The following is a 72,089-nucleotide window of genomic DNA, read 5'->3' on the forward strand; positions in this document are numbered from 1 at the left end:
TAATCTCTTTCAAAACCCTCGAGGAAGCGTTATTTGGCCCAAATGCCTTATCGTTTTTTAATTTGCCAATTGTTTTTTAACCATCTCAGGATTGATGCTATCATTTTGTTTGATTTCGTTCCCATTTATCAACTCTTTAAAAGGTGGAATACTGCTTAAATCTTCGTTATTAAAAATGAAGAAAAAGCAAAATTCAATAATCCTGCCAGCTCGTAATCATAGGATATTATCCTTCCTTTATCTTCCCTGACGGGTTCTGTGTATGTGTTTCTTATAGCAATGCCATATCGGTCTATCTGATGAGTGCACCGAAGGGAATCGAGTCCCTGATTTTGGCATTGTAGATACGTAGACTTGCCACTGTACTAGCGAGGAACTGAAGAGCTCTACCAGCATTCTAACATTCTATTTATCCTTAGTGTATTTAAAGAAATCCTAACTGTGAATTTGTATATTTTCAGAAAATATTTTCTCATACATCCTTTTTAATGCCATAATTGTTGTTTTAACAGCTTTCTTCATTTTCTAAAACTTTTTAAATCTTATTTTTAAACTTCCAAAATTTATGTTGCTTTTCTTTATTTTATTTCTTATATTCTTTGTGAGCCAACCTGTTTCTTTTGTAGCTGCTCTTTTCTTTCTATATGCAATATGTTTAGCTTGAATATATAAAACAAATATTTTAAAATATTTTCCACATCTGATTAGTGTCTTGAAATAACTCAAGTGATCAGTTTGCAACAGATAATTCTTGCCTCAACCCTTAGAAATATGTAACCAAAGTATCATTATCCCTTACCTACATGTGCAGCAAAACTTTGAACCTTAAAAAAGCAATAGATCGGTGTTAAGTGTCGCGTACATCCAGTCTTTGGATTAGCCAAGAAATTGTACAAGTCAGTTTATTTTGACGTTATTCGTTGTACAATTAACGAGGTTTGAATGCCTTTTGTAAATTAAGGCATACGAATTACAATAATGTTCATGTGAAGAGGCCCGGCATGGCCAGGTGATTAAGGCACTCGACTCGTAATCTGAGGGTCGCGTGTTCGAATCCTCATCATACTAAATATGCTTGCTCTTTTAGCCGTATGGGCGTTATAATGTGACGGTCAATCCCACTATTCGTTGGTAAAAGAGTAGCCCAAGAGTTGGTGGTGGGTAGTGATAGCTAGCTGCCTTCCTTCTAGTCTTACACTGCTAAATTAGGGTCGGCTAGCGCAGATAGCCCTCGAGTAGCATTGCGCAAACTTTAAAATAAACCAATACACGTGAAGACAACTTGTAGAAATATTTCAGAGGAAATACACTAGTTTGTTATCGTTATGTAGACTAGGTTTTGAATTATTTTTATCAAATAATTTGAAAAAAACAAACAAACCCGTACAGCAGGTGTTTGTGTTATAGCAAAGTCACATCGTGCTATCTGCTGAGTCCACCGAGGGTAATCCAGCCCCTAATTTTAGCGTTATAAATCCGTAAACTTACCACTGTACTAGCGGGGGCCCCGTAGAGCGAAAGAATAATATTACTACAATACTATAGTGATACAAGGCAAATGTGGAATCAATAAAATCTACATATAGATCATAGTAGGTTGATAAAAAAGAAGGGAAAAAAAAAAAAAATACTTATTTCCAGATCTAAACAAAGTCTGCAAGGTAATTGTAAACATACAAATTGTGAAATTTTGATTGAAAAATTATACTTCGTAATATAGAATTAGTATAAAAATATAGTGCTAGAAAATAGTAATCACACACAATAATTACTTTATCTTATGAATTTTACTAAGGTTATGAAGATGGCGTCTGTAAACGGAGGTAAATTTGCTACGCTGCTAACTAGTATGATTATAAACTAATGATATTGTTAAATTTTGGTTAGTTAAGGCGTGATAACAAGAAAAAATAGGAATTTTAAAATTCAAAGCTGTTAATGTTATAACGTTATGTCCCGAATATTTACTTTAGACCGTACTGACAACTGAGATTCGAACATTGTATACTATAGGTGTTAGTGGTAGAGTACTACTAGTGTAAGTATTACAAATACTAATAGTACTGTATACAATATAGTGTATAAACCCACTGTAGCCTACAGTGTACTGAAGATAAATGCAATGCTATGCCTGTACTGTAGGTGTAGCATTGCACTTCATTTGTCTTCAGTGTATTGTAACTTGGTAACAGTGAAGATATCTGATGAATTAGTTCTTGTATGAGTTGTGTAGTTGAAGTGATATAGGAAATTACCTATATTAATTGCAGGTTAATATTTGTGACTGATATTGGATGTACTAAAGTAGTTTGATTTGGTCAGAATAATATTAGAAATCCACAGATGAGGAAGCTTAGAAATTAAATTGCACAGAAATTGATTTATTTCATTTAAGTTAACTAACAATAAGAAAACATTATTCAAACAAAAAGAATTGTTTAAAGCCACTGATTATAAATAATTATAAGTAACCTACATAATTGTTAGGAACTCGCATAACATTTATTTTTAAAGGATAACAAGGAAGCTTTTGGTCCATGTAGGCCATGCTTTCCATTATAGTAAATACCAAAAATTAAAAGCTAGTCCTTATTATAGAAATACTCATCAAGCTTTTTTTAAAGTTAAATGCCCTTAAATTAATTGTAATTTCTGAGAATAAAAAGATCATTAAGAAAGCAGCACCAAAATACTATGTCTTATAAATGAATCTTTTTATCTCTTAGAGAATATGGAGCCTTCCCTGTTAAGTCAAGAAAAACTTGACCGATCGTCACCTGAGCTGTGGCCAGAACAAAGTAAGTGGTTGCTTTGTAATATATAAATTATTGCAAGTAAACATTAGGGGTATGAAATAAATGTTTAAAATTTAAGAAAGTTCATACATATTACATTGTTTTTAAGATATTTTTGAATGATAACATCTATACATTGCTTTTTGATAAACAGTGTTATTTCTGTATTTGTGCTCACTAAAAGTTTTTAATCATATTAATGTTATGTGTGTTATTTAGGTTATTTCTGTTTTTCCTTTGTCTTATTCTTTAAAAAATGGTATGAGGGATAAATTGTTTTTCTCTTCATTGTGCAACATTTTAATGTTATAATTGATTGATTTTTAACAATAATATCTGAAACTTATCAGCTTGTTTAATATTGAACATTTGGTAATAACTGTTTTATGATATATGTAATTCATAAAAAGTAACATTCACAGGAGAAAGAAATTTTTTATAATATTTACATAATTTAAAAATGACAAAAGAAAGACAAAATAGCAGAAGATCACTCAGTTCATTGAGGATACCTTCTTTAGAAAAAACATGTATATGTTTTTCATCCTCCACATGTAACCATTCATATACCAGTCAAACAAAACTTCTAAATCATTACAATCATCAGACAAGCCACTGCATAAGTTTATAATTGTTATCAAAAATGTTCTAAAAGAAACAAGTTTGCATATAGATATCAAAGCTTAAGTATTTCTTCTAATTTTTAAATTAATATTTTCAACCTTTCCATTCTGCTGTTTTCTTTAGAAAAGACACAAGAAGATGAGTGTGTCTGTTCAGATCTTTATTTCATCTAATTTGAAATCCATGGTACAATCCTATAAGATCAAATCACTATCTAAACATAGTTTAAACTAACTTTCATACATTCATTTAAAGTTTCCCTAAATACAATTCTCAGCTAGCTTATATAAAGTTCATCAAGCACACATACTCTCCCCTAACTTTGCATCCTGAATTTTTATCCAGGTGATTTGCAGTGTTTTCATATTACATTTATTTCTTTACCAACATGCTTCTTTATCTCTCCAATATTGCAAATTTCTCAAAGCAAAACCTACTGTGTTTTTTTCTAACAAGCAAGCTTTCTAAGGTTGTCCCAAATCACTATAATTGTTTTAAAAACTACAGGATGGCAATTACCATGTTAATATCTCAAGTGTTATATATTTTTATTTATGTTTAAATTGGATAACATTACATTACATGACTGCATGCATGTCAGTGATGTTACCTAGTGTGTATAATCATGGTTTGAAATACAGTGTGTCAAATGTTGTGAATAATAAAATCTAGACATACATGAAAATTATTTGTAATATTTTAAAATTATTTAATTTTGTTGTATAAAATGTATAAGAGGGTAAATGTGAAGTTAATTAAAATTATTTTAAGTACTTAATAATAATTAAAAATATATACTGTACACAGAATTAAAAGTAAATTTCTAATAAACATAAAAATGGGAAAATGTAAATTATTCCTTTGTTATTAATTGTGTAGTAGTTTGATATGTTAAGCAGTGTCTTCTTTGCAACTGCTAGTGAATTAACTCTAGCTCAGTTGTCAGAGTATTCACTTGTCATGAGAGATGAAATACAAATATAAAAATAGAACAGAAAAGTTAAATGCCAAATTAGAGATCATCTTGTGACCTTGATATAAGCTTGATCTGGGGGTTGTAAAGTATGGTTGTTTAAAAAAATGCCTACTTGTGGAGTTATTTCTCAAACTTGGTTGGTATGGTACTTACTTGGGAGGAAGGAGACTTGGGGTTCAATACTGAGCAAAAAAATTATTAATAATAAACAAATTACCACAAATGTAAATACTTAATGAATATTGAATGACAATGTTGACTGGAAAGTAATGAAAATTGGCTATAGTTGCTGGCCCAAATATGATAAGTTTATGTGAAAATATGCAAATATTGATGGTGAAGAAACAAGTTTATACAAAATACTTTTTTCAGGTAATTTGAGAGGGAGGGGGAATAAAGCTACTTTATAAAAGTTGTCACTAAACATTTTTGCATACATTTTATTAAATATGATTATTTTGTGTTCCATCAACCAGTTAAGTTTTAAATTGTTGAAAACTATTTCCATGATATGCATATTAATAATTGCTAAATGTTTATAATTTTTTCTTCTTTTAGTACCAGGTGTTTCAGAATTTGCAGCACTAACTTCAGTAAGTATTTTTAAGTTTAACTAAATAATATACTGTGGTTCTTAAAAAAGTATCATGTTTTCTTTGTCTTAGTTCAGAAAGATAAGTTGTTTAATTTACTGAAATATTTGAGTTACGTGCACTTTTAAAGTGATTGAAGACGTTCAGATATAGGAAACCCACCAGTTGAACTACTGAATTTACTTCATGTGGTCAAGTTTTGTTCCACTTGTGAGTGTATTTAGGCTTTCTTGTGGGTAGTATTGTTGGAAACCTAGTTTTGATCTTTTATTTAGTGTTTGTAGTGACAGTGCTGTGTTTAAACTTAGAAATGCCAAAAGGCTGTGTCCTTGTGTCTTCATCACTTTCAGTTGGAACAATTCACTGATGTGGTTGCACATGCAAACTGAGATGGATGACTTATTTTTGAGTATAATATTACCCTCAGTCTAGAAAAATGTCTTCAGAATAAGAAAAAATTCAAACCTTTCTGTTAGCTGGAAGCACCATAAATATCCAGTGTATTTGTTTCAATTTGATTGTCTTTGTTGAAAATAAAAATGGTTTTTCACTTTGTATTTAATGTGTCCAGTTTCTTTTCTGATTCAAATTCAATCAGTCAGAGAAAATCAGTTTTAACTCTTTTGTGCACTTTCCAGTGTTTTTCAAAATATTACATTTATTCTTATCTCTGAAGTTATTAGCACTTCTATTAATACCACAGTTATCTATATAGAGCATTAAAGAAAATTTAAAGTATTGCTATGAAGTTACCAGTTCCTAAGAGTATATTTTTTGTGTTTCATACAGGTCTTGTCAGTCAAATATTACTTATAAAGTGTATTGAAGTTTTATCCAAGTAGCATTTATCTTGAGTGTGTTTGAATAAATGCCCCTTAAACTTCTCTGTGAATAACCAATTGTAATTAATCATAATTACTAAAAAATATAATTTTTGTACAATTCTGTGTGCAGTTTGAAATCAGGTAGTTATGGTAAAACAAATTAAATGATGTATTATGTAGTATTAACTTCCTAATGATGGTTATACAAGTGTAAGATATGTGATACGTTGAGTGAAAACAGTCAATGTGAACAATGATTATTCTTTAAACTAACACTTTAGTTTTTTATCTTTACAAATTTTCAGTTTTTTTCATCAGTATTTCTTAGATAAGTGGCAGCTGTGTAAGAAAAATGTAGAAAAGATGTATTAAGTAATATTTGGTTTAAAGTTAATTCCTAGCTTAGCAATAATAAAAATTATTGTAACAGTTAGTACCAGGTGAGAGAAGAAGACTGTTTAGTGTGTAATTTCACTTAACCCACAAGTTTTACTGTTTACCTGAGACTAATGTTTTGGTTTGTAGTAATATTAAAATATTGTTTTAACCATTCACACTGCAGAAAAAGTATACATTAGTACAAAATTGTAGTTAAATTCTGAAAGGAAAATTCACCTTTCATACAGATTAACTATTTTCTGCAATGCATGTCATTATTCTTAAGGCAATACCCACCACAACGTTCCTGAACACCCCAGTTGGAGAGAGAATTCTTCTGATTTCTCTCTCTCTAAACTAAACCCCTGCCACGTTAGTTTGCATTTGCGAATGTAATCACTTTTTCATGACAAAGCATTTGGCATGGGTTTTTATCAACAGGAGTGTTGTAGTTATTTATTATTTAAGTGGAATTGGCATTTCTAAAGTTATCTTTTCATTTATAATTATACATTATTTAACAAATAATGGGCATCCCTTGAGCTTCTCATTCTTTTGGGTTGAGCACATACGAGGCCCCTTCACTTGTCACTCTGCAGCCATTGCATTGTTATCCTTAGGATCATCCTGTATCATTATTCAGAACCAACATCATCAACTGAATGGTAGTTGGATCTGAGCAGCACTGTTATTCAGGTGCCCATTTCACCATTTTGTCGTGAGATTCATCTATTCACAGATGCACCTCTTCTTATTTTGAAAGCACAGGTCTACCTTGCTTATCAGCATTCTCACATTTCTTGCAGTACATCAAGCAGTGGTTCAACGTTTGTCTCTTTTGAAGGGAAAAATTATCATAATACATTCTAACAATTCCTGGTTGCATCTCAGATTTCTCATTAAGGAGAAATACATTTTAAAGACATTTGATTTCTTACCTTGGATCTTCTCCATTTGGCTCATTCTCATGATATCAGTCTTTTAAAAAGTCATGTTTCAGAAGTGATGAATTTCATTGCAGATCACTTGCCTTGACTCAGCCAGATTCATTTGATGGAATGGATGCTACATCACAAGGTTTTTCAGTGGATATGCTCTGTTTGGGTATCTAATGATAGATGCCTTTGTGACTATTTGGGATTGTCAACTGCAATTGTTTTGATCTCCAATACCTCATCTTCAAGTGTTTACAGTAGATGTGTTCAATCAGGATTGGACAGATTTACATCTGTATGCCTTTCCCCCAGTTTGGCTACTGCCCCGAATTCTGACTATGGTTTGTTCTACTCCCTTTCAAATCCTATTTGCTGCTTATTATTGACCAACTGAAATGTGGTTAATGTTTCTTCAGTATCTGCTGGAATGTCCACCTCTACCTATTTAACAATGGCAGTTTTTGTTGAGACAACCTCAGTCAAACATTCTCCATCCAGATGTTTTAAAACTCTATCTTCATGCTTGGAAGATATGCAGCCATTTGTATGGCATAAGGATTTAACTTCTAAGGTTTCACTGTACTTACCTAAATCTCTTCATTGGCCAACTATGATTGTTTATCAACAACAATGAAATATTTATTGTTAGTGGCATATTCAAAGAAACTTAAACATTCTTTATCCAAAAGTGTCTTATCATATTCTGTTTTCTAACGTGGGTATTTGAGAAGAGGATTGCTTCATCTGTGGTGGCTTTATATAAGGCATTCTTATTCACTATATTTAGGCATTCTAAATCTTGAATGTCATGTCTTTCTCCCACTCTTTACCATTTTTTGTCTTGTTACATTTCTGTTCTATGCATACTCTGTGTATGGATCATGCCTGCATCATTCCCTCCACCTTCTCAACATGTTACTGGAAAAACATTTTCGTAAATTGCAAATTTATTTCCAATAATACTTACCTCCACTCACTCTCTCCCTCCTTACCTCTCCACTAAAATCTGGTTTACGTCTGGAAAAAGTGATTACTTATTGAAGTGGTTATATACAGTATCTAGATAGAGAGCACATTGAAGTAGATGGAGAAATTTGCAAGTTAGAATTTGCCTTAGGCAATTGAGTGTTGTATAAAAGACTGGAGCATGCGAGTCATATGTTGCATACCTAAATATCTGGAGAATGAAACAGGTATTGATGCTGTTCCATATGAAGGCATATTGTCAAGTCACAGAATCTATGAGTTTGTCTGTGATCATCTATTGAAAGTAATACTTGGAAATCACCATCTTCATACACAACATTATGGGCAAAAAGTAGAAACTCTGGAGATAAAGAAATAGCTATAGCATCAGCTGAGTTAAGTATTTTTGGAAATACATTTTCAGTTTAGGAAAATGTTATCTTTTCTCACTTGAAAATGTATTTCCTATATACACTTACCACCTGCACATTCCAACCCATCCTCTGCACTTCCAGTGCACATTTTCTACTTTCTTCATCAGAGAATGAAGTTCATGTATGCAAATGCATGCTAGTATGGAGGTGAGTATCTAGCAGAAATATATTTTCAGGTGAGAAAAATGTTAACTTTCTAAATATAGCTGTTCTTTGGTTCAAGCCTACACTTCCTTGAAATAAAAAAAATAGTGTTTATTTATAAAAAGCATTTTAAAATGCAAGTTGCTAAAATAAGTAGAATGTGTATTTTTAAGTATTGTATGGAAATGACTTTTTTTCAAAAGAAAGCATAATTATACTTATTGAGTATAGAGTAAAAATTCTAGAATTTTACATTTTTTGTCATTCTAATGAAGATTAGTGTTTTAGTTGATAATTATATACTTGCTAATACAGAAGATTAGTAATATCTGTTTGAGTTGACAGGTATAAACGTGATAGTATAAGAAATTGGTGATGGGTTTTGTAGTATTAGTATTCATTTTTTAGCCTGCTAGTGGAGAAAACTCTCAACCAGAATGGAAGGACATAGATCAGGAAGATGTATACATGATGCAAGGTATGTCAGTTAATGATTTCTGTCAAGTCTTTTGATGGTTGCAGAATTGATTCCAGTTGACTAGCACTTTAAAAAGACAACGGGAAATTAATTCAGACTTAAATATTCATAAATACATATATATGTACACTTCTAAAGAACAGTAGTTATTTTACATTAGAGTAACATTGATAATAAATTTAGAAACATTCTTAATAGATTCAGTGTGAGTTTCCAGTTAAAAGGCTGTATAGTAGGCATTTTAAAAATACGTTGTTTGCCATACACTTGTGCCAATAAGACATTTCACTTGATACTAGAGCTCATCAAGCGACTTGGATTACATTGTGCAGCCTTTAATAAAACAATACTATTTATAAGACAGTATGCTGGTGTACAGTACCAGCTAATGCACTGTGGTATATGTGTACTTACATTACCTGTCCCCCTTGCATTTATATTAATTATAGCATTGAGTGCACTATATTGAAATTATTTGGAATTAATAAGACATATGACAACCAAAAAACAGTGTGAAGTCATAGTGAAAAGACATGTCACAACTCCATTTTGATATTATTTGGCTTTTCATAGTTACTGCGATGCCATCACATACTGATTGATTTTGGGAAGGTGTGTAACAGCTCTTTCTAGTGGAACATACTTGTACACTTAAACGGTATATCTACATATATCAAAGTTGGTGATATTTTTAGTAGTTAATGGCATTGGAAAACAAAGGAATATAGATTGATTTGGGGCATGGGATGGATCCAGAAAGACCTGCAGCAAGCTATATTCCACTTTGGGAACCAGAGTTTGATGTATTGTAACAGGTGAGAATATATGAACAAAGGGCTTAGTGACCAAAGCTGTCCATGTGTTTGAAGCAACAGTTCACACTATAATCAAGAAGAATCACTGTTTGAAAACAATTCAAACAAAATGTGAGTCATATGTTGCATACCTAAACATCTGGAGAATGAAACGGGTATTGATTCTATTCCATATGAAGGCATATTGTCAAGTCACAGAATCTATGAGTTTGTCTGTGATCATCTATTGAAACTAATACTTGGAAATCACCATCTTCATACACAAGACAGATTATGGAAAACAAACAGGGAAGATTCATGTACCTTTGATGTTGCAATCTTATGATAGTGCCATTTGCAATGGAAACTATGCCATGCGGCTTTTGTCAGAATGCACTGTCATGGTGACATGGATTATAACAAAATGGTGAGGCTCTGAAATCAATTTTGTGTATTCAACTCCTTTGTATTCAACTGTAGATTGTTACAGTTGATTTAATATATTTTCTTTAGCTTCATTTATATATTTTTCATTCCAGTAACGAATATTTTCAGAGTATTTTTGTTACTTAAAATTGTGTTTTTAGTCTTGTTTGTTTTTTTAATTGACAGTTTTCTGCTAAAGCTTTAAACTGTATATAATACAAACTTTTGTTACTAAATATTATAAGTACTAACACTACAGTCTTTATCATCATAATAACCTGCATCTCTGTGTTAAAAGTAATATTGGAAAAATTAATGTTTTATTTTTATTAAACAGTTTAATTAATTTAATTATTTATTTTCCTTACCAGGATTTGGAAGTCTGACTGCAGCAGCTCTGATAGAAAAAGTCAAAGCTTTACAAAACTTGGCTTATCAACTGGGTGTTGAAGAAGGTTTGTAATTATACCTATATTAGCTTGTATAAAATTGGTGATTTCATCTTCTAGCATAAGAAACCACAGCTATAATATTGCGTGCTATGTTTCTTCACATTGTAACATTATTTTTATTTTAGCTTATTAGACTTCAGGCTTATTTTTGTAAAGAAACTTAATTTATGGAATTGTTTTTTCATTGTTGCTAGGAAGCCTGTGATTCAAATTGTTCTGTTATATCCTGTTGTTTATTAAACATCTCACACCTGTAAAAGGCTTAAATAATTTTACTGAAAGCTTGTGGATTAATTAAAAAATTAAAAAAAGTAGTAGTGATAATCCAAATAAATTACTTAATAGAAATATGAGTACTCACATTTAAAACCTGAAAAATATACCACTAGTTTTTGATTTGGTATTGCATTTCCACATTTTATCCATTCCCAATTATTTTATAGTTTTATTAAAGCTATACAGATAATTAGATATAAATCATATGTTTAAACAATCAAAACTATGGACATCAGAATGTCACGATATGAACATGTAAAATAGGTTACATTAATTGTAATATATGATAAATACAAAACAATTAACATCTATGTAATATGTAATACACGTATAATATTTGTTATAAATAATGATACTCTTTTTTTTTTTTGGGACATTCTGACTGGACACTAGTATATTTTTTTGAAGGCCTTGATGTGTAAATATTTTTTTTTATTTGATAACTTAAGTACAATTTATTTGCTGATGGTGTGTGGAATAAAAAATGGTCAACAGTATATTTTGTTTCCTATCAAGTATCGTTTGGTAGGTGGTTAAAACGTTTATTAATTTTTGAAGCAAATTATAAGGTGTTAAATTAGGAAGGGCATTTTGCAAGAGCATTTGGTCGTTTTCTTCCATTATAATTTCTATGTTAAGATACATATCAGTTTATAAAAAAGAAGAGTGAGAGAGATTCTAAATCTAATGTCAGAAAACATTTTTGCTGTGTGTATCTTTGTGCATTGTCATGAGTAATTGCATTAAAAAAGGGACTTTGGTCCCTCAAAAATCTGATAAATTTTAAATCTTATTGGTAGAATAATTAAAATGAGAATAAAAATACAGATAAAAGATTGGGAAAAATTGTTTTTATACTGTTTAGATTAAATATATTTGTTTTTTGTACAATATAAGTTGATTACACAACTTCTTTCAACATTAAATTTTTTGATTCATCATGTTTTAACCCTTAAATGGCAGCCAACATGAATTGATGCTGCTATTTACAACATTCCTGCTGTTTAAGGGTTAATCTGAATTAATTTCAGGAATCAACACTTATGTTAAGATTATTTAGCTTTTTATAAAATTAATTTTGCAATTAGTAATTTCATTTTATTTTAGCAAGAGAGATGACTCGAGGAAGGTTTCTTAACATCTTGGAACGAAAGAAACCCCAACGAAGAAAATAGGTTTTCTGTTTGTTCTTTCTGAAATTTCATACCATCATTACAGTTTTAACATACCTAGAAAAGTGTTTATGAAATTACTAATATTTTAGTATTGTGTTTGATTTGAATTGAAACTAAAGAATTTTTTAAAATACTTCACAGTTTCTTCACATGATACAATGTGTCTTTTTTCTTTCTAACTGAATATTAAGTTAAAAAAATAGCTTGGGTGTTAATTATTGTTTCCAATCCTTATTTACTATGCTGTAAGTATTGATACTTCTAGACAAAAAATTTAAAACATCAAAGCTAAATTTTAAAATATTTAATTGTTATGAATAAATGAAAATTATCATATAACTTGTGAAGTCTTCTAATGTTTGCGGTGCACATTGTGTTCTTATGTGACAGTTATCTCACAGACTCTCGAATCATTTTGATGTTTAAGTAGTATGTAAGGAAGGGTTTTTACCTTCTTAGAACTAAATAACTAATTTTAGAGATGTATAATACATTGATATATGTATGTATGTATTTGTCATTAGATATTTTTTATAGATTTTAACTTTTAGATAGAAACACCAGTTTGATGAAAGAGCATTTGTGTTGAAGAACAACTACATTTATTGAAAGCTGTTGAGATATTAGTCTATGATACCACCTCGTTTTATCTAGTTTTAATTGTTTACTGGGAAGAATATTCGTAATACTGCAAAGGTTAAGATTTTAAAGTAGCAGATAAATTTAGTATGATGAACAATTTTATAGTTAAAATATGTGGTTAACAATCAAACCTGTGACATCTCATTTCATAGGAGAGGACTATCTTCAGGCATGTTGATAACTCTACCTTACCTGAAGTTATCCACTCTTTTGGACTGAAACTTGCAGTTTTAATTGCTTAAAAATTTCCATCATATTAAATTTGTATGATGAAAACTGAAAACATTTTGGATGGTAATGTAAACTTGTATGAGTTTACAATTTAAACAGATGTTTTGAAATTATAAATGTGATGTGCATTTATAAGTTGTAGATAATGTTACAAAGATTCCTATATGAACATTTCATCTTGTTCAGGAATGTGCAGTGATTTTATTTTGATAACATCAGATTAGGTTTCTCATTACAAATGTTTTCCAGTTTCACACAAAATGAAATGATTAAAATTATTAAACCTTTGTTTAGTTAGGTATAATACTGAAAACACTCAATGAAATAGATACAGGAACTATCAATTCCTATTTATTTACCTTGTGACCAAAAAGCCAATATGCTAATTTTTTAATATGATTATCAACTCACATTATAAGCATAGTCAATACTTATTGAAATACATATTTGTTTTTGTTTATATACAATATAATATTGCTGACAATTCAAATTGGAATTCAATGTTTTTAACAAAATGGAGACCTTTGATACAATGATTAGCATGGTTTTTATTATTTATTACTTAGTGTTCCAAACTCAGAAAATAATTCCAAACATACTTTGTAACAGATGTAGACACAGTGCAATGGTGTAGATGTATGATACTTTTGAAATACAAAGGTGGTGGTTGCTCGTTGTGTGGTTCATGTAGTAAATATACCTAATTTAACTGTTTTTTGTACTGACTTGGAAAGATATAGAAAAATATTCAATGGTCTTGTGCAAGCATTTTTAACCTTTAACAAACAAATATATGTTTTTCTAACTGTTATAAATTATGTACATAGTGTAATCATTCATGAAAAGTACTGTAATACTTTACTTATTTCTCAAATTGAAGGGGAACAAAGATGGAATAGTTTCCACTGTTAAAATAAATCAAATTTTTCCCACTTTCAACAAAAATCAAGTGTGTAGGGGAATATTTCAATACTGAAACTTCACTGATTGACTTAGCATACATGGAAGCAAATGTGTAAAGTTACAGTCGAACTAATTTCCGTGTGTCAAATGTAAGACTCATCTGCACTGGACATGAGCCAATAACGGTCTGCAGTAGACATAATTTGGAAATGTTCAAATGACTGGAAATAAATACAAGACCTGGCTTGGGCATTTCTATTGGACATAGTAAACATGGGCTGGTTCATTACAAAACAATTGTGTTTTGATAACAGTAGCTCTGATATTTGCAATGTTGTTAGAATATACACAATTTACTGCAATCTCAGTTCTATTTCTTTATGAATTCCTCCTCTGATCTATTTTACTTATTAACTTTTAAAGTTCAACATTATTATTGTGTCTCAGCAGACAGACATACTGTTTTTCTATTGTTTCATCTTTATTTTTCCTCTAAACACTTTAAAACCAACCTCCACTCCTTCATTTCTTGGTGGATTGACTTGAAACTGGTAAGATTATATCTTGGTCCAATATGCCTAGACACCTTTTTTTCTTTAGGCCTTTTTAAGGATTTTGTGGGGTTAAAGGCCAAACTACTCAGAAGTGTATATTTTTGCCTTGTGTGTGGTCATATTTGCAGCAATCAAATTAAAATTAACACAAATATAAATTTTCAAGGGATCAACACACTGAAACAAAAACATTGGAGTTACTCATTTTGAGTTTTTTTTTAGTATAATTTTGGGATTTTTGGTCAATTATTTGGCCATACTTTGACTGATTTACATTAGGTTTGGAACAAAGATACTTTTGTAACAGTTGCTCAGCGTATTTTAGATAATTTGTATGGGATTTAGTAAAAGAAATACTTTCTTTCAGGTCCGAAAAAGAGATGTTGGACAATTTTCTATTTTTCACCGTTTTTCTGGTATGAGAGTTGGTTATATTTAGATTGTGTGGCGGAGGAATGTTGCATTCGTCTGCAAATGTTTGACTGTTATTACATTATTTATGTTAAGCGTTACTTAACATCATCTTTATTATTATTAAAGTCCATGCCTGGGATGGCCAGGTGGTTAAGGCACTTGACTCATAATCTGAAATCGCAGGTTTGAATCCTCGTCACACCAAACATGCTCGCCCTGGTGATGAATGGCTGCCTTTCTTCCAGTCTTACACTGCTAAATTATAGATGGCTAGCGCAGATAGTCTTTGATTTATAGCCCATATTATGTTGATTGGGACAGTTTCTATTGTAGCGAAGCGAAATCTCCTGTTGCTGGTGTGAAAACACTTAACTGCAGTACTTCTAAATAAATAACTCGCATCCAGTCTATATGATCATGTAGGCTTTATCTGTATCAGTCGTTGGTAAAATTGGTTTCTAGTTTGCCTGGAATGCTCCATGCAAAGTTGTTATTGAGTCTTAATTTCGAACTAATTAGTAACCGATAAATGGATTAATTAAATTCAGTTTACAGTAGTAGCAGTACATTGTACACCTGTTTCATTATATTTGTGGAGTTTTTCTCGTTAAAGAGTTACAAATCGTGCACTAACTGTGCCATTTTTTTGAACGATTTAATACGTATATTGTTTCTGAAAGGGAAAAGTTGCAGGATTCGTTTGGTAGCTAAAATAATCAATGAACCTGACGAAGACCGAAGAAGGTCGAAATGCTGTTCGCTCCTCTGGATAAAAAATTTTCTCAACCCAAACCAGCTGTTTTTACATGTATATTTTTCTTTGACTGATTTACATTAGGTTTGGAATCACTGATCACCAATGCACCATTATTTCGATTGATTCTTTAGCCCAATAATATTTTGAAGATCGTATTGAGTCACGATAAATCATTTGTAATACAAAAGTTAGCTTTATCAGTCTCGAGTTGTTCTGAAAAAAACAAAACGTCCGATAAGCCTTGTCAAGATAGTGTAGTGTTTTGTTGACCTTAGTCCTATAAATCCGCATGTAATGAAACTATGTGTTTGTTTCAAACGTGACGTGTTGTTAGCCTTCTTTTTTTATTCAGATATTGAGTTATATATCTGTCAGGTGATGAATTGATAATTGAAATATATGAGGACCTCATATACAGCGTTATAGTTTCATAAAACACAAAATGTATTATTTTTTATTTTCCAGAATCTAAACTGAAACATTAAGTAGTAAATAAAATAAATAAAGTGTTATATATTCTGCTTTAGAAGTTGACATGTTGATTTCAATAGAATGTAACAAAATTAATAATGAAGTGAAACCGAAAGAACTTGTGTTCTTTCGTCAGAAAGAAACAGGTTCCGTTCACCCACGGCAGAAATTGAATTATGAAAGGTGATGAGTCTAGATTTAGAAGATTAGTGAAAGTTGTAGCTAATACTTTTTACGTGAGGTGTTGCTGAGGTATATTTTACTTCAGCAGGTAGTCCGATGTGGTTTTACTATAAGAAAACACACACACTCTTTTACGTACCACAGTAATCGTTTATTTGTGTAGGACATCAAAAACATGTAGCGCAGATGTTATTAACTTATTGAGAATTATTCAACCAAGAAGTGTATAATACACTTCACCACTATATGAAACGAAGCTTTATTCTTTGGATTTGCTATTGTCAGGGTTGTTAGGTGAGAGGGAGTATCGATATTCGGGCAAGCCTACTAGAGGGCTATCTGCGCTTGCCGTTCCTAATTTTGAACTGGTAAGCTAGAAGGAAGGTAACTAATCAGCAGCGCCCATAGATGAGTTAAAGAAGCTCATAGTTACAGTTACTTGTGATTCGACTCGATGACAGATTGTGTGTTAATCTGTATTTAATAGTTAATTCACGAAAGAAATTCAGTAGCTATAAAAAACATACTGATTTCGAGACATAATTTAAAAGAGATGGAATTTTGTAGAGACGCCACATTATTGATGTTTGTTTGAATGTATAGGTAAAAATTACATCCAGTTGTTGTTCGAAACTGTATTTAGAAAATCAACAATAAATCTCTTTAAGCTGTTTTTTATTAACTGTGAGAGTACTGAACAAATAAGCTCATATTTGATATCAGCGACATCTAGAAAATTTTAAATATTGAACAATTTTCTTAAATATTAATTTTTGCTGCCAGTTAGTTCGATTACTTGTCAGAGATGTAAATTTGAAGTTGTGTTCATGCTTTTGATACCAGTTGACAACTTTGGACAGCCAAGTCTGGTTTCTATAAGAAGAAGAAAAATCACCTTTTATATGAACAAAATTATCTGCAACAGTAGCATTTGTGTATAATACACGATACGAAAGTTCTAAGAATATTTTGAACCTTTTCGTGACGTAATGTTTTGAGTTGTTAATTAAAACAAACTTTCCCAAATTGTAAATAATAAAAATGTTTGTTTATGGTAAGTTGTGGTTTGGTCCAGAGATTAATGTTTTTAGGTTACATTGTTTTGACATACTAGGTTGAGATTTACGACGATAAGATGTTCGGGAAATAGGTTTATAAGATAAATGCGTAAAGGGGTGATTCATTTGGACTTTATAAATTCAATTTTTTGTATGTAACAGTAAGTACATAAAAGCCGTTACGTTGTCGTAGTAGTGCGTTTTTTGAAAATAAGCTTGTTGAATCCAGAATTATTTTACAATATTTTATTAACATATTTTACTTCTAATAGTTCATAAGCGAAACTTTGTAGTACGGTGTAGGTTTACCACACAATTGACAACTATTTACGTATTGTTAAAATAATATACAATCGCAATATGTTATATAGGTGAATAGTAGCCAAGTGTATTTAGTAGATAGTTTCAGGTAATTAGGGTAGTTTTCGTTTTCTTTGACGACTAAACACTTTTTAGAACATTATATGTATATGTAAATTAGTCTAATCATAAGATGCGTCAAATGATTGTTTAATTCACAAGAGGATTGATAAGAGTAATGATTTATTTGTAGTTTGAAGACGTATGACAGTCGGTGCTTATATAACACTAGCGTTGTTATCATTGTTCAGCTTCTCTAAAGTATCTGTTGTCATTATCTATCAACAACGACATTCGAAAGACAATGTGTTTCCTACTAGAAAAAAACTGGTTGCCAGTTACTGGTAGTTGACCAAAGAATAAAGAGATAATCAGTGACTATTATATTTTGCTAGCAGGAAATACCCGCGCTCTGCTACGAGGTTCAAAGCCCCCCCCCCTCCATTCTGGTTCACAAGGGCGCTAATATACTGATGAGGCTCTTCCATTATTCCCCACTTTGTATAGCTCCTAAAGGAGGTATTTTCCGAAAACAAAACAAAACAAAACATTTGGACATCGCTTTTAACACCCGATCACCCCTTTCACGTTGGAACACGCTATTAAAAATTTTCAAACATAGCAGTTCCCGAAACATGACACTGTTTTTGGAACGTTAAAAACAATATCAGATTCTGGTTCAGGATCCTTTATGCCTGAATAATCTTCCGGGTGTGTTTTAACCCTCCTTCATCTCGAGAAGGAAATAAGGATACTCCCCAGGCCACCCGAATCCACCTGATAAATTTGATCCTGCTAGCTCGAAAACTGTGGAAGGAGTTGGAAGACAAACAAAAACAAATTTACAACATGAAATAATATAGGATGGTTATGATTTACTCCAGTAGGAAATACAACTAATAATAAACCTTAACAACATCATGATGTTTCAGCAAGTTCAGAGTGGGAATAATTTGTTAACTTCAAAATGATCTAGAAGGTCGAAATGTTAATCTGTACTTTATTTCAATTAAAGATTTAATACCCATACGAACCGTCTTTAGAATACATTTTTACTTCAACTGGACTTCTCGTCATCAGGAATAATGGGCTCTGTCTATTATTGAGTTAAGCGTTATACATTATATGTCCCCCGATCGTACAGCGGTAAGTCTACGGAGTTACAACGCTAAAATCAGGGATTTGATTCCTCTAAGTGAACTCAGCAGATAACCTGATGTGGCTTTGCTACAAGAAAGTACAACAATATATTATGCACAATATTTATATCTGATTTTTAAGATTATTGTTTTTTATGGTATTAACTGCAGTAACCAGTAAATATATATATATATATTTGTTTAAAAGCTTTTAAATATTGTATTTGCCCGAGGGTTTAGTACAGATAATAAAAGGGCTTTTATACCGTGTCTGTCTCGTGGTGCCGGAACATAAAGTTCATGGTGTACTTATGCTTATCGTTCGTATGTCTGTTGTTTATTGTGTTTTGTTTTGTTTTAATAAATCGAAGCCACATTAGTGTATTTGTTGTGTACACTGCAGGAAATCGAACTGCATGAAAGATAAAGTAGCTACAATTATGTTCGGTGAAGAAATTTTTCATTAATGTTTGATTTAGTAAAATAATATTTGTGCTTTGTTCCCTTTTCGCGACAAACCGGTATCATCAGTGTTTCATCAGCACATTTCCTGTGCATAAATTCTTGAGTATTAATTCAAATATTGTTTAAAACAGGATTTCTTGCAACAAAGCCACCTTGTTCTGGAAGGTTCTTTATCATTTAGTTGCATCTGTTTTATTGATGAATCACGCTGAATGTAAATTGATTTAAAACTTTAGGGCTATTATTTAACTTCAGAATTTGTAAACTCACTGAATACATTACAATTTAAGTATAACAGCATGAAATAACGTATACATAATATAAATATTTTCTGATCTTATGTAAGTTATAAAACAGTTTCCATTAATATTACAGACATCTTCTCCAGTAGTTGTCGCGAATACTCACACTTCAACCTAAGTAGCTTCGAATTTTCCTTAATTCGTACTACGATTAGTTGCGAAGAGAAGAGAGCTAACCAGTGATTCGATAACAATTTGATAACCCAGATGCTGATATTCGTCATACGGCCTGTTTATACTGAAGGTTTCCACATCCGGCATGGAAGTTATGACAAATGGCATCATCGATATTTATGTTATAAACGGAATAATTCATGGCTAGTGAGAAAAGAAAAAGGCGCAAAAAATTTGTTTTTTTTTTTAAGTAAACGCTTAAGAATATCCTAACGAGGGCAATTTATGTGTGGAAAAGCATATTATTCATTGTCGTTTATTGTGTGAAGAATGTATTATTGGCTAATAAAAATTTATGTGTGGAAAGGTATATGGTTTATTTTCATCAATTGTGTGAAAAATGTATTAGTGACTAATAAAAGTAGAAAAAAAAAGGACCTAAAATTTCAGTACTAAACGCTTACATACGCACACAAACACCTTGTACACACTATGTTCATAACTTTTTTCATAAATATAAACCTTAACAAATCACTTTCGAAACAATGCATTTTGGTAACTAGCTTGTAAGGCTAAGATTCGGAGCTCAATCTCCAAGATGATGAGCATAGAAGACATATAGAGAGATCATTATGTCGATTTGTTTTAAACTGAGGAAATATATATTGTTTATATTACTCCCTAGTCCAGTGTATATTTTAAACTGGGAACTGTAGATCGCTTAAATGTCTCCCTGGTTCAGTGTGTATTTTGATTTGAGAAAGCACCCCACTTTTCCTTTAGCGTTTCAAGTTATACAGCATAGCTTGTTGATATTGAAGAAATTCATTCTACTTGCACGGACATGTCTTTTTGTACCTTAAATATTTGGCCTGGCATGGCCTAGCGCGTTAAGGCGTGCGCTTCGTAATCTGAGGGTCGCGGGTTCGCGCCCGAGTCGCGCCAAACATGCTCGCCCTCCCAGCCGTGGAGGCGTTATAATGTGACGGTCAATCCCACTATTCGTTGGTAAAAGAGTAGCCCAAGAGTTGGCGGTGGGTGGTAATGATTAGCTGCCTTCCCTCTAATCTTACACTGCTAAATTAGGGACGGCTAGCACAGATAGCCCTCGAGTAGCTTTGTGCGAAATTCCAAAAAACAAAAACAAACAAACCCTTAAATATTTTTTATGTAAATACTCATGATTTTATTAGGTAAAAGAAAATAATTGAAGATTAAGCTTGCAATATAGTGCTTATCATAATATATTGGGCTTTATCGAAATATTCAAACTTTTGAGTTACTGTTGGTTTAAATGTAATGTGAACAATTGTGTTACAGTTTCTCTTTTAATAGCTAATATCACACATTGTGCTATAATATCTACTTGAACAACTGATGTGATAAACTGTTCTACGATATTTATTTTAATAGCTGAAGTGAGGAACTATATTGTAATATTTTTGTTCAAAATCTAATGTGACGGACTTTGTTACGATATCTATTCTTATAGTTAATGAAACGAACTGGTCTGCAGTATCTGTTCTAATAGTTCAGGTAACGAACTGAATTACAATATCTATTCTAATAGTTAATGTGACGAACTTTACAACGATATCTGTTCTTATAGTGTTAATGAAACGAACAAAATGCAGTATCTGTTCTAATAGTTAATGTGACGCAGTCTACTATATCTGTTCTAATAATTTATATGACGAACTGGATTACAGAATTTGATCTGAGAGCTAATGTGACAAACAGTGCAGCGTATGCTATTGTTTTATTTATTGTAAGGTATGTTATGATAGGTAATCACATTGAACGTTTTTTAGAATCATTGTAAACAACAAATACTTCTTTAACGTATCACGAGAGATATGATTTCCGCATATCTGTGTAATAAAAAGCTACGTAGCTGAGGTGTAAACTAGTTGTATGATAATAAATGTCTAGGTTTTGTCATACGTTGATCTCGTGGAGTGAAAAAGTAATAAAACTGCCTTGATTTATTCTGGAATTTTCTGATTGGTCGTCACCGGTGGCAACTTGTAACTGTTCTGTATAGCTTTGTTATGCAGTAGCGAGTTGTTATAAAGCGCTGTCATCGGGAGAGGGACCAAGTGCATAGTGTAGCTTAATATACTTGATGTGGGCGCTTAACGACCTCCACTTCTAGACTAGCTCCTTTCTCTGGCAAAACTAATGGTCGTGTTACGTATCTATAACAGGTGTCGTCTATATAGAATGAACCACACGGTGATATATTGTCACTGAAAGTCAGGTTAGTTATATCTAATAAAATATATTGGTGTCTCAATATTTTTAATATAATGTCACAGTCGTTTTTGTTGTTAATCTAAACTGCATCATTTTGTATTATTTTTATTCAAAAGTATGCATATGTGCATGTTGTTAGATATTACTGTTTATTATAAATATCTCACAAATTTGTTCGTGTGTATATTTATGTATATTTCAATACGTGTTAAAGAAAAGAAAAGATACTGTATTTAAATTTGGTTTATAAATACGGGCATTCTTTACTCTTAATTTTATACTCTTAAGAACGTTAAACAATTTTCTGGTAATTAACAAGAACTTGAGATAAGGATGCTTTGGGAAAATTCAGTTTTATTTTACTGTAACGCTGCACAATAAATTGACTAGTTAGTTCTACTGTGTGCTGCTTAAAAGCTTACCAGTGAGCCACAAGGGGTAGACAAATTTAGTTTTTTATTTATTTTCGGTGAGGGGTGAAATAAGTTACATTGTAGAAATAAACTATACTGGTTACAAAATAAAACAGTTTAAGTTTAGTATGGAGAGATTATGATTAAAAGATTGGCCTAATCCTTGTGTTTTGTTTACTTGAATAACGCGTTATGCACACAAGGGTGAAAGCTATTGTGTCAGATATCGCTATAGTTCAGGAATAGGTTGTCCTTACTTTTGAACGACAGACTAGACGCATCATCGCGTCCAGAAGTAGCTGTTTGAGATTATCACATTTACAACGCTGCTGTAATTGAAAGTGTAAAACGTGTTTGCTAGCGCAATGTCTCGAACCCGAGATCCCCAGTCCGATACGCTAATCACTCGGCCACGCCTATCTCCTACTTACTGTTAGAGCTTCTAGGAACCATAGTATTAATGTTATATCTTTTGTGATGTAATTAGAACATTTTCATTACAACAAAATTATCAACAGTCATCGAGTCTCTTTAAATATTTTCCCAAGTTAACTTGAGAAATTGGTAAAAAATAATATATTAAAAACTTTAACCGAAATAGTGACAAAATCCAAAAATACTAAAGTGGAAACATCTATTATACTATTGGTTACTTGGCTTTTTATTGTCTTTGAGAATATGATGTCAGTATATTTTATATTTAAATATATAAAAAAAATATATTTAGGTGTCTTGGAAAAAATCAAAAGCAGACATCATGGAACAACGTCGTTTCGTTGGTATTATTATAAAATTGATAAAACATATGTAATAAAACGTAATTTTGCATGTCAGATTTCAGTGTTCTCTTCACCTGTCGATATATATATTAGTGTTTTTCAACTTAACTGGATTTTTCATGGGGTGTTAAATTGAATAATTTATTACTTGCCAGAATAATCAGGATTATTTCATTGATATGCGTCCAACTCTGTAGTATATTATTATCAGTGTTCGAATACTTTCAGTAAACTGCAGATATTGATATATCAGGCTTTTTGTTAGTTGTTTGTTCTTTATAAGAAATCTAAAACAAAACAGAAACTGATAATGAATATGCTGACGTACTGTCCAAATACAATAAATACACTGGGCCGTTATGATGATAAACCAAATGAATAACATTTCGAAACAACTAGAAACAAACACGAGTTTTTGTTTAATGTGTGATTATTTTCTGATATCGAAATTATTCTGTTAAAGGTATTATTGAAAACAGCGGTATATAATTATTGTCAGGCATTGGGGCTATGTTACTGAGTGACTTTGAAGTTTAATGAAAACAACTGTACATATTTATTGTCACACTGAGGGTTATGCTACTGAGTGCTGTTGAAGCGGTAATGAAAATAACTAAATAATTATTGTCCTGCTGCGGGGTTACGTTACTGAATACTGTTGAAGCTTACAGAAACATAGCTTTTACCCTACTAGCTCTGATGAAGCTGTAGAGAGGGGCATTGGCTTAAATAAAAACTAATGTTATTAACTGGAGAGTAAAGGTTGTTTGCTTTTCAAACTTTATCTCCAGTATGTACTACAAATTTGTGGAATACGTATATTGTTGGCCCACAGTCACCGTATCTAATTCCTATGTGCCAAATGTTCCTCCCGTTTGGGCGTGGGAGCGTTATAATGTGACAGTCAATCCCACTATTCGTTGGTAAAAGAGTAATCCAAGGATTGGCAGTGGGTGATGATAACTAGCTGCCTTCCCTCTAGTCTTTTGCTGCAAAATTAGAGACGGCAAGCACAAATAGCTCTCGTGTAGCTTTTCGCGAAATTGAAAAAACAAAACAAAATATTGTTAAAGTTCCGGGTGATGGTACTGAAATGTACAATTGTTTCAGTATAACAGTTACTAATCTCAATTTTCACCCACGTAGAATCTTGTGGATATCAAAGAACATGATAACTAATTCCCAGTATACACGTTGTTAATGCCAATTAATTAAAACGAGTTCAATGTTTGTATATATATATTTATGGAAACTTCAATCTCAGCCGGTTTTAACATAATAGTTTTGAAATTAATTATCTTATTTAATACATTAATCCATCGAATTATCAGACATAAAAATACCAGGGACTTAAAAATTAGCTGAAATTTGTATGTATTGATTGGTCTTGCAGCGTATTGTATAGTTGCATACAATACGCCTGTATTCTTAGATTATAGACTAGTGTGTCAATTTTTATCTTGAGGTTCAAAGATGTAGGTAGCGTTTAACATCGCTAACAAGCATAGTGTAGCATACTGTGGTATTAAGATAGAAATATGATATAGTACTGGAATTTCAGAGGCATATAATATGGTAACTTACGTTCTAGCAGCAATTGGATTTGTAAATCCGATCAACACCTCATGCACACTTAAGATAAAGAGCAAAATCAGATATCCCTGGAATTCACCCATAGCCCCTGTTTCTGAGCTACTCACCAGACAAAAGATAGCCAGCCAGCAGTGCTTGTTGTTACGTCTATAGCGGGACTGATTTCACAATGCACTTACTGTTGAAAGGGGAGAAAGTTATCAGAACTGGAATCCTAGACCGAGACTGAGAAGTATAACATGTGATGCTGATATGATAAAGGTAAAAAGGTTGACACTGAATTGGTGACAGGTGTAAAATGTAACTTTTAGATAATATGGAAAGAAAATATAGTATTGAACTGGTAACAGAGAGTAGAATGTGATATTTACGTGCCAGAGGTCTAGTATGTGGTTATTAAAATCAGTGTTATAGCGGTATTATAGAATGTGGTATTATAGCTCCAGAGGTGTAGAATGGTACTGACATATCAAATATTATAAAGTGTTTATTTTGCTGAATTTTTAGACGAAGATTCAGATGGTGGAGATGAAAATGTTAGTTTATCCTAACACAAAATTGGTTTCGTTCTACCACCAATTTCATATTAAAAAGCAGCATTTGGATTACATGAATTTGTGAATAAAGTGCTGTCATCACTCTGTTATAGTGATGGATTTTTATCTATTTTAATATCGACGTTTGTTTAAGTTAAATTTATATCTAGAAATGTACATAGTTTATACTGTTAAATGTACATTGCAAAATTCCTTCTCGTTTATTAAAGTTGCAGAATTTTCTCGAGTGTAAGAATAAAAAATATGTGTGTCTACATAAACACTATTTATCGTCTATATTATTGTGCAGGCTGAAATTTCTAGAAACTCTCCTCACTTCTTTAAATGTAGCCAAAGCGACGCGCTAAGAGACATTAACTATTATTGTTTTGTCATAGTTGGTATGCCATAATTAAGATTAACACTTATTAGTCGGGAACTTCAGATATTTGACGTTTGTAGATTTCGAACATGACAAATTATTTAACTTCAGTGGATTCACGTAGGATATTAGTATTTTAATGAAGACATTGTATAACTTTAGCGGGGAAAAACTCGTTTTACGATGAACGAATAACAGAGCAAGCTAGCTCCCAATTAAGCGAATATCGTCTACCTCAACTGAAGATTAGTTTGTTCGTCGTGAACCTTCGATAAGATACCATGGAAACTCCAGATAAATAGAGGGCTAAATATTGTCTGTAAAACTTTTGTATATAAATGGTTATTAGTAATCACCGTTGTCATAAGTTGTATTGTAGTTTACATGTTAAAATATATTTGTATTAGTACAGAAACTGTATGTATCAGTTGTATTGTCAAGTGTCATAAACTGAAAGCATATCGACATTTATTTAACTTCAAAATTTAATTTAAGATGTAACTCAGTATTAGGCTATTTGAAATTGTAATACATAACATTATAAATTGGAGACTCGTGTCTGATTGTCCATGTTTCCTTTAATCACTCTCTCTTGAACAACTATAAAGATATAATAAAAGTCCATTGCTTGAAATTGACAAAATTTTAGAATTAGAAGTTAAAAATCAATGAGAAAAAATGCACTTTAAAATCGCATTGTTGAAATACTAGTCGATGATGATTTGTTATATGAAGAAGTATCAGAAGAATATTCTAGTGTCCACACTAGCCAATCGGTGTTGAGTGATAAAGTTAAACTAGAGATCCAGCTAAAACTCAAAGAAATCGAACTTGAACCAACTCGTATCGAAGCTGAAAGAGATTGTTTGTTTGTTTTGAATTTCGCGCAAAGCTACTCGAGGGCTATCTGCGCTCTGAAAGAGAAGATGAATGCTTTGAAATCAAAAACTCGCATTAAAGCCGAAAGAAATGGGATTTAGACTCAACTCAGATTCACTAAGGCAAAATGACAATTTTAGGCTTATCGATGTATTAAAATACCACCATATTATGAAAAGGAAGTTAATAAATAGTTCCAACATTCTGAGAAGCTTGTACCGCTCTCTTTTTAAAAGATTGCACAGATTATCACAAGGTCAAAGCAGCTATTCTCAAAATATAGGAATTCGTACCAGAGGTTTATCACCAAACATTTCGAGATTATCACAAGTAAGATAATCAAATTATATGGAATTTTCTCACAGAGAAAGAGGTTTATTTTAATCAATGGTGTAATTCTATGCATATTAGCAACAGTTTCGACAAACTAAAACAGTTATTTCTAATTGAGGAACTTAAAAGTTGTGCACGTAAGATCTCAAACTTAAATGGATGAAGAGAAAATTGAAACACTACAGGAAACAGTTGTTCTTTCCGATAATTACAATTTATTCCATAAAAACCTTTTAAAAAAGAAATTTCTACCATACCAGCAAAACCTGTATCTGCTCAATCCAGTAAAGTTGAGGATTTTTGTTAAAAATTCAGCTCCTGTAGTTAGAAATTTTCTGACAATCAGGATAAAAAGTGATAAAAACTAACATGGCCTATATGCCATTTTTGTAAAAACCTGGTAATGTGATGTACGATTGTCGGTGTTTATAAAAGAAAACGAGACAACACCCAGTGTGTTGGTATCTACATACGGATGTAGTTTCACCAGATCATCCAACCTTGTTGATTTGGCCAATAATGTAAAGGTTAATGCAGTAAGGAAGGAATTTAGATCCTTTGATGGTCTGTGTTGTTCACAAATAACACTGCCAATTCCATACCCTTACCTATTCTATGTTATACTGGGGCGAATAAGTCATTATTTTTAGAACGTATATTGCCTTTGAATTCGAGTTATGCCCCTGGTGAGTGTGTTATTGCTCAGGGTATTGAGAGTGGCTTTGTCAATGTTTCTCTTCATAATTTATTTAACATCAGGCTTAATTTCTGGACCAGTTGTGGTTGGAATAAGACTTATTCTGTCATTTAAGGGTGTATCATTATTGTTGGGAAATGATTTGGCTGGGGAAAAAGCTGTTGCAGAACACAAAATGTTTAACGAGCCGATCACTGTTTCATCCAAGAATGATGATGTGATTGAGGAGAATCCCAATGTGTTTTTCTGGTGTGCTGTGACTAGAGCTCAGGCTGAAAAATTAAGCCCAAAACAAATAATAGACACTTATTCAGAGGACAATGCTATAGATTTGTCTCAGCCATTTTTTGAATGTGATGGGGACCTTGTGGATGACTGTCCTACTGGTAATGATAAACGTGAGGGATCTGGTTTATTTGGTGAAATTCCGTTTGCTAAAAGTAAACTGATTAATGAGTAAGAATAAGATCCTTAGATCTCTTCACCATTTAAATATGCATTCCCAAAAGATAAACTGGAGAAAGATATGAATGGTTAGTTTTCGAAAATGCAATGCTTATGAGGAAATGAAGACCACCAGATGTCTCAGCTTCAGATGAGTGAAATGTAGTGTATTAACCCTATCGTCACGGGTCAAAGGTCATGTCATATTGCGTTTGCTGATTCACATTCAAAATTTTGTTGAACTGTTACTTATGAATGTAGGTAAATAAGTTTGATATTAATTTGTACATCATAATTCATATTTTAATATGATTCGTTAGTTAATCTCTTAATTTTAAAAGTAAATATTAACAGTGCTTCCACGGGCCAGGCACCCAGAATTTGGACATTGTGACAAACTTTAGTTTATAACATCATTCTGGAATGAACTAAAACTCCATTTTTAGGGTTTTCAGGTTGAACTAAAATTTCAAACATGTTTTACGAAACATTTCACAGATTTAGTGACGCTATCGCAAGATTTTGACTTCCATAGGACACAGTAGTGAACTTAGAAGATATATGTGAGTTGTTGTGATGTTGACTTACTCGTTCGGCTTCTTGGCTAAGACCAAGCATAGTTTGTTGTGTTCATGGCTATTTGTTCCCCTTGTTGTTCTTTGTATTCAGAGAAGATACAAAGGCCTTGATCTTCGTCCAGGGATAATTGTTTCATCTTAATTAATGATGTGTATAGCAAAGCCACATGGGACCATCTGCTGAGTCCACCGAGGGGAATCGAACCCCTTATTTTAGCGTTGTAAATCTGTAGACTTACCGCTGTACCAGCAGGGAACTGATCAATCTTGCTCCATCGCTTTCAGTGTAGCTCGCTTACAGTAATGCTGGACAGATCGTACTGTAGGTTCTAGCTAAAACCCAGACTTCAGTCGACTATAGTGCCATCTAGTTATTTCAAAAGCTCTTTTCCAACTCTTCAGTCTCTTTCGCTTCTTTGATTGCCATCAACATTTTCTCTGAATACATTTCTTTAACAGAACTTGTTGCACATCGTGAGCAGGTGAGAATAACTTTGTATGATGAGATTTCTCACAAATGTCGTTTCCAATTACGATCATAAGACCATCTGGATCTCCTGGGAGTAAGAAGGTGTACAAAATCCTTAATACAGTCATGCAGAACGCAAGCAATCGATTGTTCTTGTCAGAGCACTGAAACTATATGACTTACATTGAACTTTTTCATTTGGAAAGTTTGATGTCGCTGTGGATTTGATACCAAAAAAAATGTCGAATTGAATAGCACTATTGAGTGCTGCAACAATGCCTTAAATGTCTTATTTTCACACTTGAGTTAATGAATATTATGCGTCGTTTTTTCGTTGTTACGAAATACAAGGAATCTTCGGAAGTATCACTAGATTTTTCACCACTCTCCAATGGAATAGCATAATCAATTCTTCCCCACCTGCTTTTCGTGCCATTTTGATCTCTGAGTCCAGACTGTTGTATTAACACTGAAATCGAGGGCATTTCCCACAAGTATATACGCACTTGCGAACCATTTTCTTCTTTTTGTATATCAACGTTACTTTATCAATGCAAGATCAGTACACTCACTCATTGAATGTCGTTAGTATGTCTGTATCTGTTTTATGTCCAACCGTGGATCCGATTTTTACAAAGGGTACGGCAATCGCTTTTTGTTTGCCCAATCAGGTTTTGATATAAGTGTTAACCAATAAGTAAACAACCCAGAATGACTTGAAAAATAAGTTCTGCAAAATCCCTGGTACCAGGCCTGTTGAAGTATTGTTAAAAAAAAAATTCTAAATATCGATTTTTGAGTGTTCCCTGGCACAATGAATGCAGCATTAGTTCAAATTAGATGGTTGTGATGTTCAAATATAAAGTCTATAGTTTATTACGAATTAAAAACTAAAATTACCCATATTAATAAACTAGAATCTAAAATAAGAACCTCCTATCTCTTCTATTTGCTGATATGTTGCCCGATTTACTGAATCAAACACAGTGACCCCGCCCACCTCTTTCTATTTTTAAAAACACTTGCTTACCTACACCTACTTGTGTCTACGACGTGTGCATAACCAATCGAAAGCTCAGAATGTTCCCCACGTGGTTTTATGATAAGCCTTGGCAAAATATTTACGTGGCAAACTCGTTCTTTTTATGGCAGATTTTAAACGATAACGCCTTTAAAAAATATGACATTTCGAGCTCACTGGACACTTACCTTTAAACTCGAATTCGGCATAATTAATAAACTTGATAAATCACAGTAGAATTCTATAGTATTGACATAGTAATTTGTGATTTTTGATTATTTTAAAATGTATATATAAAACCTTAACAAATATTTCGCTTCACATTCTCCACTAGCGAAATTTGGCAAAGCTTACCAAACTAACGCAAGCAGCAAATGAGTTCAAATTTCATAGCTAGAAGAAATAATTATTTTTCGTAGTTCTCTATTTTGTATTCTATGTTTTAAAAAAGATAACTGAAATTGACTATTTTATTTTAAATAGTAATAGTATATATGCATATATATCTGAAGTGTGACTGTATTTACATTTTGTACGAACGAATTTCTATGCTAAAGCGACGGAGTAGTGACTATTTAGCACCTATATACTCGATTCGCGGCGAACTGCTGACCATTTGTCATTATATTACCGCCTTAGAACACGATATTTTGATAAAGAGAAGCAACAGTTACATGTGGAAACAGAAAATTGCTGAGCAGTGCGTTAGAAAAGGAAGGGATACTGAGAAACTACACCCTATAGACCAATCAAGAGCAATGCTCTCATCCGCAAAGTGAAGGTTAAGGCCATTGCAATGAAATTGGACTACTTCTGTTGCTACTGACAACATAATCAAAACTGTTTAAAGTTGAATGGCTAAAATACACATTCTACTACACACCCCAAGAAATTATAATAAAGATAACCAAAGAAATTTGACAACATACTTACACAAGCCACTGGTTCTGTTTCTGTTAACCAATGTGTCTGTGGTTTATTAAATGTGATCTGGGAAGCTGATGTGATTGTGGAGAATGGGGTCTGCGGAAATGTTTTCAAGTTATGCAGACTGAGATTTACATAGTTGTCTTTCAACAAAGACTGTTACAGAGGAAACTACTGTGTCAGAAGATAGTACAACCAGACTGAGCAGAACTGATGTTGGAGGGAGTAGTTTCAAAGGTTAAGAAAACTAGAACATTGTTTTACCCTTGTATTATACCCAGTAAATATTTATTTTCAAGGCTGTGTTTTCTTGTAGGAGAATCGCTTTGGGTTACCTGCTTTGTTCACCAAAGGGAATCGAACCTCTGATTCGAGCGTATTACATCCGAAGACTTACCGCTTTTCCGCCGGTTGACATCAGATTGTGATTTTAATACTATTACGTATTACAATTTCTAATAGCCTAAAACTGAGTTAAATTGTAATTTAAACTTAGAAGTTAAATAAATGTCGATATGTATCTAGATTATTATACTTGACAACAAAGCTGATACACGCAGTTTTTGTGCTAATACAAATATATTTTAATGTACAAACAACAACACAATTTACTATAACGGTGATTACTAATAATGATTTATGTATACAAGTTTTACCAACTTACAAACTTGTTATCATATCAAAGGTTCTTAATAAGCAAATTAATCTAGCCAACTCGGTGTTCTTTATTGAACATACATTGAGTTTCCCCGCTGAAGATATATAATGTCTTCGTAAAAATACTAATGTCTAATATGAATCCACTGAAGTTAAATGGTTTGTAATGCTTGAAATCTTTTAACGTTAAATATCTGAAGTTCCCGACTAATAAGCGTTAATCTCAATTATAGCTTCCGAAGTTTATAGTATACCAACTATGTCAAACCAATAATATATACTGTCGTTTGACGCGTCGCGCTGGTTATATTTATCAGCGTGAGGAGAATTCCTAGAAATTTCAGCCTGCATAGCAATATAAACGATATTGTAACAACTAACCACACTCAAAAATATCATTAAATTTTTATTGTTGGTAGGAGTTGGATAATTCACAATGCAACCAACTTCGGCTTGAATATCACAATTATTTTGAAATTTACTGGCGTCAGAGTCAAAGTAACCGTCTTCAATATCAGAAGAACGCTCATTAGGTAAAATAGTTTCAGATGAATTTTGTATGTGATAGGGCTTCAACATATTGATATGACATAACTGGTGTTTTTGCAACATAATTTGTCTCAGTAACTTTCCGAACAACCTCACAGGGGTCATGATACTCACCTTTGAGTAGGTGTCTCACAGTGGATAGAATTACTAAAACCATGTCTCCAGGACAGCACTTATGCTCTTCAGCCTTCCAATCATAAACGTTCTCATTTTAGCTTGGAATGACTTCAAATTTTCTCGAACCAATTCGCAAACACGTAAGAATCTGGACCGAAATTTAGAAACATAATACAGTAAGTGCATTTTCGGGTCATCTTTTAAGCATTGTTTTTTCAGCAACTTTCCAGTGAACAGCCAAACACCAACTCAAATAAGCTAAACACTAATGACTCCTGAACCGACTTACAAACAACAAACAATAATAATAAATTAACTCCTTCATCTCAATTTTTTTCATTATCGAGACAATAAACCTGCATCATATTTTTCAAGATACAATAGAATATCTTAACAGCACATTGCTATTCTGGATGATAGGCACTAGATTCGATCTGTTTAGCACCGAGCTGATAAACAACTTGTTGAAACAAATCCGACATACAGCTTGAACTCTGATCAGACTGAATTTCTTTAGGCAAACCAACAAAGATAAAGATATTAATCAAACCTGTAGAAAGTTTTGGGACTGAAATATTTTTCAAAGGGATAGCTTTAAAGAATCGAGTGGACGCGTATATGACAGTCAACAAATACTGGTTCCCTGATCAAGTTTTTGGTAAAGGCCCAGCACAGTCCACAACCACATGACTAAAGGGCTTTTTAAAAGCTGGGTTAGGTTTCAAATGAGCAATAAAACATTTTGGTTAGGTTTTCTGGCCAACCGACAGGTATGATATGTTTCAAAAAACTTACAAACATCTTGCCTAATTTTTGACCCCAAAAAATATATTTTTGTCAGATACTTTGTTCACACCTGAATGACCTCCCATAGGGAGTTCATGGGCAACTCTCAATATTTCATAATGATACGGTTTGGGAAATACGATTTAACAAAATGTTCTTGATTGTCTAGAAACCGTATTATTTGTTTTTGTTTTCACTATTTTTTTCCAATTTTGCTAAACTAATTTATTTTTGTTACTTCTCTTGTTCTATTTCTGTTTAAATACAAGATATAGATCTCTCGAGCCACGCGTGCTTTTTATTATATACTCTAAAAGCCTTTTTTTATTCCTCATAGAAAACTTGATGAAGGAGTACTATCCAAAAGTTATTTATTGTATTGGTGAATATACACATTTTAATTTGACGAGCATTTTACTGTTTTGTTTGGAATTGTTTTAAAACCAGAAACGTTAAAAACACAACATTAACTAGTAATTAAGAAGTTCTTGATATAATTTAAATTTAGAGTACATGCTGAAAGGTTTAAAGGTTTTTAACAATAAAAGGAGAGGAAGAAAGACCGTTACTCTATAAAATAACAATAAACTTTATTTCAGTCAGCATTTCACCTTCGTGGCTTCATCAAAGACAAAAAGTTAAATGGTCTTTTTTTTTCTCTCTTTTGTTGCCAAAATACAAGCTGAAGTTTAGAAAAAATGCAGGTTTAAGTAGTAACAACGTAATAGAATTAATAATTTCGTTTTGACTTTATTTACTAATCAAGTATTATTTTATTACACGTTACATCTTTTACAGTAAGGAAGATTTGTTTTTAGAACATGCACAGCGTTCGACTGCTGGTTAAAAAATAAAAATAAATGATACATCCTTCTTTACCGATAAAACTTCTGTACTAGAGAATGATCATACCAGTAGTCGAAACGTCGTGCATGTTCTAAAGTCAAATATTTCTTACTTTAAAAAATGTAACTTCTAACAGAATAATATAATAGAATGTACAATAAAACGTGCAGCAGACATCTGTTTAAATAACATTACTAGTTTGGTTTTGAACTTCGCGCAAAGGTATGTGTCTCTAATTTAGCAGTGAAAGACTAGAGAGAAAGCAGCTAGTCATCAACACCTGCTGCCAACTCTTGAGCTTCTCTTTTACCAATGAATAGTAGGAATAATCACCAAAGTATAACGTCTCCACCCCGCACATGACTTAAAGGGCGACCGTGTTTGGTGGGATGAGGATTCGAACCTTCGTCCTTCAGATCGGGAGTCGAGCGCTTTAACCGCTGGCTATGTCAGACTCTTGTAGTATTATTATGCGAAAATATTATAGAGAATGATTTGCAGATAAGTATGAGCTTCTGCAAGTAAAAAAATTAAGTTGGCTCACAAAAAGTTTACGAAATAAAATTAAAGAAAAGCACAATAAATTTAAGAAATTTAAATTTACCTGTATGATAGGAGATTATGGAATATTAAGGAAGTTGGTTAAACAGGAAATTAGGACACCAGAAAGGATGTGTGGGTAAAAGTTGGCTGAAAATGTAAATTTTAACATGAAGGTTTTCTTTAAATACATTAAGGATAAACAAAATGTTAAAATGAGGGAAAGGCTCTTGAGGGATGATAAAGGACGATTATGAGGGGGCAGGGTTACTAAATTTTGCTTTTCTTCGTTTTTTACTAACAAATAATTAAGCAGTATTCAACCTGTTAAACGGTTGATAAATGGAAAAGAAATCAAATAAAACGATAATAACAATTCTGAGCTGGTAAAGAAAGAACTGGGAAGTTTAAAAAAAGATAACGCATATGGGCCAAATAACGTTTCCTAGAGGATTTTGAAGGAGGTTAAAGATTGGATATGTGAGCCACTTACTACTATTTTTGTCAGTCCTTGAATAGTGGTCAGGTACCAGAGGATTGGAAGTTAGCTAATGTAACTCCTCTGTTCAAGGAAGGAGTTAAGGTTTGTCCCAGTAATTATACACCCGTTAGTCTTACATCAGTTGAGCACAGATAACCCATTGTATAGCTTTGTGCTTAATTCAAAACAACAACTACATCAGTCGTGAGCAAAATTTTGAAAAGTATGGCAAAAGATGCTTTGCAAAGTAATTTAACAAAGTTTAGAATTGGAAAATTAACATGGTTTCACGAAAGAAAAATCTTGCTTTAACATTTTAAGACATTCTTTGAGAAGGTTTATTCTTATGTGGAAGAGGGTAATAGTGTTGATTTGGTGTATTTGGATTTTCAGAAAGCATTTGACAAGGCGCCACATAAAAGACTTGTGAGAAAAATTGTTTCTATAAGTGTGAGAGATAAGTTAACTAATTGAATAAAAGAGTAACTTCATAAAAAAACAAGAGGAGTGTTACAAATAGAGATCAATTAAACTGGAGTATCTCAGGGCTCATTTTTAGGATCATTGCTGTTTTTGATTTACATTAAGTGTGTAGATGAAAGAATGGTCAATAAATTAATTAAAGATGATGATGATATTACGATCTTGAGTGTTACTGGATGTGAGGAGAATGCTGTTCATTCACAAAAGGATTTAGATCATTTGGTGAGTTGAGCAAATAAATAGCAGATGGGTTTCAATTAAGATAAATGCAAGATATTGCATGTAAGTATGTATGTTATCGTAATTTGAATAATAAGTATGATTTGGATGGAAATAACCTCAATAATGTCATGAAATAAATGAATATTGGTGTAATAGTCGATTAGTCTTTAAAACCATCCAAGCAATGTACTGTTGCTAGTGGTAGGGCAAATAGGATTTTAAGTTGTATCTAGAGAAATATTAAATACAAGTCTAAAGATGTCATAATTTCATTGTACATGTCGCAGATTAGGACATATTTGGAGTGATGTGTTCCGTCTTCAGCTCCTTACCTTAAGAAAGATATCGAATTGTTGGAAAGAGTTCAGAGAAGGGTTACTAGAATGGTGACTGGAATAAAAAGGTTGTCATATGAGGAGATGCTGAAATCTCTCAAAAATTTTCTCTTGAAGAAAAAGAAGAGTTAGGAGAGATCTTATCTAGGCGTTTATTGTTGTTTTTGAATTTCACACAAAGCTACACGAAGGCTATCTGTGCTAGCCGTCCCTAATTTAGCAGTGTAAGACCACCCACCGCCAACTCTTGGACTGCTCTTTCACCAACGAATATTGAGATTAATCGTCACACTATAACGTCCCCACGGTTGAAAGAGCGAGCATGTTTGGTGCGACTGGGATTCGTACCCACGACCCTTGGATTACGAGTCGATTGAGGTGTTTAAGATACAATAGGAAAATAATAGTGTTGGTGCACCATCTTTAATCATCTTTAACAGTGAGAATAGAAAACTAGGGGACGCAAGAATAAATGTTAGTAAGGTAAAAGTCAACTTCAGCTAAAACAATTTTATTTTTCTGACAGCATGGTTGACTTTTGAAATTGGTTACTTTCAGATGCTGTAGAGACAGTGAATTTAAATGAGTTTAAGAAAAACTTTGATAAGTATGTGAGAGATAAGGGCTGACTTTAAGGGTTTTTTTAAAGTTAGTTCATAAATTACCAAGGATATGTTACTCTTGGAAATTTTAAATTCCCGACTTTGAATGTGTTTGTTTTTTAATGATCTGAGTGCAATAGTATTTTGTATTAGGAAATGTTGTTAGATATCCTTTTCAAATAAAATTCAAGATGTTTTGATAACAAAAAAATAATGGAACTTACGCGGTTTCAAATGGTACTTCTCAGCTACTAATGCATCCAATCTTTCAATTTAGGATTTACATATTTAATAGTGCTATTTAACCTGTCAGAGAGTATTTTAATGTGATATAAGTACTTGGAAGTTAAAGCTTTGTTAATTCGAGCTAAATCTGAGACGTTAAGTCATTAGTAAAACAAAGTATAGTTTTACTAGAAAATACGTTGAAGTATATAGTTATTATTAAAAAAAAAGGATTGCAGCTTTCAATTATTGCCAAGTTCAGTAATGCAAGTTACAAAGAGGAAATTATTTTGCCATAATAAATGCATTTTAGGTATAGTCAATATCTATAAAGAAGGGATTGGGCGTGGCTTAATATTTATCATACTGAATTGGAAATGCGAAGGCCCACGGTTCGTATCCTTCTACTGTAAAAATGAGCTCCATCCTTTTCACGTACACTACCTTTAACTATAACACGTCCTTAAAAGTATCTTACCTCTAATTATCCTTCCTTTTAAAACTACGTTACCTTTAACTATAATACAATACTATAAAATACGCCCACGGCCCCAAAGTTCGAAGCATTAGAGGGAAGGTAGTTTTATAAAAACTACTGCATTAGAGTAGCCCAAGAGTTGACGGTAGGTACAGTTGACTATATTTCCTTCCTTTTAGCATCCAGTGGTACAAAGATATGTCTGCGGACTTTTGCTACTAGAAACTGGGTTTCGATACCCGTTGTGGGCAAAACTTAGATAGTCCTTTGTATAGCTCTATGTTTAATAACAAACAACAACAACCTTCTCTTTAGTATAACAATTCAAAATTGGGAAACTTTGTGCGAATTTCTGAAACAAGCAAATTATAATGAATCAAAAATGACATTCTAAACAATACAAAGTGAAATTTACATCAACTTAATACTACAAAATAACACAGAAATTCAGAGAGAAACCAAAGCTTCTCATCAAAATGTCAGGTAACAGCAAAATTCATAACTCACAATTTGTAGGTCAAATAACTATGAAGCATATTTAATAGTTTCAGTTTTCTCTGCATCTGTTTATGAATTACCTTAATAGTCAAATGGAGACAGGTATTTTGATAAGAGCAGTGATACGTGTATTCAAGGATTTTACCTTTAATATATGCTTTAAATATGCAATGAATACATTAATTAAAATATCGATATTTGGGAAAGTAAACGTTCTACGCTGATTTTTATTAGTTATGGAAATGTGTAGAAGATAATACAAATGTCACATACTCTGTAGTTTGTTTACACTTTTGACCTAGAGACATTAGAAACGGTATTTACAGAAAGTTATGTCTATTTTTATTTAGCGCGCTCGACTCTTAATCTGAGAGTCGCGGGTTCGAATCTACGTCACACCAAACATGCTCGCCCTTTCAGCCGTGGAGGTGCTATAATGTGACGATCAGTCCTACAATTCGTTGGTAAAAGAAGTAGGCCCAAGAGTTGGCAGTGGGTGGTGACGACTAGCCGTTTTCCCTCTAGTCTTACACTGCTACATTATGGATGGTTAGCGCAGATAGCTCTCGTGTAGCTTTGCGCGAAATTCATAAACAAACTTCTTTTATTTCAAGTATGAAATCATATAATCGGGAAAAAGGGATTTAAACATTAAATGTGATATGTTGATTAGATAATTCCAATTTTGGACAAGATGAACAACATGAGAATGTAAATAATTCCAGTTTCAGACCATACGAGTGAGTTGAAATGGATCACTTATGTAAACAGTTCTACATTTTAACTTTATATGTACGAACACTCATTGGACACAAGTTTCTACCCCAGGATATTATGCACTGATATGTATGAACCCGACACAAGTTTCTACTCCAAGACGTTATATACTCGTATGAATGAAACCTATAGGATACAAGTTTCGACCACAGGATGTTATGTACTCATATGCACCAACTAGGATACAGGTATATACAACAAAATCTTATGTATTTATTAATATGCATGAATCATATAGGATACAAGTTTCTATCACAAGACCTTATGCACTCATATGTATCAACGCTATAGAACACTGGTTTCTATCCTAGTACAGTGGAGCGCCGTTAAGCCGCGGTATTTGGGGGGGGGCAACCTGCTTAACCGCGGCTTAAACCTTTGTGACTGAAAAGCCGAAGTCGCCAACAGCTTCGCCGAGGAGCCTCATCCGGGCCATTGCGTGATCATTATAATATTAATGTATAGACTATTCAGATACAACTGACAAGTGCTGTTTTAACACAAACGACCAATGTATTGCGATGGTTCGCTTTTCCCTGTAAAATTTCGTCTTCCCGTGTTACATGCGGGCCTCCATGTCAATATGATATGCTCACTATTAATTCAGAAACTGAAATGATTTCTATTGGGTTTGTGGCCAATATTTATACAATTCCATAAAAATATCGGATTATCGAATTAAAAATAATACTTTAATTATTGATCACTTTTTCACGGAGTTACCGCGGATTAACTTTAATGTATGGAGAGGTGTGATTCGGTAACAATGGCGGCCTCCATAAAGCTGACATAGAGAGCGGATAAGGTAGATTAACGGTCGATTTCTCTTGTTATATATTTTATTTATTTCCCAAATTAAAGCAAATCCTTTTTAAATATCCCCTTGAAGTTATAAAGACAAGGAGAGTGTGAGAAACTTTAAAAAGCCAGGTGGTAGATTTAATACATCAAAAATTTTGGGACAAGACTTGCTACAACGGCTTAAGCGATTTCGCGGTTTACTGGTCCGCGGCTTAATGGCGCTCCACTGTATGTAAGCGTGTGCCTCATACACTAGATGTAAATATGTTTTCACCTCACATATGAATACGTGGCTTTGCCTTAATAACTCCAGCATATAACGATTTATCTACCATATGAACCCCCGTTATAAACTCGAGTATCTATATATTTATGCCACATGTCTCTCCATAATGTAATTTTCTATTAATTTTATATACCTGGAGATTTGTATTCCTATGTATTAATCCCAGGATATTTATATGTAACTCCCACTCCTCTACTCATGCACATGAACCTCCACGTGGTATGATAGGCGACACAGTCTCGTTTTGATATATTACAAATCTGTAGTTATAGCGTATTAGTCTGTCCTAGATCATAGACTAATGTGTTAGGAGATCTGTAGAAAATTATGTAGTAATATAATTATGAATTCCTTACTTACTGACAGATTTTAAACAGAAGTAAATTACTGGTATTTTAATTATGCTAAAAGAGAAATAGGCAAAACAAGTAATGTTTTTGTATTTGTTAAACAGTTATCACAAACATAAGTTGCATTATTGTAAAGAGTGAGTGAGGTTTGTGAGTCAGTCATATCAATAACCTTATTAATTGAACTTTGTTCTATTATCTACTCTCGTATGTTAAGTTTTTTTTATCTGTTTAACTGGTAATGACAAAACCCACAGAAAATGATTATAAATACAAACAGCAGAGAAGTTATGTTGTTAGTTAATATATTTGCCAGTATCTATAGTTATGAGATACCCCATAAAAATATATACATTCAGTTAAAAAATATATGGCCACAGTTAAACGTTTTTATTGTGAACTGTATATACATTTTGTATTTTCGTACGCTTCTGATATTTGAATTATCATGAAAATTTTGTTTTAAACAAATATGTAAATCCATTTTTTAATTTTTTTTATAAGTAAGCAACACACTGGGCTTTTGTCATGTACCTATTATGAGTGCCGAAACTCGGTTTATAGATTTTATGAGTAACGCGCACTTACAACTGAACCACTTTCTTAAAATTGACAAAATTATATTTCACAACTTTAATCACACGCTAACGTGTAATATCCAGGAGTAATTAAGTCTGGATCAAAAGTAAGAATGTTGTTATAGGAGTGGACACTGATGTTCATTGGTTGAGTGACATGAAATTCTCCTATTGGTCGTAGAACGACTAATCAAGTAACTCCGTCACAGTTTGCACGCTTCACAGATGTTTGAGAAAGAATAAACAAGGTTACTATCAGAAAAGTTAGGCACTTGTGGTAGATAAGTTGAGAGTTTTGTTAACACGAAGAAAGTACTCATTTTGTTTTTTGTCTCTGTGTAGAACCCAACAAGGGAAGCGTTTTTTGTACTCTTCAAGCTATTGTTGTACATTATCATACACGAAAGGTGTCATCTACATTAAAAATGTGACGTCATCTCCATTTGCACCTCTCAATAATCCGCAGACGGTTAAAACAACGAACCAAAGTTTAACCTTCGTATACTTCGCCAGAAAGAAAAACGAACTAACATTAAATTTTGTACACTTCACTGGAAGCCCTGCAACATCTTTGTAATCCACCAACAAAATTTAATTTTTACTAATAAAACATGAGTTTAACTATGTCATCATGCGAATACTTACCTGGAAAAAATGTAGACAATGTTAGTGGTACGGCAGTCGCCGTTAACAGTAATGTTTCAGTGAATATGGAAGACGGCAACCTGCTTGTTAATAAATGGACTTCGGTAAATAAAGATTTAAAAATAAGTAGCGAGTGCAATACCGAACAGATGCAGCCCTTCTCGGAACAAAATGGTCGACACAGTTCTAACGATTGTAATCAAGGCATTCACGAGTCCCTACAGAACATTAGCAACATCGAGAGTGACGATATAGATGTCATTGAAGGATGTGACCTTCAGCAAAAAAGTTGTGTAAATACGGAAGCCGAAAATGTGTCGGTAACGAACTTTTTAGAAAAGAGTGAAACTGTTTCTGAAGACAGTGACAGCCAGTTTCCAGATTACCGAAGAAAAGAGAATAAGAACAGTGACATTGACTTTAATAGCAAACACCTGAATGTGCACCAATGGAATTGTTGCACTGTGTATCAACGTTCAAGAAATAACGACAGCTCCTCAGCAGATAGAACCTTTCAAGCTCCAGTCACCGGTAACGGAGTTGATACTGAAGAGAGAAAATATTTGCACAATCGTAGTTTGGTTTCCCTGAAAAGGTGCCAAAAGAACTCATTTGTGTTTACATCCGTCAATATGAATCCGTGTCCCCGGCAGTGGACGAGACGAACCGGAATCAATCTCTTTTTTCCTCTCTCTATTCGAAGTTTATCTTCATATCAGAGAAGTTCTACTTTAATACTCTTAAGCTCCAGTTCTAATTCATATGACCATTTATTTACCCAAGTGTCATCCCAACGTTTAAGATTACTTGAATATTATTACGATTACATCGACGAGAGTTATCGTGAGAATGGTAAGTGATAAGGCTTGCTTTATAATTATACTAGTCCTTTATGTAATTGACTTTTCTCGTTCAATACATAAATCAATTTTAAAACACTGCCCATTTAAAGCAATACACTAATACACTGTATTATCATTATATACATATATTTGTGTACATTCAATAAGAAGCGGTGATGTTGGTAGCTTTTTCATCAGTTCCTCACACTAGAGATAATAAAATCAGACTGTAACAGTACATTGGATTAATATCTTGTAACAGTTCTAACATAAGAGTGCACGAGTGTATTGAACGTATTTTCTGACTCGGTAGCAAATTTCGCTTCTCGTGTGACATCATTCTAATATGAGAAAATCTGAGAAAGTTACGTCAGTACCAATTCTTGACGTATACAGTACTGTATATAAAACCCCTTGACTTTCTCTGTCTTCAAGACCATCGATATCTTAACACAGCTAAATACATTCTTACCCTTACAATATCTTTTACACCCAGTAGCTCAACACAGCCAAATATCAAGCTTTGTGATAATCAGCCCATGACCTTTGTTCGCAAAAACTAAAACCCTGTTCGACGCACCACTTATCCCAAACTTAGCCTCAAGAATTTAAAAAAAAAAAAAGAGTTTGATCTGTAAGCCTATCCTTACTCTTCAAGCAGGGCCACAAAGGCAGTACCTGGCATTATGGGCGCCAGCTGGTGAAAGTGGGTTTTCTCAAGGTACTCCCGTCTTCCCCACATCGAAATCTTGGCATAGGATCTACACATACCCCGCCACCCTGAAGGACTCTAAGTCACATGCGGTTGTTGATCATTGCGATACTCAATAGTCGGTGTCCATCGTTGGCTTTTCCGCCGCTATTTGTTTGTCTGCTATGTTAATTTAACTGAATCAGGAATCGAGAATGTCGTACGTGTTTGTTTTTTTCTCTCTCTCTATCTTTCCTTTTTAACCCGAATTTTAACTTTCATCATCTAGCGGGCTCCAGTTATACAGCTTACCTAAACAATCACCACCACGGGCGGGGCGAAAAGAATGAAAATTTCTGATCGCATTCGGTTATATCTGATGCAGCGCTTCAGCTTGAGATCAGATAATTTTAAACCAAAACTCCTGCCACGTTCTCTGCCCTGTCTTCGAGAAATAGTCTTAGAAAACAAGGATAAGAAGAAGATAAGTTATGTCACGTTGTTTATCAATCAGGCTGTTTAAACGATGTTATTCATTGTCTGTTTATCATCAAAGTATTCTAGACTATATATTTTATATTAAAACAGCACACGAACATATACACTTTCACTATTAAATTTAGTTTTAGTTATGTTACCCATTTTAATTAAGCAAGTATTGATATTTTAAGCTACACTATCAGTGTGGACGTTTCAGTTCTAAAGAAAGTTACTTGAGAAGTGTAAACACAATATCAACATATTGTCATGAACTTTTAGTACAATTTTAACAGTATATTGAAACTCGTAAAGTTAACCTTACTTCTGCCATTCTTCTTCAGGCAAAAACGTTTCTCGGACCACTATCAAGCTTCAACAAAATAGTTTACCATCATCTGTAATCCCTCCCTTGACCTCTGACCTCTACAGATACAGGTTTCATTCTGACACGCTTGCCTTGGAACAGCAGAAGTACAGTGAAGTAGGAAAAATCCTACGGACCTTGAGTATGGATTTTGAAAAAAAAATCAGGTAAGTTACAGGATACAGATTTGGATAATAGTAAGAAATTGTTATCTCTTCTTTGTTTTGTTGAATCTGATGTAAAGATATTCGAGAGCTATCTATCTCGAATTGAGAAACAAAAGAGTAAAGGGAAAGCAGCTAATTAACACACCCCACTGCCAGTTCTTGAGCTACTCTTTAACGAAGAAACATGCGATTAGCCGCCACATTATAGCAAACTATATGGTTGAAAGGGTGAGCATGTTCGGTGGCAGGATTCGAACTTGCAGACTGCAAGTCAAGCACCTTAACTACCAGGCCATGCCAGGCTGTGTAGGTTCCTGAACATTGTATAGATATAGTTTATAGTGTTGTTTTATATAGTAATGTATACATTAATAATCGAGTTGCTTTATACACCCTTTCCGAAATTTAACTACAGTTAAAGTTATAACAGCTTGACTATATATAGTCACCTCAGTGGCGCAGCTATATTGTGTGCGGACTTACAACGCTATAATTTCGGTTTCGATACCCATAGTGAACAAAGCATTGTATAGATTCGTGCTTAATTATAAACAAACAAACACTCACTGTGTATATATATATATATAAGTTTGTGTTAGTATACTTAAGTGCCAACATTATGATTTGGAACTGTGTGCGCAGTTAGCGGTATATTGTACAAGGTTTTCTGCCAACTGATTTGATAAGTCTCTCATGGTGCCTTTAAATAGAAGTGACCGAAACACACAGCGATCGTGCTATCTACTGTGGCTTAAAGTATTACTGATACATCGTGTATGATAAGTGCGCTTATCTACAAAATCACTATAGTTTAACATGACTGATGATGAGTTAGTTTTCAAGTTTCAGCGTGAAGTTGTGAAACACACAAATCAAATAGTAATACAAAACTCGTGCGTGTTTATGCGTTGAACAATGATAAAGAGGCTAAATTAGATTTTGTGTTGTACGTTATACGATTAATGTTCTAATGTTGCCCAATTACATTCATAAACAGTGTTGGAAGAAATAGTGTTTTAATGACTTTTAATTTCTTGCTGCTACGTAACGTAATATATTGCAGATGTTTGTTTTGAATTTCGCGCAAAGCTACACTAGGACAATTTTCGTTAGGGAAGGATGATTTGTTTTGAATTTCGCGTAAAGTTACTCGAGAGCTATCTGTGCTAGCCGTCCCTTACTTAGCAGTGCAAGACTAGAGAGAATGCAGCTGGTCGACGTTACCTACCGCCAAGTCTAAGGTTGCTGGTTGCTCTTTTATCAATGAATAGTGGGATTAATCGTCACGTTATAACAATCCCATGGCTGAAAACAAACATGGGGAGTTCAGGGAAGAGGCAGAAATGATTAGATAAATTATTTATTTTAAAGTATCGATGAAACGTACTGGCTGAGAGAGTTCTTGATAACTTCATCGATTTATTTTCTTGAAGATTGTGGAGAAAACTGTAAGTTTGGCTTAATAATTACAGAAAAAAGATAATACTGAATAATTGAGCGAATATGAAAGATTATTGTAATATATAGTTAGAGAGATTTTATTCATCATTAATAAAGCTGTTCCAAAGTGTTTATTTCCTTTAAGTGATTAATAAACACTCGTACATAGTTATGAGTTTATTGGTAATTCGAAAGTGACCTGTGCTCCACAAGTTTTTCGAATTATAACCAAGTATTTGTTTTAAAAATCGTCTAATTGAGAAAACGTGTATTTCTTCTAGATTTACATAGATTTTTCAATATATGAATAATACTGCCATCAGGACTAGAATACTTTCCTCAGTATTGTAACAGTACAGTGGGTTTGTTTTGTGAATTTGGCAATGGGCCAGCATGGCCAGGTGGTTAGGGCGCTCGATTTATAATCTGAGGGTTGCATGTTTGAATTTCCGTCACACCAAACATTCTCGCCCTTTCAGCCGTGGTGGCTTTATAATGTCACGATCAATCCCACTATTCGTTGATAAAAGAGTAACCCAAGAGTTGGCGGTGGATGGTGATGACTAGCTGCCTTCCCTCTAGTCTTTCACTTCTAAGTGAGAGACGGCTAGCGTAGGTAGCCCTCGTGTGGCTTTACACGAGATACAAAAACAAGCAAACATTCATAAACAGTTATTGCACTTCTTTAAATATGATTTCAATATAAAATAAAGAAATTAATATAGAAATGTATAAATATATATTACAATATAATCTCATGTATCGCTTCTTGCCTGCTAATAAATAAGGATTTTGTGATAAATTATTTGAATGAAGTGTCTTCAGAAATGTTTGAATTTTTCAACTTTATAACTTTTTAATATAAGCAAATACCAGATGTTCTTTAACAGTTCCTACCAAAAAATAAATAAAAACGTTAAAAATTTGTGAATTATATGTTTATTTTACAGGGAATAATTTGTTTATTTTTACAGTCTAAAGGTATCGTAAGGAAAATAAGAGAAATGAAAATATTTCACACTACCTTCTTTCAACTAGTATGGACTTCCAGCACAACGAAGAATATTGTAAATAATTACGTGTTTCAAACTGATAACTGGAAACTCTTCTCAGTTTCACAAAGATAGTGATGTAATGAACAACAGTTCTAGAAGGTTCTCTGTGTAATATATTTTAAAATTAAACTATCCGGAAGAAGTAAAACAAAGCTACCTACTGTTATTAAACATTCTTAATTTAGTTTAAAACAAGAACCTAAAAGATCGTTCTTGCGAAACAACCTTGAATAAGTTTGCTAAAGCTTTATCAAGTTGCCTGTATACATTTGTAAATGTGTCGTTGTGATATATTTGATATTGAATACTTTGATAGCGATATTAATGTATATATGTTGAAAAAAACACTACATACAACATATAATAGAGGTTAAGAGTTGCTTTCATGACTGGTAAAATATGGAGGAAAAATCTTAATAGAACGATTTATAAAAATCGAAGAACATTGCTTCAGGTATAATGTTATTAGTGGTCCTAAACTCTGTTCGTTTGATATTCTTATGTATTTTTTGTAACATATTGAAAAAAAATCAGGTTTTATAATTTTTGTAAATATTATTTCATCATATCTAAAACTCTACTTTATATTTAATCAAAAGATCAGTAGAACTTTCTGGTTTCAATGGTGATAGAAAAAATGTATAGAAAACTTCTATTTATACTTATACATTACGAAATAATAAACAAATGTTAATAAGTAGCTCAACCAGGTTGGGAGAATAACCCTCACGCACCATGAAAAGTGTGTTGTTGATATTTTGGTTAGTTGATGAAATAACTATCATTCAACAAATAAGAAACGTATGTTCATAAATAACAGTAGAATTAAATTGCTTTGTATAAAACCAGTTTGTGAAATAAAACTATTTCAGACTATTCCGACTGATTTCTTGTTTCTTTAGAATAATTTGGAACGGTGGGTGTATTCATATTATGTAGGTCATTTAGCCTAAATATTGAACCTATTTGTCTTTTTCTAATTTAACCATTTCTTTGAGTTTCTTATTCTTATCAATGACATATCAGGCAAGTTATCTTGCCATCTAGTGAACGAACTAAAAGGCTGAACTAAAACTTTCATTTTAAATGATAATAATTAGAGAACTGAGGAAAGAAACAAAGACAACTTTATGTTTCACGAATATTTCATTTATCAACAAATGTGGTTTCTCCAGTAAAGGTATCATCATGCACTTACTGAAATGGTTTGTTAACAGATTTATATATAGTTTAACCCAAGAACCGGAAGTAGCCTCGACATTCAACTTGAAACAACTGATTTGAGAAGTGGGAGGAGCTTAAGTTGGTTTGGTAGTTTCTCGGAATTTGATTTTAGACTTCTGTTTATTTCTAAAATTTCTAGACTATTTTGTTTTTTACATTTTTCACAAATATATAAATTTTTACTTTTTTTCTCAATCAAATTGGCGTTTAGTTTCAGTAAGATGAGATGAAAAGATTGAATCCATTTTCATTAACGCAAACTAGAATGTTAAGAAACATTCTAGTTTGCATGGAACGTCTCGTTTGGCCTGTGTATGCACTATTGCAGTCTAGTGAAATCATAGTCATTATTATTGTTTGAAGTCCAGCATGAAGCTACACAATATGTGCTTCAATGGTACCGAAACCAGGTTTCTAGGGTTGTAAGTTCGCAAACATACTGCAGTACTAATGAGAAGCAGGTCGTTAATAAACGAAGTATCTGTGAAACTTACAAGTGTCTTTGTTTTTTCCTTAATTCTTTAATTGTAGAGTTTTACCAAGTATGAATAATAATTAGAATATTCGATGTCATTAAACTTAAACAGATTCGTTGCATTAAATTAATTATTTTTTATTTAAACTAAGGAATGCTCCACGGTATATATTTTTGACAATATCATTCTTTTCACAAAATAAGTTACGTAAAACAATCGGACAGACAGAATTTAAGAGTGTTTACATATTATGATTGTCGTACATTTTTATGAGTAAATACAAATAACAAGACAGTTGAAGTTATCAATATTCAAAATGTGACTTTTTAAACAACTTTTTATACTTATGATACTATATTTAAAAATATATATATTCTACAATTTTATTTTATTCTTTGGTATCGAATTCGAAGAACCACACCAAGACAATGTGTATAAATATACACACAAGCTAAAATACCCATCAGCTGATGGCGAATGTTTAACTTTAGTTTAAACAATGCAAGTTTAACAACGATCTTGTATTTCAAAGTAATGGCTTAAACATAAACTTTATCACAAATTTTAAAACTATAACAAAGCTTCTTCATAAACAGCATTCAATGTTTGCTTTCATCTATTAATAAATAAAGATTTTTAGATTATCCCATCCTTGAACACCATTGACCATAAGAAAAACATAGTTGTTTGAGAAACGATCTAATAACATTCATACTTTAACTTCGAATTCCTTTAGAATATTGAACACCTTCTAAAGCGTCAGCCTACCAAATATAGGTGAGTTTTATTATTCGTTATTTACCTATTCTTCTAACTTACATAAAAAGTTAATTGATCAACTCTACTTAGATCTTTGAGATATGGAATCCATAAAATGGCAGTCATATCTAGCATACATAAACTATGACATCAGAAATATGTACCAATATTTCTGTTTGCGAATGTGCGTTGTATTATGCTTTAATTTTTTTATTATCTTTATAGATTTATTGTGTCTTTTTTTTTTCCATTTGGAGTTCTGTATTTACAGTCTTGGCCAAAATGTTTACATACTTTGTCAAAAGTAAGATCATCATTATTAAGACGAAATACAAATACACATAGAACTATAAAACTGAGAAATTCATGTTATATTAAACATCTACAACAAAGTTCTATGTGCATCATGAACAATTTATTAGACAATTTTATAAGACATCTGTAGAAACATGTGTGGCTCAGTATCCCACCTATAACAATAAAACATAATCTAAAGATATATAATGACAGAATATAATATCAAATTATTATAAATAATATTTTTAACCTTATACGAGTTCATATTAAATATTTAATACTTGTTTAGTCCTCCTCGTAGCTCTACTTACCTCCACGAGGCGACGTGGCATGTTTTCAATGAGATTAATTATTGATGTAATTCACTCTAATTTTATCCCAACTTGTCACTAGACGGCGCTGCACTTAAGTTACAACGGCTGATCTAGAGTCATGGCTAGAAATTTTCCAGTTCAGTTCTGTCCAACATTTGGGAGTCCCTGCCGGCTACGGCAATCTTGTAACATCCTTTTGGTTTTGATAATCCAGTATAATACGTGCACTATTAGCAGTAGTATTATCATCCTGAAACAAAATGTTATTACCAAATCTTGCCTTAGCGTACCGCAGAAATATCGTCTCCATGTGATGCCTGTAGGGGGCGCCATTGACATTTTCCTGGAGGATATGAAGAGCAGTTTTTTCACCATGATGAACAGCTGTCCACATATGTTCTGCATTACCTCCTGTGTACAGACAATCCTTCCTCACCTGTTATTAAGGTAAATGATGAACATAAATCCTACCATTAGATTTGACAAATCGGAAACAGGACTCAACTAAAAGACGACATATCGTCCGTGCCCTAAGTTTAATTGTCTGGCCCAAATGACGGTTCTCCTATCTCCTGTTTTTCTGGATACACTTAAATGAATATGTTTATGCCATTCCTGTTGTAAGGTGTCGCAATACTTCTTTCGACCTTGACGTGTTAACCTGATCAAAACGCGATCATCTCGGGGCAGTAGTTTCGGCGTTTACCAGTAGACTTTCCTGGAACAACATTTGCTGTAGTCAGGATTCTGAATATAGTATTCTAGGGATATTGTCTACTATTCTGGTAACGTCCGTTTGCGTCAAAACATTTCTAAACAGTCGAACAATTTAACGCTCTGTAACCTCTGGCAAGTGACGAGGTACAATTATCCATCATCTACAGAGAAATTGTCAAACAGGTGTTTATATGTGTGTTTTGACAAACAAATACTCAAATCAACTTATCTATACCAGAATAACAGAATGTTCTCTCATACGCTTCCTCCTCTGTTACTACCTGGACATTTATTCAATAACTACTCCTAGGATGTAGACAATATAATCAATATAGAACAGTATGTACACATTTTAGTCAAAACTGTACTTTTTATCTTCTAGTCATAATTTTAAGCATAACAATCATATTTTACAAGCGATCACTTTCTTTTTCAGCGGTCACTTAATTACCAGTTGTTTTCTCGTTTGATAACTGCAGATAGCCGTTTTGCAAATTTGTCAGCTAAACCAATTAGAATAGGTTTAGCCAATCGATATAACTCACTATAACTATGGTATATACTAAGGTTGGTGATCTTAACTTTCATTTCTGAATTATGGGATTTGAGTGACTCATATCATTGGATCTGGCCCGAACTCTAAATATTTATTTACGTTTTATTTCGTCTTCATCAAAAGAAATTAAACTTTTTGCACTTCTTATCTTTTATGAGTATGTCTGACTGCGAAAAGAATCGTCCAGTATCCACGATCCAAACTATTAAACTTTCAGGAAACTTTCTATTAGTGTTGGATAAAATTTAGTCAAGTAACCACATTAGTTGAAAACATATAAATTCAGTCGGATCAGCAAAAATCACATAAAACGAAAGCGATGTTTATGCAATTTGCATCAAACAGAACGTAAAAAAAAAAAACACATTCAGTAAATTAACTTCTAGAACTGTTTGAACTTGAAGACATAAACTGTAGCTCATAAAAAAATTGGAAGTTTCATAACCTCAAAAAAAGAAGATAAAATATGATTTTTAAAAAACCGTACTAGACACTATTTAGTAAGTTTATTCAAAGTTTCACGTAATTTGGTTAACTAATGCTATTGTGAGTTCCTATTATCGAACATGATCGCCTTTACAGTCGTGGGGGCGTTATAAGGTTATGTTTAATTTTATTATTGGTTAATAAAGAAGTAGTCCGAGAGTAATCTCTCCTAGACTATCATTGATAAATTAAGAACGGCTAGCGCAGATAGTCCTCACGTAGCTATATGCAAAATTAAAAAAAAAAAACAAATACAATAAACTTCTGCAAGAAGAAAAAAGATCAAGAAATATCTGCCACACATACACGAAAAAACACTTCAAAATTCTTGGCATTTGGGAAGCCCGTTAGCATACAGCATAAATTTCAAGAAGACAAAGAATATATAACAGCAGTTCAACCACACTATATCGCTCATATGTATTACTGACGACGTATTCAAAATATAATAGACTTAATAGAAATGTCTAGTGACAAGTTTAGTTAATTATTATAACGCTTTGTCAGCTTAGAAAAGGTATTAAAACCGTGGCAGTTGTAGTAACAAATGACATATTTAATTAGTGTTCCTACCAGCACTGTGCGCGTTTTGTCCAAGCAAGTTTGATAAGCTCTGCATTGAGCAAAATGCTTCGTTGGAAGTAGATAAGGCGAATGTAGTGTGGTTGAAAAAATATTATACACTCTCCTTGTTCTTCAAGAAACCCTAAAGGACCGAGTAAAGAATGTTGAAACTATAATAGGACAAATATTAACGTCATCGAATGTAAAAAAAAATAATCAACTAAACAAATTAGCAGGTAGGAAACGGAGCACTAAAACTGAGGAAACAAGGGAAGAATGGGTAAGTTAACATAAGAACAATTGACGGTTTTTGATACAGTATAATCTATAAGTGTCCATATCTCCACCCATTCCTACTTTGTGTATTTTTATAACTTGGTAATTGTTTAAACTGAACGAAAGTCGTATATAACTAAATTTTTCTTCTGTAAACTTTATTTCAGCAACCAAGTGTAGATACATGTATGTAATCAAGTTACACGACCCTAATGAAATGCATGTATCATAAACAGAATATTTGATGTCGGAAGTCAAGGAGTAGGTTCTAATGATCATACTTTGTTTATAGAAGACGTTACAGATATCTGGCTAGTAAAGTTGGACTAAATGAATAGTATCAAACCCGCTGATTTTCGAGATTTTAAAATTTATGGAGCATTTAGAAAGGACTAGCTACTGGTAAAACTCAGTTTAAGTCTATAATTGAATCAAAGTTCAGAGTAAAACACAAAGTAGGGATGGGCGAAATAACAGATAAATCTACTTCGAGGTTGCACCATATCAAAAATCATCAAGTGTTCTAATGTTATCCTTCTCATTCTTACCTTGTTTCCTTACTTTTGAGGTATTCTTGTTTCTGTTTACCATTTTTTAAATTTAAAAATACCTTACAATCGTTTCATTGTGTTTGCTACTAAGTTTCGAGAGTGATGGGGCTCTAGGCTTATCCTTCTAGTAGTTTTTTTTACAGCAATGCCTCGACATTTACTGACTTTTACTGATATCTTTGCTATAGCTTTTCTTCTATCTTGCTAGGGTGGCAGCCTTTCCTTTGACTGGATTTTCAGTTAAGACTTGTTTCGAATATTTAGCATTACTATTTTGAACCTTATCTCTATTCTTGCGCAATACACTAAGAAGATAACTTTTCAATATCATCAACAGAAGACTTTCTCCTATTCTCTCGTTTTGTTTTTCTGAAAGGCATACTTTCAAATCCGTACTGTTTCTAAAACCTTACATGTCAAAAGACCATATATAGTTTGAAAACAATACAAATGTAAATTATACAACTTATCATTCTTATTTTCAACTCAGAGTGGTCGAACAAAGATATGTTAGATTTTAGCAGTATTGGCATTCGTCTTCGAGTTAAATGTATAGAACTAAAAACTTCAATTTCAAAGGTAAGTTTGTAGTTTGTACCTAGATCAGGAAAACATACGTAGCCAACATTTTATAATCTAGTTGATTCAGCCAGAGGCTGACTACATAGTGCGTGTACAAAAGCAACGGTACAATCACCTGTTATATGAGGGCAAGCTATTACTTAGCAACTCACGAAGTGTGCTCGTAATAATAGAATATACTTACTATATACTGTCAGCTCGTCGGAAGTGTTGCAAAATGGCTATTGTTGTTATCAAAGTTAGAAGTAAAACTCAGAAAAACACTTTTAGTCAAGACAGAATAATTCAATCGTTTGAATTCAGGTTTGCACAAGGTGGAGGCAGGCGAGAGCTATTCCTTTCCAACAACGTTAGTCAATCAGTCAGATTGACAAATTTGTGTTTTTGAAATTTTTCTTTAATCTGTCAACTTTTTCAAGTGGTTAGTTGATTTGATTTGTTTACTATTCAACAGTGTGAATAAAGTGCTTTTAAAGTTTTGTTCACATGTTATTTGCAGTGTATTTGATATATTAATTTTTATTGCACATATTGCACATCTGTCCAATTTTTGGTATAATTACTGCAGTACTTATGATATAAACAATTAAAGAAAACAAGCATTAAAAGAAGTAGCTTAAACAACTGAAAAACAAACACTGAAATAAATAAATAAAACAAACAATGACGTATTAAAACTTGCAAGACGCTGAACTGTTCGTTAACACTAAACGGATAATTTCTTTACTGGTTTTTCATTCTTTGAATGGCGTTGTAAGGCAATCACTTTAAAATACTCAATGAAATAAACAAATTTATTCTTTACTTGGAGCAAATATACATCAGGCTATCTTCTGCGACTACCGTGGTGAATCGAACTCTAAGTTCGTAGAATTACAACTGTCCCATCGGAGGACCAATTTTATTGAAATTCCGAGCTAAAGGCGTGTTTATATCTTTAATTTAAATTATCCGTAGTGTTCTCCTGTGCATTCAGCATGCATATGATTAGTTGCAGTATATACAGCTAAATGTATAGAAAATGTTCAATTTATTTTCTTAAATGTTTGCAGTTATGAATATTAAGAGTGGTTTTATGTTCTTTATATGTTTTTTATAATCATTTCCTGTTTCGTTAGATTATTTTAATCAATAAATCTTTATTTATTTCTTTAGTTTTGTTACACTTCCATTACTAGATTGTTTAAATCTTGTGATTGAAAGTTGTATAAGACATAAAAATTAGAATAAGCACATTTTTTTTTTACAATAAAACAAAGAATAACTCGGTAATATTACCGAAACAGCAGCGGGAATATTCTGTATTTCTATTTATTAAACGAAAACGCAGGTGTAAAAAATCAGTGTGAAAACAAGATATAATCGATTTAAGTTTCTGTGTAAAAAGTGAGATTCAGGTGCTCAAGTTCACAATGCCCTAATTTTATTAACAAATTACCGCTTGCAGTCAGCTGTGAATGTGACAATTACATTACAATAAAACATGTTAGATAATATAACTATTTCTATTGAAATATTATTGCTAAACGCTACAGTGCCCTTCAGTACTCCCCGTCATACAAAACATGCTCATCCTTTCAGCCGTGGGGGTATTATAAAGTTACAGTCAATCCTACTATTCGTTGGTAAAAGAGCAGGCCAAGAGCTGGCGGTGGGTGGTGATAACCAATTGCCTTCCCTCTAGTCTTTCACTGCTAAATTACGTATGATTAGCTCAGATAGCCCTCATGTAGCTTTGCGAGAAATTCAAAAACTAACCAATCAAACCTTCAGTACAGTTTAACATCTAACACATGACACTAAACGAATAGAACTATAATAACTTTCAATACAAAACGTCAGAATTTACATCTTTGATGTTAGATTTGTTTGAGAGAGCAGAAAGCATTACTAGAATATCTTATAGTTGAGTCTGTACACTAGGCCCGGCATGGCCAAGCGCGTAAGGCGCGCGACTCGTAATTCGCGGGTTCGCGCCCGTGTCGCGTGAACATGCTCTCCCTCCCAGCCGTGGGGGCGTTATAATGTGACGGTCAATCCCACTTTTCGTTGGTAAAAGAGTAGCCCAATAGTTGGCGGTGGCTGCCTTCCCTCTAGTCTTACACTACAAAATTAGGGACGGCTAGCACAGATAGCCCTTGAGTAGCTTTGTGCGAAATTCCAAACCAAACAGACTCTGTACAAATCTCTCATGGAAAGGAATGTGAGAAATAAATCATTAAGAATACACTTGACAGTTCCTTTTGTATTAAAAGTTGTTGGGGTCAATACCACATAAAAATATTTCTATATCTAGAAGTGATTATATTTAAAAGTAAAATTAATTATATTTGATAACAGTTCAGTTTTTTTTTATCAAACTCTGCGTTACATCCAAATTTTTTTATTGTAGAAATAAAAAGCAATGACGAAATCCTTGCTGTAGAGTTGCAAGATAAAGTAATTTCTAGATGATAGAACACAAACACGTGTCACTATAACAACCCGATGTTGGAAATGAATGACTGCTACAAAATAATGAGCAATAAAACACCAACAACAAACTTTCATATGCTAACTATTCTACAGGTGATGCAACTGAATGTAGAGCACATAGGTAAGCAGACACTAAAAATATTCATTTTATTAGAGTATAAGACGCTCTAGGTCGTGACACTGCATATTCATAGAATAATTTTCGAAAAAAAACTTATAATAAAATATTTACAGAAGTTAAGCCGAGAAGAGACATACAAATTAAAACATTAACTGAATAAAAAGTTAAATAAAGGTTTTTTACACGTGAAGCACGTGTTTCTGGTTGGTGTTTCAAGAGAGACAAACAGAGTTATTGAAAGTTGTTAAAATACCTAACACATAACCCGTTTCCTGTTAAGCTACCGAATCACAGAAAGTCACTGATAAAGCCACAGTCTAGCCAGAACGAACCTATATGAAAGGATTACTACCGCAAAACTTTAAGTAACTGTTTAGACAAATTTTACCTCAAAACAAATTGTTAAAATTAAAGAAACACATATTTATTGTCATAGTTTGTTTATTTATTTGTGCTTAAGCGCAACGAACTACACTATGCCCACCACGGGTATGAACTCCCCTTTTTAGCATATAAAACTTACTGCTGAGTTATGGGGATCGACTTGTCATAGCAAGCAATAACGGCACGCGTAAGAATGCTTTCCAATTAAAACACTCATATATATATATCTATTGTATGTGTGTTATAAGGCTTTAACAAGATAACGTCCGAAACACAAATAATATATTAAATCAGTAGTGTATCCCCAGATCTGTTTGGTATGAACGTTTGTATAGGGTTAAGTAGAAAGTTCTGGGTACTGGATGATGATCCAACAACAAATACACCACCAAGTTTATAAGGAAAAATATAATACGCTCTTTTAATTGACACTGCTAGATGTTCTAATTCACATTATTAAAAGCCAGTGTTCTAACTGACATTGATGTAAGCTAAGTTTTCTACGTAATATTGTTGCAAGCCAAATATTATAACTGATATTATTACTTGAGAAAATTTCTAAATTATATTGTTGCAACCTAAGAGCTTTAACTGGAATTATTACAAGCTAAGTTTCCAACTGACATTTTAGAAACCAAGTTTCAAATTGACATTGTTAGAAATCAAGTTTCTAACTGACAGGCCATGTGTTCTAGCTGATATTGTTATAAGCCAGGGGCTCTAAATGACATTGCCACAAACCAAGTGCTCTAACTGATATTGTTACAAGCCAAATGTTTTAACTCATACTATTACAAACAAAATGTTCTAACTCATACTATTACAAATTAAATGCTCTAACTGACATTAATAAAACCAAGTTTCTAAATAACATTATTCGGTATCAAGTGTTATAATTGGCATTGTTATAAGCCATGTATTCTAACTGACATAGTTATAACCCATGTGTTCCAACTTACCTCATTAAAAGCCAAGTGATTTAACTGGCATTGTTATAAGCCAAGTGACTTAATTAATATTTTTATAATCCAAGTGTTCTAACTGGCACTGTTACAAGTCAAATGTCTTATTTTAATTATGTACATGCTTTCGTAGTTCGCGTATTATATTCTTTCCATGAGATATCACAACGATATCTCTCGTTGAATCACTTTGTATATCGCAGATTCTGACACAATTTCAAGGCGTGAATATAACTATTCACTCGTATTTCTAGAGTGCTAATATGTTGTGTGTGTGTGTGTAAATATTTAGACTTACTTCAAGTTGCAAAAAACAGAACTACTTTATAATCATTATAAAATATAAAACTTTTCTGATATTAAAGTACCAGCTGAAATACAGCGTGGTTCGCTAGCGACATCTAGCAGGTTTGTCATAAATTATGAATAAAAACAAACAAAATAATAATCTAGATGTTGTTTTACCGAGCTTAAAAAATATTACTTTTAGCTTTAGGATCGCAGTTGTTAAGCTGTAAGGATTCCTCAAATTCTACATATCCTCCTTTCGACCAGCTATTCCTGGCAAAGTTATCACTAGTGACAACGGAATCACACTTAGTTAAATACGTGTCACACAGTAAGGTGCATTCCAAAATTCAGTGATACAAAACAGCATTGAAAGTATCGTGATGTTACGGTTGCATCATCTTGTTTATAAAACTGAAATGGTTTGTTGACGTTGTTGGCATTTTCCAGATAGAATTATTCCATTAGCGAATAATGTGACGATAAGGTGTTGACATTGGCCAATTCTGTTGTTCTGAATGGTACAGGTGCATAGCTAACATTTTGATATGCACAATATTTTGTAAGTGTCAGAGCGGTGCTACTTACTGCATAGAGCAAACTAACTTTGCAATAAGACCCGATGATGGAAACTGTGCTGATAATAGTAATTTAACACAATAGGAATACGTCTGTAGCTCCATGAATAAGACAGATCTGTATTTAAATATAGATATTGTAATAAATATAAATTTTGATATAATTCATAAATAAAAGACTATATGTTTCAAACCATTTAAATCAACCGTGCCTAACCATGATCAGGCATACATTACTAATCAATTATTCAAAAGCCAACATCTTGTCGCCTTGAAATTTCTACTGGCTTAATATTTTTCTCTACTTTCAGATTACTAAATTACTTGCAAAAGCGGCTTATGTCAGTCAAATTTTATACGATTAGTGAAGATTCATATTGGTTAAAACTATTTCAGAGGGGAGTATTACCCTTACTCAAAACTTACATATATTGTTCTGGGTTTTCAGATTTTATTCGAACAACATTATAAGGTATAATGTGTAAATTTTTCATTAAATTATTCAGTTTAGTATTTATGAAGAAGGTATACCTACGGGTGTGTGTAGGTGGATGGGCGGTAAACTTTGTATGAACTATACGGGATCTTTTCTCGTCAATTGCAAGATAATTAACATTACTCATTAAACAATAAGCATAACTTATAATAAAAGAAGTTTACGTTGAAACTTAACTATACATATTGTGTACCTTATGGAATTTTAAACTGAAATATATTGTTCTATATGTGACGTTAGTTATAATTAAGTTTCGACGATTTATAGCTTACATTCAAGAACACGGGGAATAAAAGCTCATTTTTCGTGACAATAGAAAGTATAAGATTACGATATTTTAAATATATGTAAGATGAGATATAAAGTTATATATAACATGTCTATATACAATGGAGTAACAATACGTTATAAAGTTTAAACATACTAAAATAAGCTATAGAATTAGTTGAAATAATTTTTATGTAGAAATAACAATAATAATTTATATAGGAATCCTTTTAAACATTTCAGGTACGCATTGATGTTTTGTCCCCAAACTCTTGTTTTTCAAGTGACAAATTGGTTAAGGCTTCATGAGTCAACACAAAAGTAATTAATCATCTGCTATAACACGTGCAAAACTCATGGTACTGCTGGACTGAATAGCACACTATATACTTAATTAATGCAGTTATAGCTACTATGAAGATATTGTGTTTCTGTGCTAATTACATACTGCCACGTACGTATTTCTTGAACAGAAAAGATTGGGCTGGAGAGGGGTAAACCAATGGATCTCCAGGTTTATTCTTCTCACCCAACTTTGAGGGTAAAGAACACTAACGAACTTTTCACTTACACTGATGATGAGAAAGAAAGCCATACACTGTCTCGCTTATCTGTCTCGTGCTTCTTGACAACTGTATGATGGATGAAAACAACATCAATACGAAACCTGACTTTCTACGCTACTTATACGTGACGACTCCAAAACGTCCTGTTTAGGCAGCAAACAAAAGAGCCAGATTGTGAAGACCATCTACACGCAGTGGTGACATAGCACCAAACACACATCGTTTTACCCTCTGACGTCCCTTGAGGAAGCTTGATTAATGAACACCCAACAGCGGATCGTTTCCTTACAAAATATATTAATTCTGAACCTCGAATTAATTTCCTTCATATCAAAGTGACGGCACTGCTTCCATTAATTCAATATTGTATCTTCTCGAAACCAACACCTCTGCCCATTTTCTTAATTACATCATACTTGCTAAAAGAAGGTCGAGTGACTGGAAAATGTCACGAATAGCATCAGATACCGAAAGACTAGAAAAACTTGGCGAATCTTAAAGAACCGGCAAGGACTGGAAGATACTATTCATGAGATTTTAAAATTAGAATGAAAAATGTATATCGTAATGGACTAAGGAAAATTAATTAACATTAATGGCTTTTCGAATTAAAACAATGTCTCCCGAAAAACAAAATTAATTTCACAGTTACTTAGCTTATTAAATATTTTAAAAACGTTTCATTGAGTTGAAAATTAAGTATTTTTTTATTGTATAAAAATGCGCTTTGTCTATGTGAATAACTAAGACTATGAAATGGGTGAAAATCATCGTCTTTAATTTTCTTTGTTCCTTTTAATAGTAATTTCATTAAAGAAACTATTATATTTCTTAAGGCTTTTCTTAAATATATTATAATTCGAATATAATGTTTTTAGTTGAAGTGGAAAAACCAAGAAAAGCAATAAGAAATTAACTTTTACAACAAAACATTGAAATATTTGCACAATAGAAAAATCTGTTACTTTCTGATGAACGTTTTTACTGCTTAAATAAGTTATATATTATAGATATTATGTAAAAGTTAAGTTCTAACAGAATAAGGATAACAGAAGCAATAGAGAATAAGCAGATTGCAAAATTGACTCGAGGGTTTAAAATGCTTACAATATACTCTAACCGCATACTAAAGTAAGTGTGTTTTCAGGCCGTTTCTTTGGAATCCGCTCAGGCGTCAAATTCTAACGTTCTCAGGATATGTGTTTTTAACAGTATCCAACGGTTTCGGTATTTTAATGGATGAACACGTGCAAGTCACGTGTTAGGCTTAGGGAAAGCAAGAAACAACAAAACTATGCTATTGCAGGCCACGTGTAAAAGTTCAAACTCAGTAGATCGTGTATTTTAACATAAAGTGGGTATTGGGTCGCTGTAATGCAAGAAGAAAAACTCATTTTACAGAGCTTTATATCCTATGTACCTTCAGGGCACACCAGCTAGTTATTTGTGCCCAAATTGCACCACTGATTCTATACATAGGCCATTGTAACTATTATTCTTTGTTTAAATATTATTTATGTTTCAGCGCATAGTAAAGTGTAAAATGACTTCCAATTTTATTTTATGAAGCGATCGAAAGCAAAGTTATGATTTCAGATTTTAGCATTAAGAGTAAAATATCAAAAAGGTTAGGCATCATAGCTCTTTATCCTTACTTAAAACAACTTTATAGCTTGAATTTAAAATGTTTCACATTAGGATGACCAGTGCTAATTTTAGTTGAAGTTTGTTAGTTCGTTTCTGAACTGGATGTGATGTGATGATTGAATCCCAAACTCTAGCGGTATAATCCTTAATTTTCTTTTAATGTTTTGTTCGTTTTTTTCACAATTTGTTATCAACTCTGTGAACTCTGTGGTAACCGAACTCAGAACCCTAGATGACATTAAGCCCTAACACGACATTATGTATGATCATTTTGTTAAGATTTGATAAATTTGTTTCTACACAAAGTTGCACAATGGGCTATTTGTGGTTCTGCACTTACCGCAAGAATCAAACTTTGAATTTTAGCGGATAAGACCTCCAGACTTCCTATTGAGATATAGAACAACGATTAGTTTTCTCAAGTTATCAAGAATCATACAATATGAACGTGATTGATGAGTCTTTAGTTGAGCTGAATCTTAGTGATTTGTGAATGGGTTTTAAGAATTATATCAATATATATTGTATGTCTTGAATGTTTCTGGAGAATTATTCTGAAAATCCAGTAACTATTAGTAAACAGATTCATCTTATCAAAATATTTTCTTCATTATACTAGTAGAGGTTTACCTGCAGGTATTTCATATGTACAAAAACGAAGAAATAATAGATATAATTATTTTTCTTTGATTTGGTTTGATAGTAATTCCACTAAAACTACGATTGTTATCTGCGCTAGTCATCCCTAGTTTTGAAATCATAGACTGCCAACTCGTGAGCTAATCTTTAGCAACGAATATTGGAGATGAACGTTACATTTTGACGACCCTACAGGAGAAAAGTCGAGCGTGTTCGAAGTCGGGATCCGAACCCGCGACTTTCAAATTGCGAGTTGAATACCCTAATTATCAGGCCATACCAAACGAAACAAAACGAACTCTTACTAGATTCACAGAAAAATTAAGAGATTTTCGCAAACAAAGACATTATTGAATATTATGCACAAAACTCAATACTAAAAAAGATATCCTCTTCTACACAAAAGTTCGGAGTATTCGAAGTAGAAGATTTATATATATATTGCCATTTGTATATATTAATTTATGTCTTGGTAATCAAGACACCTTTTTTACAATATTTGTATTTCGGTCATCATAATAATATTTTTTGTAAAGTTTAGCATAAGTTTAATGAGCAGTAAATTTGAATTAAAGCGCTGAGTATATTATTTCAAATTTCGGGCAGACGCCCATTCATAAACAAATCATTATGATTAAAATTAGTGATACTTCTACTGTTAATATCAGGAAAATGTTACTGGAAAATTGACATATTGTTACTATGAAATACTATTAACGTATACGGGCCCGCATGGCCAGGTGGTTAAAGCACTAGACTCGTAATTTGAGAGCCGTGGATTTGAATCCTCGTCAAAATGTGACGGTTAGTCCCTCTATTTGTTGGTAAAAGAGCAGCCCAATAGGTAATGGTGGATGGTGATGACTGGCTGCCTTCTCTCCAGTTTACACTGTTAAATTAGGGACTGGTAACGCAGATAGACCTTCGTGTAGTTTTGCACAAAATTCCAAAACAAACTATCAACGTATTGCTGATGAATTTATATGTAAGTATCATTTTGTTTCTCTGTTCCAGAGCAAAGATACACTGGACTATTTGTTGTGTCCACTACAAGGAATCAAACCACGGAATTAGCTTTATAAATCCTTAGGTTTAGCTTTGTTTCGCCTGAGGACTGCTATCGCTAAATGGCAATGGAATTACTACAAATATTTACGTTTTATCTACAAAATGAATTTCTTTCATTATGTTTTAACTGGATCAATTACATTTTCTTCACTCCCATGATCTTTATGCTCAGTGATTCAAGCCAGCTTTTGTCTTTTACCAGCTTTTCCTTTCGGGGTCTAAATGGTGGATAATAAGATTATTTTGGTTTGTTTTGAATTTCGCTCAAAGCTACAGTAGAACTACCTGACCTGGCTGTTCTTAATTTATCAGTAATAGATTAGAGGAAATCAGCTAGTCAACATCACCTACTGTTAACTCTTGGGCTGCTCTTTTAGCAACAAATACTTGGATTGAAAATCATATTAAATTGGCTCCACGGCTTAAAGGGCGAGCGTGTTTGGTGAGGGAGATTAGAACCCACAATTTTCATATTGCAAATTGAGAGCTCTAAACACCAGATCATGCCAGACCAAGATTATTTTGATACATGGGAAAGTGAAGGGTAAGGAATCCAAAATTTAACGTTAAATATCTGGTATTTAGTTTTTCAACCTGAATCATATCTTAAACGGGTTAAGTACTGGATCAGAGACCTCGAACCATCAGACTAACCCATCCCTAACTTTAAACTTCTGACTAATGAGAGAATAGTATCTCAGCACCATCTGCCTGCTACACGACTACATGTGCACTTAACTGAACTGTAGAACTGGCTGTCACAATTACAGCGCCTTCAAATCTGAAAGTGCGATGCATGTTCATTGATATATCGTCATCCAAGCCTTGGACTTTTCGATGCAATAAAGTACGCTAACCATCAAGCTACGCTAGACACCTACACTAAAGTTGTTGTTTTTTTGTGTATAAAATATATGTATATTTAATCTGTCATTTTAAGTTGGTACTGAACCCCTTCCCCCCTCTCTCTCTCCACTTCGCAAATGAGCTAAAATTTTGTTTCTGCACATGTCCCCGTCTTGAAAACAGATGCAGACTAAGTTCAGATATTTGACATTTTAGCATTATGATGACCCCTAGTTCCAATGTTTTATTTAAAATTTAAATTAAGTAAAATGTCATCCAGTTTCCTTCTCTGGAAGTATCTTGACGATGCATCGTTTGCCGTAGCTTGTGCAGCTCAGTATCTAGCTTTTCGTGTTGATCTCACCTGTATGTAAAAGATTAATTTTTATACACGCCTACGAATATTTTGTCTGAAGAATACTGAAAAAGGCTTAGATCTAATCTTAAATTGTTTGACTGCTTGTTTGAAAGTGTGTTAGAGCTTGTAAACTAATGGTTTCTTTTACTGACTAAGCCAGACGATGTAATCCATAAGAGGTCCAACAAGTCATGCAAAATCATCCTTTACCCTGATTAGCGATCACAAGAGAGGGATTAAGACTTCACCCGTGAACTCAAAATACCATAAATATGAGGACACAGTCAAAACTACTGAGGTTGTTTTTGTCTCTATTTTAAAACCCGGACTCAGTCTGGCGTGGTAAATAGCGTATCGTGTGAGAAGGATTCGTGAGTGGACAATAATAGAGACGCCATAAATTAAGAGCATTAACTACAGGAGAGAAATTAGAAAGTCTGATAAACAGTATAACTGTCATTTTAGTAACTGAGGTTTCTAAGACCCAACGACCAGTTTTATCCCGTCTTGTTTATTTGTTTCCAAATTTTTACACAAAGCTAGGATGAGCTATTTGCGCAGAGTTGCTGCTTATTTATTCCAACTGATATGCAAGAGAAAAGGCGGATAATCAATAACACCCACCGCCAACTGCTAGGCTGCTCAGAATTTAAATATTAATTGTATAGTATACACATGACGATAGAGTGCTGATAGTTTTTGTGGCGACACGTTGCGAATTCCGAGTCCTCGGATTCGCAGTCTGTCCACACTAATATTTCGGCCATGCTCGGTACATTGTCGCTTTCTATGAGCGACTGGAGGCGGAGACAAAATTGACAGAAGGAAACTTATACTTTAGTTTCGTCTCCGTCTCCAGTCAAATAGCCGAATTGATGTTATTAGGTAGTGCATAAAGTGAACGAACAGAAAACAGACATAGCTGAATATTTAGAATTAACATGAAATGTACATATTTATTGCACTTCAAATCCATTTTTGTGAGTTACACTATGGGATTTCCTTTTTTTTTCTTTTTAAAATTTCATGTAAAAAGTTGTTGTAGTAATGTTAAAAGACTTAACAAATTAATATCATTAATAAGTGTATGTATGTAAATGACAAAAGAACACAGATAAATTGTTTGCTATATTTGTTTGTTTTACTTTTGTTTGTACGTAAAAAAATAAAACACGAAACTATCAAATAATAATCACTGCATGAAATAAGCGAAATATATTAGAAATAAAAACAAACAAAAAAGACATTTAGATAGAACAATGTATAATAAAGACGGAATTCTCGATGTCTTTTAGGTGAGAGAGATCTACTGATAAATTATTTCCTTAATTCTGCAACAAATGAGGTCCAGCAGCTCTATAGTATGCTTAGTGCTTTATCAAGACGTTTAACCTGCGCATTCTTTAGCAACGTTTGTGTTCGTGATGACGAAATACAAAGAACATTTTGGTTTTCTGTGTTGATTACCATTTCAGATGTAGGGACGGCTGGTTATTCATTTGCATGCATAGTACGTTATCAATCTAAATCAATCAGTTATTCATCCAAATGTATGGCCTGTTGGCTATCTACCCAAATGTTCGTTTATTTTTTAATTCATTCAGTTAATTATCCGTTCAGATTTGTGTTCAGTTAAGTATTTGTTAAACATGATTCGGTTTGTTATCCATGTTCAGATACATGTTCAGTTAGTTATCTCTCTAAATATGCCTTAAATGAGTTATCTATTAATATATATGTTCAATTAATTATCCGTTCAAATATGTGTTCGGTTGTTATCCGTGTTCAGATATACGTTCAGTTAGTTATCTGTTCAAATATGTGTTTAGTTAGTTATCTGTTCAGATGTGTGTTCTATTAGTTATTCGTTCAAGTGTGCATTCAGTTGAGTACCTTTTAAATATGTGTTCAATTAGTTATTCATTCAGCTATGTGTTCAGTTGGTTATACGTTCAAATATGTGTTATCCATCTAAATGTATGGTCAGTTGCTTATAAATTCAAATGTATGGTATGGTCAGTTGCTTATACATTTAAATGTATGGTAGGTTAGTTATCCGTCCAAATGTGTGAGTAGTCGATTTCGTTTCTGTATTTATGTGCACGCGTACATCCTCTTGGTTTCCATGGTATTTATATAATTATATTTTTAACAGCGCTTGTATTGTATTAGAAATGTGTAATCTGAAAACGAGAAAGATAAACATAAACTAATTTTTTTCGACTTGTTATAACTTCAGACAAGCAGGCTGTAAAGAAATATGCAGAGAAATGGTACAGTTGAAACAGTAAAACAGCACTCAAACCACTCAATCATGAAACAGTTGCCACAGTGAAAACGGTAAAACATCACTCAAAACCATTCAATAATGAAACTGTTGCAAAGTGTGAAATATTCCAGAGTTGCATCATCTTTTCACTTATGGCGAATGTTATGTATAACATAGTCAGGAAAAACAAATAACTGTCTTGGTATTGAATAACTTTTTACATAGAGCATTCAAGTATGTATGAGGGATTATATGCAACAGTGCATCCAAAGATTACGTAATTTCTCTATGTCATTACATCATCTCTTAGAAGAAAGTTTTACGTGTATAAACGTGCATTTTGAAATTTATCATGAACATATAGAAACGTTGCATACCTGCCATCAGCATATGAGTCCAGTGGACCCAGATGGAAAAGTGCGTAACTATTTCATTTATTAAGTGTTTATTTATTTGACAGCATTTTAAAAATTCGAATATCAAAACTTCTCTATAAGACGGTGAAAATCAAGAAATAGCCATCACCACCCGCCGCCAATTCTTGGGCTACTCCTTTACTAATAAATAGTGGGATTGATCATCACATCATAACGCTTTTATGGTTGAAATGGCTATCACGTTTGGTATGACGAGAATTCGAACCCTCAGATTACAAGTCAAGTGCCTTAACTATCTGGCCATGCCGGTCCAAAATAGTTCAGAACACATAAGCACTCTATATACCGTGAGAAACTGAACCTTGGATTTTGGTGTTGTAAGCTTGTAAACTTCCTAATAACCCACTGATAGCCCTGTATTAACCACTAGGCAAAATAAGCACGTGCTTAGGGAACCAAGGGAAGGGTGGGACCACAGAGTTTTTCCCATAGCTATCATACCCTCAACTCTTTCACTGCCACACTCAACTTTAGTAAATATTTTTATAATTGTCCTTATCTGCCGTGTTCGACTTCACTCTGCATTGTTAAAAAAACGTTTTCTTTAACTCGGTGAGTGATTAAAGTTTTGATAAACTACTGAACTGTGTATCTGAAGTAAGAAGTCATTGATTTGCGAAAGATTACTGTAAAGATCAGTACAAAATGTTGGTAAAACTTCAGGTAAAAGATGATCCTGTGGTATGATGTCTGACCTTGAAGATGAAATATTTTTCTCAATCATTCCTTCTATTGTGGCTATTTATAAGAAATTATAGGCAGGGTAACTGTTTTGTTTTACCTTTTACTGCTTTATTCAGTCACATCTACAAAAAAATAAGAGTTTAATACCACAGAAACATGCTTACCTTTTACTGCTTGATTCAGTCACATTTACAGAAAAATAAGAGTTTAATATCACATAAACATTTTTACCTTTTACTGCTTTATTCAGTCACATCTACAGAAAAATAAGAGTTTAATATCACAGAAACATGTCCACCTTTTACTGCTTTATTCAGTCACATCTACAGAAAAATAAGAGTTTAATATCACAGAAACATGTCTACCTTTTATTGCTTTATTCAGTCACATCTACAGAAAAATAAGAGTTTAATATCACAGAAACATGTCTACCTTTTACTGCTTTATTCAGTCACATCTACAGAAAAAAAAAGAGTTTAATACCACAGACACATAAGTCAAACGAAATGGTGACAGATGTCTACAGAGACGTGGCTAGTTTTATGTTTTTCTCAGCTTCTGTTTTGTATCGCATTATTCATGTGTATTTTGTAATACTTTTACAAGTATTTTTCACTGAAGCTTTTCTCAGCCGTAATTTTTTTGGCTTCAAACAACTTTCTGTAAAAAACTTCCTTTGTGTCTGAGTACATGTTTTGTAATTTATCATACCAAAAAGAAATTAGAAAGCAATGCCACCGTTCATAGATTACATGCAACCTGTAAGAGTGTTTGGGCATGTATGTATTCCCTTGTGATTTTGTGATAATATAAACAGATCTGAAGCTGAGATTTACTGAGGGGGTAAATACAAGGGTGCCCGGTTTTGAATCACATTTAAGATCGGGCACCCTTGTTTTTTATCCTCATTCATATACAGCCAACAAAATTTTGTCAAATATGCCATTTTGTAGACCCAAAAATGGAGATCACAATTATATTCTCCTTACTTCTTCCTTGATCCTATCCTGACGTTATAATGCCCCGGCCCGGCCCTCTGGTGATATTTTTTATGAGACGAACGAACAAGCCGAGACAACGACGACAAACTTTTAGGTGTAATGCAATAATTTGTGACTATAAAATCAGATCAAAAAAATTGCATTTCTGAGAAACCGGGAAAACAGTTGACTGATCGAAGCAGTCTAAAGGCGATAATTCGACCTTTTAGATCAAATTGCGTAAGACTTCGACATGTACGACAATATGATTCTTGATGTTGTTATCCATACACTGTACACTATATTACTGGTAGTAGTTCAGTACTGTAGCACCGTGGTCATACAAAGATATTGTAAAGAACCGACAAATCAACAAAATCAATGTAGGATTGTCTGAAAAAGTGAATGAATTGAACAAGTTCATGTGAACAAGGTAAGTACTGAGTACTAGGCTTAACGTTAGTGGCCTCAGTTGCAATGTATTAGCATTTAGCCTAACGTTTCGTGTTCAAGTAAGTGGTGCGCAAAAGAGAAAACTGGCAAAAAAGAATAAACAAAAGTCTTTGGAGTTAGTGAGCAAGACTGGAAAGCTGACTAATTTTTTCACTAAACTTACACAACATGATCTTCCAAATCAAAACCCATCTCTGCCATCAGAAGTCACTTGTACTTCATCTGACTCTGACAAGATTGAAGTTGAACAAAGCTTCACACCTACAAGTGCTACTTTGTCCACTTCAAGGTCAGAACATCATGATGACTTTGAGGTGTCACAGACTGGCTCAACTGGCACAAGTCTCACAACTGATCTCACTTTGCCTGTAAATTCTCCTGATATCTTTAGTGTTAATGTTAATGCAAGTTGCTCCACAAGATAGTCTGAAGTTGAAATAATTGCTGAAAATGAAAATTTACTGGACTATGGTAAAACGTTTCAGTCTACAAAAGATGGAGAAACTAAAGCAACAGATCCGTCGATGTGGCTCGATTTATCTGCTAATTATGTGGCTTATTGGATTGCTTGTGAAATCACTGACTGTCAACACCACAATGGGCCACTTTGCAAATTTTGCCGGACTTTTAATAGTGGCAAACCAACAAGATAATGTTCGCAAAATATTTTCTTTGGGGAAAAACCAATGATGAGCAAAACAAAAGAGAGTGGTTATTGTACTCACCATGAACAAGATCAGTTTACTTCTTTGTTTGTAAATTTTTTGCCCTTAAATTTTCCTCGCGTTTTGTTGAAAGAGAAGGGTTCAGTGACTGGCAAAATACTATTGTAATTGATCATCATGAAAGAAGCACTACTCACCGAGACTCTATGCTAACATACTTAACTTACAGATAAGGTTTAGGCTTGCAACAAGAGTTGGAAAAACAAATTAAGGAAGAGTGCAATTATTGGAAACATATCTTGGAGCGTGTAATAGCTATTATTCGTACGTTAGCTGAACGTAGCCTGGGTTTTTGAGGAACAAATGAAAAATTTGGTTCACTGCAGGATGAGAATTTTTTACGGCTGCTTGAGCTCATAAGTCAGTTTGATCCATTTTAGCAGGGCACATTTCAAAATATGGAAATTCTGGAAAAGGAAATCATTCTTACTTGTCCAAAACCACCTGTGAAGAACTCATTAAACCAATGGCTCAAAAGGTCCAAGCGTTCATTGTTGACGAAGTAAATTATTCTGGTTATTTTGACTTGTCAGTTGACTCGACGCCAGATCTATCACATACAGATCAATTAAATGTTGTACTGTTTATATTACCAGTTGTTTGGTTTCGTTTGAATTTCGAGCAAAGCTACTCCAGGGCTATCTGCGCTAGCCGTCCCTAATTTTGCAGTGTAAGACTAGAGGGAAGGCAACTCGTCTCCACCACCCACCGCCAACTCTTGGGCCACTCTTTTACCAACGAATAGTGGGATTGACCGTCACATTATAACGCTCCCACGATTGAAAGGGCGAGCATGTTTGGTGTGACGGGGATTCGAACCCGCGACCCTCGGATTAGGACTCGAATGCCTTAACCCACCTGGCCATGCCGGGCCTTACCACATTTATATCTGTAATTGAAGGGAATGTGTTAATTATTTGATTATAGATTTTGTCATTTCGTAACGTTTTCAATGTCGTACTCTTGTTGCAATGGCATTATAAGTAGATAACATTTACACAAGAAATCTTCTTCTTCAGTGCATAAAGACTCTCAGACGAAAATTTTCAAAAGGAAGACAGCACTCTTTGTTTTGTTTTTTTATTATTATTAGTGACTGGTCTCAGCAATAGATCTAAGTGATGCCTATTCAAAATTAAAAGCACAAAATGATTTTTGTATTTGTCAAATCGTGAGCGTGTTCAATACATAATATTTCTGGTGACTTTATAGATTAATCAGTAAGTAAAACCGTTTAGTTTTTGGTGTGAAACAGCTGTTGCATAATTTGATTACTTCGCTTGTCACCCACGGTTTCACAAAATAACTACACCACCTGCAGAATGAGGTTTGCTTTATAGGGCGTTAAACGTACGACTTGATATCGCGCCGTAATTCTGGCTCGCTTTATTTGCTGGTGCTTTCTTCAACGTCTTATTGAAAGCAATGTCTCTTTTGACTGGGAATAATACAATATATAAATGATAAGAATTCCCTCACTTTTAAAATCATGCAACGTGTTCTAGTTCATTTCTATAAGAAATGCTCATATTAAATAGTATTTCCTTATTAAAAACTTATAATATTTAACTAAATTAGCGATAATACGTTTTTAAAGGTTTTATATCTAAATACTGGTTTGGGCATAAACCTAACAAATTTTAATGATTTTTCCTTAGTATATGTTTGCTACAATAGGTGTCTAAGTATCATGCTGTGAAATATATGTCGTAGAACTAGTTTCATGGTTAAATTGGCAGGTTTATTTTGATGTAGAAAATTTAACGTAGAACGGATCTTTTCCGCATCTCGTCAAGTGTTTTCCGTAGGGTTAGTAACAACTTGAATAGTTGTGATAGACCTGACTGAGATGAATCAATGTTCAGTTCATTGTTATGTAAGCTTGTATATAAAACTTAAAAAGGTTCACTAACCAGAATGAAAATGTTGGGAGACCTTCAGTGAGCTGTAAAAATTTACTTTTAACTCACGTGCACGTTTATAATTATTTCACCACTTTTGACACGTGTTTTCAACCAGTTGTATGAGATTACTCACCACTCGTTTGACCCTAACAAGTTTAATTCTTCCACAAAATAATCATTTTGATAGATTGACAAAATCTTATTTTTTAGGAAGCAGTTATCTTTCTTTAAATATCTTACACTTGGAACGTCAGTATAAAAATATATCTAACCTGTTAAGATGCTCAGTAGGTACGAGAAACTACACGTTAGAACGTATTTATAATGATCAAGTATACATAATATGTTATACACACCTAAACGTGGACTGGTGGATTGTTTTAACAATATTATTTCAAAATAACGCAGTTTAGTTTCTTTATTCATATGTTTAGCCCCCGTTAATACAGAGGTATGTCTCCGGATTTATAACACTAAAATCAGGGGTCCCATTCCCCTCAGGGGCTAAACAGATAGCCCGATGTGGCTTTGCTATAAGAAAACACACACACACTTCTGTGTTTAAATCAACGCATTTATGACTCGTATTATCTGTACCTATAGTTCTAATAGTACTTGTTTTCTTTAGCTACATCACAAATGTATGAGCAAAGAAGATCACTAAATAATCCAATC

The 72,089-nt window shown here is 33.1% G+C and overlaps 2 protein-coding genes and 2 long non-coding RNA genes across 11 annotated transcripts; 2 read left to right on the forward strand and 2 right to left on the reverse strand.

Moving 5' to 3' along the window:
• The first annotated feature begins 1,715 nt into the window (after window positions 1–1,715).
• On the forward strand, window positions 1,716–20,233 carry lin-52 (DREAM core complex component lin-52). Of its 3 annotated transcripts, XM_076450075.1 has the most exons (7): window positions 1,729–1,823; window positions 2,727–2,798; window positions 4,954–4,988; window positions 9,078–9,147; window positions 10,739–10,822; window positions 12,203–12,270; window positions 19,823–20,233. In XM_076450075.1, the coding sequence occupies exons 1-6, from the start codon at window positions 1,781–1,783 to the stop codon at window positions 12,268–12,270; spliced, it is 372 nt and encodes a 123-aa protein (XP_076306190.1). In that variant the 5' UTR covers window positions 1,729–1,780; the 3' UTR covers window positions 19,823–20,233. The 3 variants fall into 3 exon arrangements, with proteins under 3 accessions (XP_076306189.1, XP_076306190.1, XP_076306191.1); XM_076450074.1 differs by lacking the exon at window positions 12,203–12,270 and having other exon boundaries at window positions 1,716–1,823; XM_076450076.1 differs by lacking the exons at window positions 1,729–1,823; window positions 12,203–12,270 and adding an exon at window positions 1,830–2,038.
• LOC143222907 (uncharacterized) lies at window positions 17,099–25,143 on the reverse strand. Of its 3 annotated transcripts, none has more exons than XR_013012577.1 (3): window positions 25,012–25,143; window positions 23,464–23,598; window positions 17,099–17,298 (listed from the first exon to the last, which is right to left on the reverse strand). It is a non-coding gene; the product is annotated as an uncharacterized LOC143222907 (long non-coding RNA). The 3 variants fall into 3 exon arrangements; XR_013012576.1 differs by having other exon boundaries at window positions 24,896–25,029; XR_013012575.1 differs by lacking the exons at window positions 23,464–23,598; window positions 25,012–25,143 and adding an exon at window positions 24,896–25,000.
• On the forward strand, window positions 21,660–47,341 carry LOC143222904 (uncharacterized). 4 transcript variants are annotated; one of them, XM_076450072.1, is made up of 5 exons: window positions 21,662–22,123; window positions 38,715–38,954; window positions 41,124–42,278; window positions 43,781–43,970; window positions 46,385–47,341. In XM_076450072.1, exons 3-5 carry the CDS (start codon window positions 41,393–41,395, stop codon window positions 46,398–46,400), a joined length of 1,092 nt encoding a protein of 363 aa, XP_076306187.1. In that variant the 5' UTR covers window positions 21,662–22,123; window positions 38,715–38,954; window positions 41,124–41,392; the 3' UTR covers window positions 46,401–47,341. The 4 variants fall into 4 exon arrangements, with proteins under 4 accessions (XP_076306188.1, XP_076306187.1, XP_076306185.1 ...); XM_076450070.1 differs by lacking the exon at window positions 21,662–22,123 and adding an exon at window positions 25,029–25,165; XM_076450073.1 differs by lacking the exon at window positions 38,715–38,954 and having other exon boundaries at window positions 21,660–22,123.
• Window positions 32,110–50,049, reverse strand: LOC143222908 (uncharacterized). The gene is made up of 3 exons (XR_013012578.1): window positions 49,533–50,049; window positions 43,762–43,940; window positions 32,110–32,641 (listed from the first exon to the last, which is right to left on the reverse strand). It is a non-coding gene; the product is annotated as an uncharacterized LOC143222908 (long non-coding RNA).
• Between the last annotated feature and the right edge of the window lie 22,040 nt (window positions 50,050–72,089).

This window comes from Tachypleus tridentatus, chromosome 8, assembly GCF_004210375.1.
Source record: "Tachypleus tridentatus isolate NWPU-2018 chromosome 8, ASM421037v1, whole genome shotgun sequence".
Taxonomy (NCBI): Eukaryota; Metazoa; Arthropoda; class Merostomata; order Xiphosura; family Limulidae; genus Tachypleus; species Tachypleus tridentatus.

Excerpts from the sequence above, each read along its gene's own strand:
- LOC143222904 (XM_076450073.1), top strand. The coding sequence starts at position 41,393 with ATGAGTTTAACTATGTCATCATGCGAATACTTACCTGGAAAAAATGTA. Across the intron at positions 42,279-43,780 it reads CGAGAGTTATCGTGAGAATG|GCAAAAACGTTTCTCGGACC; the intron begins GTAAGTGATAAG and ends ATTCTTCTTCAG.
- lin-52 (XM_076450074.1), top strand. The coding sequence starts at position 1,781 with ATGAATTTTACTAAGGTTATGAAGATGGCGTCTGTAAACGGAG. Across the intron at positions 4,989-9,077 it reads AATTTGCAGCACTAACTTCA|CCTGCTAGTGGAGAAAACTC; the intron begins GTAAGTATTTTT and ends TTCATTTTTTAG. Across the intron at positions 10,823-19,822 it reads TCAACTGGGTGTTGAAGAAG|ACATCTTCTCCAGTAGTTGT; the intron begins GTTTGTAATTAT and ends TTAATATTACAG.